This window comes from Pinus tabuliformis, chromosome 4_2, assembly GCF_031772625.1.
Source record: "Pinus tabuliformis cultivar Carrire ecotype Pingquan chromosome 4_2, CPIR1, whole genome shotgun sequence".
In the NCBI taxonomy this organism is placed as follows: Eukaryota; Viridiplantae; Streptophyta; class Pinopsida; order Pinales; family Pinaceae; genus Pinus; species Pinus tabuliformis.
In genome coordinates, this window is record NC_142304.1 from 157,726,180 (window position 1) to 157,798,268 (window position 72,089).

Consider the following 72,089-nt stretch of genomic DNA (forward strand, 5'->3'; position numbering starts at 1 on the left):
TCATAAATAAATGTGCCAAAAATGTCATTTTGCCTTTCCAAAGCCTTTGCCAGTTTCCTTTAGCCATAATAACCGAAATGAACGCCCACTAGGATGTCTTGCCCGCGATTGAAGTTGGAATACTTATCCCATCAACCGTGGTCTTATACATATTTTTACATAGATTTTTAACCAGGGTTGTTATAGAACAATTTCCTTTATATTAATAAACTGGAGAAAAGCCTTACAACCGTGTAGTCTTGATGTTGCAAGTCCCTTCCAAAATCTCCAACCCTTTCCCTTGTATGAATATCCTTCCAACCTTATTCCAACAGCCTAAGCCTACTTCCAACTATCCTCCCCCAATCCTCAGACCTATAGTACCTTTATAGGCCAAAAATGGGAAGTTTTGGATCCATTCTCCAAGGGATGAGATCCACTGATAGTGGTATAGGGGTTCCACAAAGGAAGGTGAGTTTCTCCACGATGGGAGGGATCAAGGTTGAATAGGCACCCATTGGAAGCTGGTTGGTTGGGATAGATGCTACCAACAATGCTTCTACACTTTACTTTTTATTTTTACATTCATTAAGTCATGTTCGCAGGTCACAGTGTAAGACAATGCATACTTATGTGCAACTTCTAATGGTCTTCTCTGCGTATGCCCGGAAATAAACTAAGGAATTGCGCAGGTAGCCAAAAACAGGGTTTTGTACCATGGGATCCAGAAATTCACTTTCTTTGGGATGATTTAGATTCTAACTTTGCAGGGGAAAGATTTTGGAACACATTTGTGGATAGCGAAAGATCCAAATCGGTGGTCATTTGCCTATTGTGACAAAATGCTGTGTAACACCACACCACTCACGTCACCACCCCAAATGTTGGGCGTACGAAACCAAAACTGAATTACCACTATAAACGAGCAAAAGGAAACAACATAATAATAATGAGCACAACCTCGTAAGTAAGCCAAAACACCAGAGATAAACACTACTCAGCTAAACTAAAAACCATCTCAATGCCCTTCACGACCAAGCATAAAGGTTTGAAGGAAGGGATGAAGGACAACGACCACATGACCACTAAAGCCGTTGCTATCGCCCGGGTCCCAAACTACCTTCACACGAACCTAGAAATTGGTCGACACAACCGGGCTCCCATCGACATCGCAACACACACCCTCAATTCCATTGGGTCGAGTATGCATGCACAGGGAGCTTGCCTGTGCACACACAACTTCCCAACCCCCTTTGCACTCACTTCCATAACTAGCAAGCATAAACAAATAAATTCCTTCCATCGATGATTTAAATAGATAATTGCCTCCTTTGCGAGAGTTCCTATTTTTCCCTGCCGCTTGGTGGGCCCTACCGTCTTAACCTCAGCACATGCTTGAGCCATCATTCGAGCCAGTTGGGGCTTGTGCCAAATCTCCCATCTGCACTTCTCCCTCGAGTGTTTTTGAATGCACACGTCCATCAGGGATCTTTTATAACATGTTAATTCTCTTGTAATATTAACTTTTTAAATTTATTATTTAAATTATATTTTCATATAAAAAAATTTAAATTTAAAAAATTATATATTTATTATAATTTTACATAATTTTAAAGGTTTTTTTACCCAATTCAATATCATATTCCATGAAATATTTTCATATCAAAATAAATGTTATTTGTTTTATAAGTATTATTTATATAAGCCTAGATCCATCTTAACTTTAGATCTATCAAGCATTGAGAGGAATCAAATCTCTCAAGGTGCAAACCCTTCCTCAAGTTTTGCACTCAAAAAAGAGGTTTGCACTTTGAGAGATTTGATTGCTCTTGGTGCTCGATAGATCCAGAGTTAGGATGGATCTAGGATGGTAATTTTTTGCACCGAGAGACGCTCTCCATCCCAGTATGGAAGAGATGTTGTATTGTGTTGTTATGTTATGCTACCTAAACAAAAATAATAGAATAATATTAAAAAAAAAACCTCGCATTATAATAAAAATAATTTCAAGCTAAAATAATAAAAATATAAATTCTATGTTATTATTATTTTTTAATTAAATTTTATTAATTTTTATTGGCTAGTTAAAGTAAACTTGAACCGATCTAAGAGGGACCAAATAAGATGGATCTAAGCTGATTTTTTTTCCAAGGAAAGAAATTAGCCTCCCTCTCAACCCAAGGGCTGAGGGCTAGAGTAAGGTTGTTGGTACCAGACACTTTGTGTAACGCCCTGCGTTCTTGGGCACGGGCGCGCGCTCCCTCCGTCGTGAGAAATCGACTAAGTATGAGTGCGAAGTGTCCGTCATCACATGTGCGCGCAAGTGTTGGAAAGATTGCGGTATATATATGATGAGCGGACAACATGTATGAACGCACCCACACATAGGGCGAGCCGACGTTGATGGCAAGCATGAGTGGGCGTTCATGTTAATATTTTGAAGGTCAGCCGAGGATGGACTTGCAGCCTCACATGTGTATAAGTAGAATGGACCTGCGGTTCATTTGGACATTGTTCAACATCGAATGATCTTCGCTCTTCATTGCACAAGGATGGAGGCGCAGAATTACACTACCGCAGCTCGGGTATGAGCCCGCCGAGTCGGGCGAAGATATTAAGCACACGGTAGGGTGGAGTGGTGCGCACGGGCGCCCAACGCACGGAGTTTGCATCAGGTTTGGGTCGTGGTTCGGGTAAGGGTCGTGCACGGGTGCGCCCCCCACCCAACGCCGAACGGTGTAAACTTAACCTTGTATATTATAATTCTTGGTGGAGTCTTGGCAGACCACCGTGCGCTCTAGCACGGGCGGGTGCCCTCCTGGTTATTAAACGCCGGTTGAGCGTGGCTCGCGGTCATGTAAAATTCCGCATATATAATAAAAGATCATTTATTATTATTATTGCCGAGTTGTATTATTATCTTTATATTGTTGATGGTTTCCGCACATTAATAATATGAATTCATGTTTATTATGAATTGTTGAAGGCGTAGTTCGCAAAGTTAACTAACGATGAACAAGTTATTAACTTAGGCGGTGCCGCACCCGGCCAATTAAACGAAAAAAGAATTGGGGGCGTGACAGTTGGTATCAGAGCAGCTGATTCGGGTATTGAAGCTGCTACACAACTTCACCGAAGTGAAGTTGGTATCAGAGCTAGTCTGAAGACTTGGAGGAGTCTTGCAGGAAGCTGGGTGAAGCAGGTGTACATACACTTGACAGTTGATATTTGAGCAAGGTTGCTCGTGACAGTGGAAGCAGGTACTTGCAGGTGAAGGAAGCTAGTTTCACATACAAGTGGAACGAGGGCCTGTTCATGGTTGCAGGGAACTTGGTGAAGCTGGTAAAGGTTGGAACCGGGTATCGTAGAGTTGGGCAGGCGGTACTACGTGCTGGTCATACGATTTGGGCACTTGTCAGGTGGGCAAGTGGGACTGCGTGTGGGCAGGTATACACAGTTTGGGCGTCTGTGGGCCAAACGAAGTACGAACCGGGAAAGACGAAGTACAAGGCATGGCAAGTTTGGGAGAAGGTGAAGGGAAGCTCTTGCTTACCTTATACAGGTTGAAGAGGATGAAAGAAGAGAATCTCCGAATTCGAGATAAGCTTGAAGTCTTGGAAAAGAATGTTGAAGGAGAGCTTCTTCAACTTGGTTGGACAATGGAGCAAGGCGAAGTTGCAGATTGTGCAAACAAGGAAGAGGAAGCCGTGATAGTTGAAGATGTTGCAGACATGATCATGATGGAGGACAAGCTTGAGATTGATCAAGTTGGACCAGGATCGTGCAGTTTGCAGACATGTATGGATAAGGGTACTCTCATGGAGGAACCTCATGATGATGAAGTAAGTATTGATACTTGTGTTTCATTTGGGCATTTGGTAGATGGACCATATGCAGGGAAGGGCAAAGCCAGTTTGCCAATGCTAGGGAGGATCTTACCATGGATGTCTATGATGAGACCTTGTATGGAGAAGCAAGGATTGTCGATTGTTGCAGGACTTGTTGGGGTTGCTTGTGACCTTGTGATGAAAGGTGCAAGGGCCCGTGACAAGGGAGGAACATGATGATCGTTGTGGAGGATTGGGTCATGCTTTAGCCACTTTGGCTAAGTGCCCGACATGACTCATGGACAGGTTGAGGAGGGCACACATTTGATGATGCTTGGGTGGACTTCTCATGGCCGAGACCAAGAGATAGTCTTGGTGGAACCTTCAGTGGGGGAGCTATGATGGAAGGGACTTATGATGACGATATGGTTAGGTGACCGAGTTCATTAGACCGAAGATTGCAGACTTGGATGAGGATGACCGATTGTTATGATGAGTCTACTTGGTTGGACTACATGGACAACATAGTCATGGACATCAGGTTGGAGACATGAAGCATGGCAGTCTTATGCAGGGACATTATGTGGAGCACTCGTAGAGGTGTCACTTATGGGCATCCAATGAGAAGTGCCAAGGCAGGGATGTTGTGCAGCTAGACTTGCTGATGTGACATGGAGACTTATTACTTATGAGCCAATGGAGAGGTTGTGCACTTATGTACAACAAGGCCATGGACTTGGATGGAGTTGTGAGCAGACTATGGAGCATTCCTACTACATGGAGAGCTGAGGCATCTTGCAGAGACCTTTGGGCCGAGACTTGTATGCTTGCTGAGATATTGGTTGGGGATGATTTATGGAGCTCACGATGACATGAGATTGTTGTGACTTTTAGGGACTTCATATATGGTGGACTTGGAGGATCTAATGCATTGAGGAGCTGAGGTCAGGAGACTTTGATGCAGTATGGGATGCATACTTTCAAAGTACGTGTATGGGCATGGCTTGGAAGAGTGACTTGATGTGGAGGATCGATATGAGACACTTTGAAGTGGTAGAGTTGCAACGATGATGATGCCTTGACTTGGGCATGGGTTGAGCCGAGACTCAACTACTTTTGACATGAGAGCTGATTGATCTATGATCATGGGCAGCACATGGATATATGAGGCAGGTGTATACTTGTTTCTATGGAGACTTGAGGGTTGACACATTGCAAATGTGATGGAGGTAGCTTCATGGACTTGGATGTGGCATACCGAGAGTTGGAGTTTGATGAGATGGTCTCTTCATATGGAGGAGGCACACATATGGATGATGTTGGAGTAGATGTGGCTGACTTCGTGTAGCACATTGACACCAAACATCATGGATGACATGTTGCAGTTGAGATGAGGACTACTTCATGGACCTGAGCATGGTTTACTTATATGGATGGATTCTTGATCGAGTTCAGGATGTGACAGGATGCTTTGAGGAACGACTGATGGTGGCATGAGGATGTGCATTCTCATGGTTTGGGCGTGACGATTGGATTAGCTACCCAACTAGTTCAGACATGGGGGTTAACAGTGTGCAGAGATATGTTAGCGTTGTGTTGGAGTATCATGGCAACAGTTCACATGAGGACGACACATGGTGAGGTCGACACGATATGTTGCAGTGAGCAGGCAGCTTGAGATGGAGGGATCAACCTTCCACGATGGAGCAGCGTGTGGAGATTGTGACATGGTGGTGGATGATCATGGATTGAGATGACTTCCGATATATGACATATTGTTGAGATGAGATGTTAGCACATGGTTGAGGTGTGTTAGCACTTGTTGACATATCATGGGCAGTTTTGCACATGGTGGTGATGACATGATGGAGTTTGACACATTGTTGCTGTGGACATGTAGCTTGAATTGGAGGGATCAACCTTCCATGGTGGAGAGCAGCATGAGGAGATTGTGACAGGGTGATCGATGATCATGGACATCTGATATATGACATACCTTGGCATGTGGTCTTGGTGACAGATGGTTGCCAAGGCGAGACATGTTGGAGACGGTGGCTCTACATATGTTGCGATGATGATTGCAGCATGTGGAGGAATCGACATCATGGGCATTGATGATCTTGGTGGATGGCTACCGAGATGGTATGTTGTTGAGGACGACAACGATTTGCAATGGGGGAGAATGTAACGCCCTGCGTTCTTGGGCACGAGCGCGCGCTCCCTCCGTCGTGAGAAATCGACTAAGTATGAGTGTGAAGTGTCCGTCATCACATGTGCGCGCAAGTGTTGGAAAGATTGCGGTATATATACGATGAGCGGACAACATGTATGAACGCACCCACACATAGGGCGAGCCGACGTTGAGGGCAAGCATGAGTGGGTGTTCATGTTAATATTTTGAAGGTCGGCCGAGGATGGACTTGGGCCTGACATGCGTATAAGTAGAATGGACTTGCGGTTCATTTGGACATCGTTCAACATCGAATGATCTTCGCTCTTCATCGCACAAGGTGTGTGCACAAGGATGGAGGCGCAGATTTACACTACCGCAGCTCGGGTATGAGCCCGCCGAGTCGGGCGAAGATATTAAGCGCACGGTAGGGTGGAGTGGTGCGCACGGGCGCCCACCGCACGGAGTTTGCATCAGGTTTGGGTCGTGGTTCGGGTAAGGGTCGTGCACGGGTGCGCCCGCCCACCCAACGCCGAACGGTGTAAACTTAACATTGTATATTATAATTCTTGGTGGAGTCTTGGCAGACCGCCGTGCGCTCTAGCACGGGCGGGCGCCCTCTTGGTTATTGAACGCCGGTTGAGCGCGGCTCCCGGTCATGTAAAATTCCGCATATATAATAAAAGATCATTTATTATTATTATTGCCAAGTTGTATTATTATCTTTATATTGTTGATGGTTTCCGCACATTAATAATATGAATTCATGTTTATTATGAATTATTGAAGGCGTAGTTCGCAAAGTTAACTAACGGTGAACAAGTTATTAACTTAGGCGGTGCTGCACCCGGCCAATTAAACAAAAAAAGAATTGGGGGCGTGACACTTTGGATCTAAGAGGGACCAAATAAAATAGATCTAGGCTCATTTTTTTTTCCAAGGAAAGAAATTAGCCTCCCTCTCAACCCAAAAACAATAGAACAACATTCTTAGGTACAAAATTACAACAATAATTATCAACACATTATAAGTTATATGTAATTAATAAAGATTTGAACGTAGTTGAAAAAAAATAACAACCATTTTATCCTACCACCCAACCTAACCCTAATTAACTACTTTAAATTATAATTATTATAATAACATTTTGTATTTTTTTAAATGAATGAAGTATAACATATAGCTCGGAAGAAGGTTTCAAATCTTACTTTTCATTAAATATATTTGCAATTTGGGAGCATCGAAACAACGAATCCGATGCTTAAAGTTGACGTAGTTTATATTTGAATTTCCCATTTAATCTCACATACTATTTAAAAAAGAGAAGGATATGACAGATACACTAGGGAGGGTTTAAAGGTGGTTTTCATGGAGCAGAAAGATGTTTGGGTGAAAGCGCAGAGACACTGAATCTTGACCGATTGGAGTAGTTGAATTTGCAGACGCTGAGAGATGGCGAGCAGACTAGGAAGAAGGGTCGTACATTTCGCCAATTTGCCTCTGAAACTGGTGATGCCTTCTTCAAGAGAAAATATCAAGGAAGTCGCATTCAAGACGATTCCCTCTGCATCGAAGGTAATTAATACCCCTCTCTCTCTTCGATCCCATTTGCCATTTGGTTCGCAGTGCTTATACGGGTAACGTAATGTCCGCTCCAGATTTTTTCTGGAGGCGTCAGTTCGATTTTTCGTGGTGTCGGAACCTTGCGGGCGGCGGTTCATTTTTCATTAGTATTGTTTTAAAGTTTGTATTATGTTTCTTTTTTTAACTTTTTCTATCACGGTCCTTTCCAGTCATACTACTGCATTTGCTTCTTACACAATACTCCCCGGACTGAGAAAGTTTACTCACTAGATTCGTATCCTTTCAATCCTGTTACAGTGCAATCATTTTCCGCTCTTCGAACTAATGTTCCTTTACTTGTGCGAATCCAACGGTCGATTTGATAATCTATACCCTGTTGGGTTTAATGTTAAAACGGCATATCTTCATCTTTTCTCTGAATCTATTACGCACCAAGAAAGATAAAACCCAACCAGATGTAAACTTCTGGGTGCTTAAAAAATTACGAATTATCAGAAATGCGCGTCTCTCTCTGTCTGTATATAATGTTGAATCTGACATATCCATTTCATACAGTATTTATCCATATCGGGCTATAGAATGCACTTCGTTTCTCTGGTGCAATTTAAAGTTATTGGCAGTTATCTTAGATTTAATTGCTTTGGGGCTGCCTCCAGCAAACCTCTATATCTATAAAATTTATGTAAGTAATCATCAGAGAAATTAAAACAGAGTAATCGTTATCACCAACGAACTTCTTTAAGACATTGAAAATTAAGGAAAAGACATAAATTTCAGTCAAAATTAGTTTGGTTTATTAAGCAGAATTGCATGAACAATCTTGCTGAACGTCGTGGTAGATCTGGGCAAGCAAGAAAGGCTCACCAATTAGAAACATTTAGCTTATTGGGCAACCAAGAAAAAGCTCACTCCTTTCTTGGCAACATCTAAAACTCAAAAAAGAAGAGGGAAATATCTCAATATATTTGCTTTATCTAATAATGTAGTTGATTTTTATTTCATATATTTTGTAATTAAATTAATAAAGAAAATGTTTGCATTGTTTATAAAATGCTCATCTCTCCCTCATAATAAGATTGTGGTATTGTTTTCCAGAACTTCTGTGTTATTCTCTTATTTTTGAATCTTTTCAGATAGGCATGTAGATGAATTGGTATCAGAGCATAAGATCTTGGAAGCCATCCACCTTTTGGAAGATATTTATTTTTTTGGATTTATGGCTTAACTTCTTAGTGCGCCCTCCTTGCTTCAGATCCCCACCACGCATTGTTGCGTGGGGTCATACATTTCAATCCCTTTGGTGGATAAAATTCATGCCACCCCATCCAGAACCCTCAACCGAGGACTCACCAGACCATGATTTAGCCATGGCTCTTCAAGAGCTAATTACGCTGCAGCAACAAAGGTGCCCTCCACTTTCAATTGCCCAAATTCTCGAGCCAAATGAATGGAGAGGTTGTTGATTCATGGCTCCACAGTTTCTACACCTATTTCAAAAAATATCCTGTGATGGAGGAGGACATGAAGCTTCAAATCGCCGGTCTACATTTGGATGGCTTGGCATAAACATGGTGGGATACTCAGCTTGAGAATATATTCTTGGTTGTCGAGCTTGGAGAACCAACGGAGACCAGATCCACACGTATCACATCTTCTGCCAAGCCTTAAGAGAACACTTTTATCCCCCAAGATATATCTAGAATCTCCTTGCCAAATGGTTGCAGCTCTGACAACTACCAAATCAATCAATGCAAGCATACATTGGTGTCTTCTGCAAATTGCGCATTCAACTCAATATCTATGATCCAAAAGAGGTATTAATTATCCAATTTAATTTTCGTCAGCTAATGGTTTTTCGTCGAGAAGTTGAGTTGTTTGATAGTACTTACTTGGACAAGGCCTTCATTCATGCCTGCTGTGGAACGTAAAGTGGCTCCTCAAACCCGATCTCCTAAAACCAGAAATGGTCCATCTCTTGTGAGTCCTTCTAATGTGGTCCTTGCCTCATCCTTATCCGAACAACTCACATGATTATGCAAACTGCCAAACACTTTAAAAAATATGCACCCCAACAAGATTCTTTTGACAGAAGTAGAGCAACCAAATTCCCCTACCTCGCTTGCGCTCTCATCCTCATCACTGCTAATGCAGCTGGCACCTCTGTTGCACCTCTATTTACCGGTGATTGTCAAATCAAACATGAGTTGGTGACTTTTTTCCTTAACAATGGGAGTCAAAACAATCTTGTGGCATAGGACTTGGTTCAACGCCTTAGCCTTCCCATTGCTACACACCCGAACCCATATAAGCTCGGTTGCGTCCAAAAGGAGGGCCATCGTCTTACTGTCTCCCAGTGTTGTGCTATCAGCTTTGCTATTGGTCCTTTTCGAGATACTGTGGTATGTGATGTTTCTCCTCTCAATTGTGCTGATTTGTTACTAGGCATTCCATACCAACAAGCCCCACACGCTATTTATCATGCTAAAGATCACCAATACCACTGGCAGCACGAGGGCTGCACTTATGTGCTCACATACTTAAATCTCCAGTCAACCCAACTGTTAATTTTTGCAACTGTGGTAAAATTCCACTTTGGACAGCTTAGATGACCAAAATGATGCTTACATTAAATTCCACTTTTCGAGAGGATCAAAATGGACCTAAAGATCACTTGATTCGGTCAAGCGGAAGTTAAGTTTTAAATTATTTTATTAATTCATTCATTATGGAATGGGTCGGCCCTAACCACTTGGGTAACTGCATTCCTAACCCCAAGTAAACCCTTAAGACAACCTATAAAAGGAAGTGACCTCAAGCTCATTTGGACACACACTCAAGTTATGTTTTTATTCTTCTTCTTTGTCTTGGCTTGCACAGGTTCATCGACGAAAGTCTTCATTGGGTTTGAGATCACAGGTGAAAGGTTCGCTCTAAGTTAGGGTATTTTGGATCTCGGTCGCTAGCATAGATCTGAAGTTTTTTCGTCCATAGTTGCTGGCACTGAGTGGGTGGGTAAGAGAGTGACTTTGGCTCTCTGGTCGCTGGGAGTCAGTTCAGAGGGAGCGACTTTGCCTTCAAAAGGTTCTAGTCTTTGGTCGTTGGCTTAAGGTAGCCCAGGGAGCGACTTTGCTTTGTCGGTCGCTTGGATAACACTGCATGAGTGCGACTTTGCCTTGATCGGTCGCTCGGACAGCCTGACAAGGGAGCGACTTTGGATATTTGCTATTAAGATCCATAATCGCAGGCACAAAGACCTCTTAGGAATGACTTTGCTGTTACAGTTGCCCGCAAACTATCTTCGTGAGTGTGACCTTGAAGTTTTCCGTCGCACACAGATAGTGTTGATGATAGCGACCTAGTTCAAATCTGGGGTTTTGGCATCTCGGCAACACTGATATGTGGATTTGGATTTCTCTGCTACAGATTGGTAGATCTAAGTTTCTCTACTGTTATGATAGATCTGTAGATCTGGTTTATTGTTACTTGCTGTTCATTATATGTATTGGGCTCATTGTACTCACTGCTGTAACTTTTTATGACGATCTACTAAAGAAGAAGAAGATTTGAAAGGGTTTCCCTCTTGTGGGGTTTTTCCTTGGTCTTGGACCAATCTGCTCTCTTATGGTTGTGTGCTATTGTCTTCTCTACCACTGTTCTTATTGTTCATTCTTCAGTTATGTTTATGATTGATTACACTGCTAATAGTTGGATGCATTGTTAATGAAAAGGATAAATTGGGCTAATGTATTTGATACAACATTGAACAATTACAAAATTTAACATGGTATTAGAGCTACGGTGAAAGTGAAGCCCAAGGGAAGACAAGTCTTGAAGCCCTCTTCTTCAGAAAGCAGATTGCTTGATTCAAAGTCAAGATGTCATCCTCTACCTTCAAGGAGCATGAAAAGCTAGGTGATGCATCAAACTTTGCTGCATGGAAAGTCAGATTGGAGATCATAACCGACAACCATGATGTGCTTGAATATATTCAAGGAAGTATACCCGAGCCTTTAGAAGATGCTTCTGCTACACTCAAGAACAAGTACAAGAAAGGTGAGTCTAAAGTAAAGCAAATTATAGCTGATGGTTTACAGGATCATTTACTTGCTTATGTTGGGAATTTAAGAAAGTCCAAAGATATGTATGACAAGATAATTGGCATGTATGAAGTCAATAACCTAAAAGAGATCATTAACTTGAAATATCAACTCAAGGAAGTCAAGATGAACAAACGAGAAACTGTTCAATCTTACATTATGAGGATCTCTTGTCTTATCAATTGGAGGGAGTTGGAGAAAATATACCTGATAGGGAACTAGTAATAGTGACTCTTAGAGTTCTCCCCTCTATTTGGGAAACCTTCATTACTACCATCAACAACAACAATGTTCTTCCAACATATGATGAGATCGTGGGAAAACTTACTCAAGAAGAATCCATATTGATAGCAAGAGGAAGAATTCAAAAGCATGAAGAAGGAGAACCCGCAACATACATCTCTCGTGGCAAAGGAAGAAGAAAAGTGGAAGTTTTCCAAGGAAGCCCTTCTTTCAAAACTCAAAACGAAAGAATGACAGATCGACATCTCATATTGAATGCTTCAATTGTCACAAGAAAGGTCATTATGCACGAGACTGTCCTAAGAAAGGAAAGAGATCACGCTACAACTACAATAACAAAGGAAGAAAAGACTATCAAAGAAAGAACCGTGACAGAAGAGATGAGAGAAGAAGAGACTCCTCAAGTGACCGTGAAGAACATTATCCTCCTCAAAAGAAACAAAGGGCACCCAGGTATGAAAGTAACGCTGCAAATAAATCTGAATACATTCTCATTTCTTCTCTTACTAGTTCTTCTCCACCAGATTCGTGGGATAGTTGGCTAGTCGATAGTGGGGCCACTCATCATTTCTTTGGTTATAAAGAAGTCCTCTCTAATCTGGTAGAGAGGGAGACTAAGTTAAGGATAATTCCTGGAGACAATTCTACTCATCTCGTGAAAGGTTTTGGCTCTGTCAAGTTTCAGCTAAATTCTGGGCAATCTATTCTGTTGCATGATGTCATGTATTTACCAGGATTAATGAAAAATCTAATATCTGTATCTGCATTGGAAGACAAAGGGATGAAGGTTGCCTTCATCAAAGGGAAAGTTCTATCTTGGCCTGTTGATTCATCTATGCAAGATGCCTTTATGCAACGATCGAGATTTGAAGGTCTCTATAGGGTCACAGGAAGACCTCTCCTTGCATTGGCTCATAATACAAATTACTTGAGTGAATTATGGCACCACAGACTGGCTCATCTTCACTATGATGCTCTTCCGAAATTGAAGAAATTTGTCTCTGGTATTCCTGATGTTCAGACCCAACATGATGGAGTCTGCCCAGGTTGTGGAAGTGGAAAGAAAACAAGGGAACCATTTCCCTCTAGTAAGAACAAAACTTATGACATTCTTCATCTCATTCATTATGATATATGTGGTCTGATGCTTGTACATTATGTTGGTGGTCGTCTCTACTACATTACCTTTATTGATGACTTCTCTCAAGAAAGACATGGATATATTATCTTAAGCACAAGGATGAAGCCTCCGAAACTTTCAAGGAATTCAAAGTATTGATTGAAAATCAATCAGGTAAGAGAGTCAAAGTCTTCAGGTCCGACAATGGAGGAGAATACATGTCAAAAGAATTCATAGCATTCTGCAAGAAAGACAATAAAAAAGGAAATGATTGTGCCATATACTCCTGAATAGAATGGTCTCGCTGAAAGAAAGAACAGATCTATATTAGAAGCTGCTCGTGCTATGCTCCATGATCAAAAGATGCCAAAACTCCTTTGGGTCGAAGCTACATCTACTGCAGTATATGTTCAGAACATGGTGCCTCATCAAGCGTTGGAAAACAAGACTCCCGAAGAAATATTTACAGGGATCAATCCTGATATCAGCCATTTTCGTGTATTTGGATGCCCAATATATTTTCATGTGTCGAAAGACAAAAGGAACAAACTGGAAGCTATTGGCAAAAACGGTACGTTTGTGGGTTATTGTGATAATTCTAAAGCTTATAGAATTTATATTCCTGGTCAAAGAAAGGTCGAAATTAGCAGGGATGTAACATTTGATGAAGATGCAGCTCTTGGAAAAGCAAGAGATCTTCCTCCTCCTCCTACCAAGGAAGAGAATGATGACCTGGATATTCTGGATGGTTCGGTTGCACCTGAACTTGATATGGTTGACGATCCCATAGAGCCTATGGATTTGTTAAATCCTCCTTCAAGTGATCCTCCCTCTAAGAAGAGATCGACACTCTACAGGAATGTCCCCATCCGCAGATCATTCAGAGAAAGGAAACAACCTTGCAAGTATCAGGGATATGTTGCTGCAATGAGTACTATGATTCATGCCAAACCGTCCTCATTCAAAGAAGCAGTAAAAGAACAAGTTTGGAAGGATGATATGGCTGAAGAATATGAATCAATTATGAAAAATGATGTCTGGGATATTGTACCTAGACCGAAAGGGAAGTCTGTTGTGACTTCAAAATGGTTGTTTAAAATCAAGCATGGAAGTGATGGCAACATCAAGAAATATAAAGCAGGGTTCGTGGCTTGTGGTTTCTCTCAGAAAGAGGGAGAAGATTATGATGACATATTTGCTTCAGTAGCTCGATATACAACCATCCGCTCTATAGTTGCCCTTACTGCACGTCAGTGATGGACTCTTCTGGCATGTTACAGGAAGAGGTATATGTTGAACAATCACAAGGATTTGAAGTGGAAGATCGGAAAACACATATGTGCAGGTTGAAGAAGGCATTATACAGTTTGAAGCAAGCTCCCCGAGCTTGGTATGCGCGTATTGACAACTACTTAATAAAGCTGGGATTCACAAGAAGTAATGCTGATCCCAACCTCTACTTCAAGGTAATCCAAGGTATGCCATTGATTTTGGTTTTGTATGTTGACGATCTATTTTTGATAGATAGTGAGCCTATGATGATCGAATGTAAGAGGAAGCTAGCCTCTGAGTTTGAAATGAAAGACCTTGGTCTTATGCACTACTCTTTGGGCCTTGAAGTGTGGCAAAAGTTTGGTGAAAATTTTCTCGCAAGGGAAATACATTGTAAAGTTACTGGAAACATTTGGAATGACTGAATGTAAATCTATGGTCACTCCTATGGAAATAAATTTCAAGAAATTTTGTGGAGATGCTGCAGGATTAGACTTAGAAAATCCATCTCAGTATAAACAACTGATTGGGGCTCTGATGTTCCTTGTGAATACCTGTCTAGATATATGCTATGCAGTAAACACTTTGAGTCAGTTTATGATCGAGCCCCACCACTCACATTGGATAACTGCCAGACACATATTGAGATACTTGCATGGGTCAATTACACTTGGCCTGAGATATTCTGTAGGAAATGTTCAGCTTCATGGATATACTGATCCTGATTGGGCCAGAAATAATTTCGACAGGAAAAGTACATCTAGATGTTGTTTTAGCCTTGGATCTGCCATGATATCCAGGATGAGTAGGAAACAAAAGTTTGTAGCATTGAGCACAACCGAAGTAGAATATATTGCCACTAGCATGGTTAGTTGGGGAGCTGTTTGAGCAGGTCCTAGATACCATAGTAATATACTGTGACAACAAGAGTGGGATCCGCTTGGTAGAAAATCCTGTGTTCCATGACAAGTCCAAGCATATTGAAATTCGATATCACTTCATTCGAGATATGGTGCAGGGAGTAACTGTCAAGCTCCAACACATATCAACAGATGATCAGATTGCAGATATTCTCACCAAGGCATTATCGAAGAGAAAGTTCTCATTCTTCAGAGAACAACTTGGACTGATGGATGTAGCCCCTTCGGATAAGGGGCAGCACTAATCAAGGACACTAAGCATGCTCTTCCCACCCTACTTGAGCTCCTAGGGTGAGGAATTGAGATAAAGGGCTCCTGGGGTTGAGGGAACTTTGGACAATAGGGTCATAACCTATCTGTTACCCAAGGTTGAAGAATGCTGCTCCCCTATCTTTATAGGGTCAGAGAATGCTGTACCCCTCTTGGTCTTCGCAAAGTATACCCCAGTTGGCATCATACCATCAAGCAGGCCAACTTGATGGGAATACTGCTCCTCGTTTTGGCCAACCAGTTGAGAGTGTACCTGGGGTGTACAACCCAAGTTGATTATGATGCAGGTGTTCTACCATTGATGGGAAGATCAGTAGGCAATAGGATGGGTTGAGATAACCTGATATGATTCCGGGTTGAGAGTAAGCTCCCTGATGAGATTTCAGGGTTGAAGGTATATTCCCCTGTGAGGAGAGTTATCCTATTGCTTGGTATGGGTGGAAGCTATTGCTCCCCAACATGGTTCCGGGTTGCAGAACGATAGCAGAGATTCCAGACAACAACCTGATGGATAGAGGGTGGTAGACTAAGCTCCCCTCCGATAACAAATTCTTCTTCTTTTAGATCAGAGAAAGTTTCAGCAATTAGAGTTGAGTAGAGATAGTCAAGCATTACAACAACTTGAGAAGATGAGGGCAAGTGAAATTCTCCTTAGTTGAGAGGGAGTGTTCATTTTTGCAACTGCGGTAAAATTCCACTTTGGATAGCTCAGATGACCAAGATGATGCTTGCATTAAATTCCTCTTTTTGAGAGGATCAAAATGGACCTAAAGATCACTTGATTTGGTCAAGCAGAAGTTAAGTTTTAAATTATTTTATTAATTCATTCATTATGGAATGGGTCGGCCCTAACCACTTGGGTAACTACTTGGGTCATTCTTAACCCCATGTAAACCCTCAAGACAACCTATAAAAGGAAGCAACCTCAAGCTCATTTGGACACACACTCAAGTTATGCTTTTATTCTTCTACTTTGTCTTGGCACGCACAGGTTCATTGGGTCCGAGATCACAGGCGAAAGGTTCACTCCGAGTTAGGGTATTCTGGATCTCAGTCGCTGGCACAGATCTGAAGTTGTTCGTCCATAGTCGCTAGCACAGAGTGGGTAAGAGAGCGACTTTGGCTCCTTGGTCGCTGGGAGGCAGTTCAGAGGGAGCGACTTTGCCTTTAGAAGGTTCTGGTCTTTGGTCGCTGGCTTAAGGTAGCCCAGGGAGCGACTTTGCTTTGTCGGTCGCTCAGATAACATTGCATGAGTGCGAATTTGCGTTGATCGGTCGCTCGGACAGCCCGACAAAGGAGTGACTTTGGATATTTGTTGTTCAGATCCATAGTCACAGGCACATAGACCTCCTGGGAGCGACTTTGCTGTTACAGTTGCCAGCATACTGTCTTCGTGAGTGCGACCCCGAAATTTTCCGTCGCACACAGACAATGTTGATGATAGCAACCCAATTTAGATCTGGGGTTGTGGCATCTCGGCATCAGTGATCTGTGGATCTGGGTTTTTCTACTGCAGATCAGTAGATTTGAGTTTCTCTGCTGTTATGACAGATCTGTAGATCTGGTTCGTTGTTACCTGCTGCTGATTATTTGTATTGGGCTCATTGTACTCACTGCTGTAACTTTTTATGACGATGTACTAAAGAAGAAGAAGATTTGAAAGGGCTTCCCCCTTGTGGGGTTTTTCCCTGGTCTTGGACCAATCTGCTGCCTCTTATGGTTGTGTGATGTTGTCTTCTCTATTAATGTTCCTATTGTTCATTCTTTAGTTACGTTTATGATTGATTATACTGTTAATAGTTGGATGCATTGTTAATGAAAAGGATAAATTGGGCTAAAGTAACTGATACAACATTGAACAATTACAAAATTTAACAACCTCCTACTGGCAAAGCTTCCATTAAGAAAGTCAATTTACACCAATGCATTTCTTTGTGTTTGGTTTGCCTCGTCAATCGAGACAACCTCACCAACCCTATACCTCCTGCCATGCCTCCACTACAATTTGCAGATGGCTTCAACCAACCCACGGGGCTACCCCAACACGCTCTATTGAAAAAAAACCAATATTATTCTAGGTGTTGTTCTTAACAGGGAGGCCACCCTATAACATACTTAAATCTCTCTTCCCCCCCCTTTGGCTCGCCATGATTTCTAGCTTTTCTGGAACTCAGAGGCTTCAACAACCCATATTTAGCAGCTTGGGTTTTGCAGGATTTATCAACTCTAAGGCCCAATCTAAAGACGTTTCGACGAAAGAAATGTTGGCCAAATATATGAACTTCTTGCCATCAGGGACACATTCATTGCAACTTCTTGGCAGGTGTTCTGCAAGCATTGCCATATCCAAGCATGACAAGTATCTTACTGAGCTTCTTACTGAACGAAAAAAAATTGGTCCTTTTATACAAGTTTTGCCACAATGCCGTCGACTGCTAACCCAAGAAGTATTGTGGGTAACCACATTGTTGGGAAATTCATCTTTTTTAGACCATGATGGGTTTGAGCATGGTAGCCCGTTGACTCACGGAGGATTAATTTCAACTAGAGAAGTGGACATGATTGGATGGGCTGCTTACCAATCGGAAAGGTTGAGCATGTTATAGGCGTCCCCTCATGGTTGGCCTGGAGCACCAGGCTGAGGTTCTAGTGGAATTATTGTTTAAAAAAAATCAGAGTTGAAGTTCCGGTTAACAAATATCCTAACTTTAATTTTGTTAGACATCTCCTTCATCCTAGCCACAACTCACTACAACGAGTTGAAGTTGCTACTAAATGTCGAGTTCTACTCAGAGGATAGGGTTCAATTAAAGACCCTTCAAGGGTAATTTCAATATCCCCGGAGGCCATAATGAAGGACAAGCCAGGGTATGAGCATATCCATGAGCCTCTGCACATCTTTGTCGAGGTTGAATTGCCTGCAAGTATCATAGATGCTGTCTTACTACAGGCACGAGAGATATTAGAAGAATTGCTGAAACCTGTAAACGAGTCACAAGGTTTTTTCAAGAAGCAACAATTAAGAGAGATGGACATTTTGAATGGTACAGCATGAGAAGATGGTTGGTCCATAGTTGGTTCAATATCTCCAGTCAACAGCAGTGAGTTGGGAATGAAAAGGACTACACACCAACAGCCATACTTATCATATCTTGTAGGTCAGAAGGGACACACACCAGTGTAGGCCAAATGGATGACAACAGAAACATTGAAGTGCACTTTCCCTCATTTGGTGAGGAAGTAGGGACGCTTCCCACTCTAAACAAGGAGGAATTGGGCAACCAAGAAAGACTCACCAATCAGAAACATCTAACTGATTGGGCAACCAAGAAAAAGAGCACTCCTTTCTTGGCAACATCTGAAACTCAAAAAGAACATCTAAAAACTTGTAAAGAGGAAAACATCTCAATAAATTTGCTTTATCTAATAATGTAGTTGATTTTTGTTTCATGTATTTCCTTATTAAATTAATAACGAGAATCTTTGCATTGTTTATAAAATGCTCATCTCTCCTCATAATAAGATTGTGGTATCGTTCCTGGTGGGTTTTTGATTGCAGCTGTCCTGGTGGCATTTAATGCTCTCAGGCCTCAGCACCATAAATGGCGCTCGCAAGCCTTAACTCCTCCCCTCCGGCACGCACTCCCATCGATCCCTATGCATTTCTACACTACGTCTTGCATCCTTGGTTTGATCTCCAAGTGCAGAGTTCTTGTGCCTCATTCAATTCGCATCCCTCTCCCATGGCGATGGTGAATTTTCTGGATTTTTGACTCCCATCTGCACAACCTTGTATTCATATGCCTCTGCCTCTTTCTGGATAACCATTGCTACTCCCTCTGTATCCCTGCTCCTTCTATCATTCTCTGGCTGGCCATCATTGTTTGAGGACGCGGACGAGTAAGGCAGGGCAGCAGCAGTCGTGGTGTCGGAAAGCCTCCTCGTGCTGCTGGATATGATGAAGATTCCACTCTTTTCGATGCAGATATTTCACTGAGCATCTATCACAGGGTCGCCTCACTCAAGGCTGATGAATGTCGGTGCTTGGGTAATGGCAATTGGGCACTCACAAACCTTCTTGCCAGGCACCTAAGGAATCAGTAAAGAGCCAAAGATGCCTCCTCACAGAAAGTCGCCGAGGCAAATGCTCAGACAAGTCGCCTCTGCCAGTCTCTGCGCCAACTTAATCACTTCTTCGACATCTCTTTCCCTCCAGTTCTGCTCTCCCCCTCGTCTTCTAGCTCTGATGGAGGCAATGCCTCCCCTACCACCTCGCCTGCTTCTCTCTCCCCCTCTGCTTGGATGGAAGAAGCCTTGCATCATAGCCAACCAAGTAGGGATCCTCAGGCAGCCAGGCTCCACCAGGTCAGCAGCATCATGGTCACGCTCCGGCCCACCAGGTTTACAAGCTCCGGTTACAGATGTATCATTGTCGAGGAATCTTTGGAAGACGTTGCAGCGCAGGGCCAGTCCAGCAAGGCTCCGGACGACACAGTGACCCCCAAAGGCAAGCATTCTGTCTAACTTGTCCTTCCTATCAGCTCCAATGCACAAGATTCAGGCAACTCATCTGAGGCATTTTTGTTTCTTGACTTGTAGTCGCACCAGGCACCTACTCTGGCTCAGTCCTACTTTGTCTTTCTGGGCAATTGTAATGTCTGTAATTCAGTCTTTCTGGACACATGCTTCAGCTCAGAGGTCTCCTGGTCCTAGTTTGTTTTTCTGGACAATTGTAACGTTTATAATTCAGCCTTTCTGGACACAGGATTCTGCTCAGAGGTCTCCTGGTTCTCATATGTTTGGTAGTAAGACCTATCTGTGCACCACCAGAACTGCTATGTAAATTCTGTATATAATTTTTTCCATAACTTCTGTGTTATTCTCTTCTTTTTGAATCTTTTCAGATTCAGAAAAAGTTGACCTAATTTATCAAGCAGCTGAAAGTGGCTTTTAGTTTGTCAATTTCTGCTTGGCATCGATTACTAGCCAGCTTAATTTTATTGGATAACAGTTCCACATGATATAAACTTTAAATACCTTGATTTAATGTATCTGTAGCATAGTTTTAAAAACCGGCCACAAAAACCGGTAACCGGTCTAACCGGCCGGTTGGAGGCCTGGCCGGTCCGAACCGGCCTATTAAACCCGGTTTATACCCTTGTGTGCCCCAAAAACGGCCCTAACCGGTAAAAACCGGCCGGTTTAGGGCGGAACCGGCCGGTTTATAGCAAACCGGCCGGTTCCGTCCTAAACCGGCCGGTTTATGGACAGCCCCTTCTCAGCCTCAATTTTCATGCCTCTAGACTATTGTATGGAGTCTGGACTGCCTTTTCTCTGTTATAGGGTCCACAATTAGTTCTCACACTGCCTTTTTTGTTAGATTACAGCAAGATTACTTTGCTGTAATTTTGTTTTTTAGCAGAATAATTGAGAGAAATTTCAGCATTTGTTAGTCTAGAATTTCAGTGGCTTGGATGTGAAACATTTAGATAAAATTGTGCATTGTTTTCCATGCATTTGAAAAAGTTATTAGGTCATTTTCTGCTTGCTGTTTTTTCATTATTATTAGCAAAATTATCCAGGACAGCAAGATTTTATTTCTGTTTTGAGTGTTAATAATCACTTTTTAATTGTTAGTTGACTCCTAAAGACACCTAGGGATTCCCCTCTGTTGTTAGCAAATCACTAACCTTAAATGCACAGAAATAGGATGTGGTGACGATGTACTGTTTTGAGTTACCTTGGAATCTTCCTGTTACAAATGCTAATCGTATCCACACACCTTTCCTTTTGCTCCCTTCAATTAGCCATCTTGTGCTAGTCTTTACAACAATTGAATAGGATCATAATAGCAATATCTGAATTTGATTGTGAATTGGTGTTTTTAAACAAATGTGTCCTGTACAATTACTAACAGAAGAGTCAAGACCTGACTCTTGCTTATCTGCAGCTAGCTTTTTCCCTTAACCAATCCAGAGAATCTTGACTAAGTAACTGATATGAAGTCTCTGCATCGAAGATTGCATGTTATTACTTTGTGTCATGGCTTTGATGCATTTTATTGGTAGATGTTTGACTTCTTTGCAGGGTTTGCAGTGGGAAATCTATGATTCTTATTAGAGCCTCATTTCTTATGTATTTTGCCAGTGTATAGGCCATTTAGAGCCTCATTTCTTATGTATTTTGCTATTTTGTCGATGATATGTATTGCACTCGGTGCCATTTTGATATATTCACCTTTGCATGGTATATAAATGAGCAAACTTTGCATATTTTGTCTCTATTGGCTTGAAATCATGGTTTTACATCTTAAAAATAGTTTTGTTTCATTAAAAATTAATTATTTAATGTATTTTTTAAAAACCGGTTCGTTTAGACCAAACCAGTCCCGGTTAGACCGGTTCCGGTCGGTAAACCGGTTCATTAGGTGGACCGGTCCGGTCACCGGTTCCGGTTTTAAAAACACTGATCTGTAGATATTGTTGTGGGGAAGTTCAAGCTTATTGTGCTTCCTATTTTTTTCCCTACAGATTGAGATTAAGAGGGTGCTGGAGTCTCTATATGGGCTTGAGGTCGAGAAGGTACAGACACTTAACATGCAAGGCAAAAAGAAACGCAGAGGTGGGATTGTTTTTGCTAAACCTGATTACAAGAAAGCATATGTAACCCTCAAACATCCAGTCACCTTGCCACCAAACCTTTTTCCTATTAATCTATTCAACGAGGAAAAAGAGGCCAAGCAGCAGGAGGAGGCAGGCACCATGGACAAGCAAGGGAAAGTGACCCATTGGCTCGAGGATAGCAAAGAAAAAGTTAAACGTGATCAGCGGCAATCAGAAAAGCAGAAGGTTGAGGCTAGCAAGAAGCTTGCTCCTTGGCACAGTAAGCTCTCTTGGAGGTAGAGGTCATGGTTCATGGATAACTTTTCTGGAGTTGAATTTCAATTCATCGTGCTAAGTAAATTGTTTTATCTCCACCAAGCTGTTCATGTTGCTTTATCTGTGTGTGCACAACTGGCGATACAAAAAACTCTCTCAGACATGAGTAACAATTTGATTGTAACTTGTAATAAGTTGGTGTATATCTTAAAATCCATGAACTCTGAATGAGAGATATTCTTAAGTTTTTCTGCATTTGCATGGGACCATGTAACAGTATTAAGTGCCATTCCAATTTCGGCCACCATTTCTTGCTGAAGTTACGATGGTATAGAATTCTACGATGTTAATGATTGTAGGCATCTGTTGCTTGTGGGAAATATTGAATTGCGTATGACATTGGGTATTTTTTTCTTTTTTAATGCGGCTTCAGTTTTTGCTATTCACTGCCAATGTTGCTGGTGTGGTATTCTATTTGAACAGCTTATATTTTGGCATTTGACTTGTGATGTCATAGAAGTATGCTAGCATATCATTGCACCTCACTGTGGTTATTGATGGATAGAAACATGCATGTGTTTCGATTTGCAAACATAGGTCGTAGGTGTCATAATGCTTAAATTCTTGCAGATGGTGGAGCTAAATTTTATTGAACTAATGTATTTTTCAGAATCAAACTTGTGGTAACGGCTTCTTTTTTAGTTATTTCAGTTAGAAGATACGTCTAATTATATATATTAAAGTTGTTCATGCAGCAATTATTGTCCACTATTTAGAAAATGAAAAGACAACTGCCTAAATAATTTACTGGAAGAGTATATTGTAAGGAGTGAAGAATCCTTAGGAGAGGTGATGTTTTTCTAAATTAATGTCTATCAAATGGTTGAACCAAACCATGGAAAGGTTGATTCTAGAGTTCATATTTGAATTTTGAGTAATCCTGGAAACTTTTTGAGTCGCCTTACAATTTTTACCTGGATATTGACATTATCCTTGTTGTGGGAAGACATTGTTGTCACTTTCTGTTTGTATGAAAACAGAAAATAAGTTGTGAAAAGATACAATTCAATAAATGCAATACCCCAAATTTTTCCATATGTAATTTATCTTTAAGTGGTAATGAATATGATTTGTATATATGTCTTACTATGAAGAGCCCTTGCCAAAGTAAGATCTTTACAATCCCCAACCAATATCATGGCTTGCAAAACTTCTTTTTTCCAACATTGTTTAATGAATGTTGGATCCCTCAATTGGGTCCCCTGATGATGGGTGGAGTGCCCACTTGAAATGTTGGGAATGTTTCTAAACATGAACATAGTGCATATCTAGAAATTTCACTACAATTATGACTTACTGTGTAAATCTACATATTCAAAATGTCTAATGAAATTGCATTACTATCCAATGCCATGAATTTTGTTGTCCATATATTTCTTAAAGTGCATCCAATGAAGAAAAGTTATAATAATATAATAATAATAGGTTAACAGAAAGTTGCTCTATCGACCCTTAGTGAGATTTGTATTAAACACTATAAAGAAGCTTGTTAACTTCATTTCCACCATAGTCAATTACATTGATGCTCTGTTCTTCTCGAGAAAAGACTCATTCTCATTACTAATTTTCTTATCGTTGTTTAGGTCTATGATCAGGACATAGGTCCAAACTTATTTATGTTAGATTACGTATATAAGGCCAAGTTAGATGATTGGCACGAGCTTACTAGAGTGGCCTACAGATTATAATCACAGGTTTCCCTTAAACTTGTACAAAACTTTCAAGTCACAATTTCATGTTTTTGACTTGCAATCACATGCTAACTACTGGATAGTGACCCTCCAAGAATGTGATCAAACTATGTTATGACATTATAAGTTCTTTCTAGGTAACAATCACAATTAGGTCATCATTTTATGTAGCCAACATTAAAAGTAGCATTTTGTAAATTCCTCTATCAATTGCATTTATGCAAAAGTGGCAGCCCTTGTGATCTTGCAATTTGTAAGCTGCCTATCATAGTTAACAAGTAGTTGTACTTGTAACAGCATGGGGGGCAATAATGAGAAACTGATAACCTAGAAATTCACTGCGATATATGTTAATGTTATCAAAATCGGACTAGTGATTGCACTGGTAGACCTCCTGAATCAAGAATTGGTCGGAATTGGCCCAAAAAACCGATTGACCAAAAATATATAAAATATTCAAATATATATATATACATGTGAACCCAAATCATTTATACATAAATATGCAAAAGTTCTCATTTAAATAACAAGCTTGCATATAACTGAAGTAAAACTTAGCGCAATACAACGTTGAACCAAAATACATCAAGAAACAGGCTCTAAATGGCCTTTAATGTCCAAAAATAGGCATGATACTAAAATTCTACAGCTACAAGTGCTAATGGCTATCATCAGAATCATCCTCATTCTCTTGATCCTCATCTGTAGAATGGGTAGCCTTTAAGTCTATAGTGGGATTTCGGCTTGATTACCTTGGCCTTGAAAGTGGTGCTTGTGATATCTCTCCTTGTGGAGCTTGTGGAGGTGGGTCCAAGTTGAACCAATAAAGGTCTTCAATGTTAAATGCTGGTGTTCATCTCTCCACAACCCATTTTGATGTTGGATCAAAGTCACCCAAAATTATGTTGCTTGATTCGGAGGTTTTGTTTAGCAATTGGTTACACCTCAACCTAAGGTTGTACTGAATATAAACCATGTCATCCAATCATTTATGCACCAAATGGTTCCCCTTCTTGGTGTGTATATGTTAAAAAACACTCCAATTCCGCTCACATCTTGAAGCATTGCATGTCTGACTCAATATCTAGATTGCAAATTTTTGCAATTCAAGGCATTGGCTACCAAATTGTTGCCACCAATAGGTTGCAAAAAGTGTTGAAAGCAAAGAAGTATTAACAAATGGCTTTGAAACTTGGACTCAACAATTGTAGTGAGTAATATAATTTGGAAATTTTGATATTTCTTACGTGGTGGATACTTTGCTTTACTTCTTATAGCCATAAACATGCCAAACGTATTGATACTCATTGAAATTCAAGAGCTGATATGTATATATTCTTAAATCTTGGGATCTGGGAGATTGAGACCATGTGATCAACATCTATACAATCCCTCTTTTACCTCCCCATCAGTTTCAAAATTTGTAATGTAATGGTATTTTCAAAGTTAAAAAACAAAAAAATATTCATCAGTTAATTTTGAATGTTTGGCAAAGTTTTTTTTAATGAATGCCAAAACTTATAAATTTTGAAAATCATAATTACATACGTTGGATTTAAGTAGTAGTCAGTTGCATGTAAAGGTCTATGGAGTTGTTTGTTCCATCTTCAATCAATGACTCTCCATAGATGATTGTATTTTTGCCTTCAATCTCCATAAGATAACTTTATTTGCTCTCTGGCCTAATCCATGGCCTTGTAAACAAAACTCATGGTAGGTTTATTACCATCCATCATCTGCAAAACTATGATAAGAGACTCACTAAATAGAACAATCTCCTCTACTCCCATCCAAATTTTTTTTGTCAAGCACTTGGTCAACCATTTGTTTCTCTTCAACCTTTCTGCTCCATTGAGATTCATTCCATTCATCACAAGAAAACATCTTTCTCAAGTTGGATTTTTATTAAACAAGGGATTGCAATGAACGAAATTTGTTGTAAATTGTGTAATCACTGATCAAACAAGCTCTTTAGCCCCAATGTGCTTTCTTGTAAGGTTCAAAACTCATGAGTGGTTGTAGATGTACCTAATTATGGATTTTGTTTGTTCACACACATCTTCACCCACTCAATTTTGCTATTATCCTCAAGCATGAGGTCCAAACAATGGGCTGCACATTGAGTCAACCAAATGGTGGTGTGTTTTTCCTTTAACATCCTTTCAATTGCAACATACTTAAGAGGCATTACTTGCGATCACCAGTACAACATTATCTACCCCTATCTCCACAACCACCTTCCATCAATCCATCCTTTAAACATAATTGTTTTCCCTGTTTTGGTCCATAATTGCTTGAACTCTATGATGTACTCATCTATTCTTTGGACTTTATTTTGTAGAAGTGGTCCCTCGATATAATGAAAGTTAGGGCCTTTGAAGCCTGTCCATATGAAACTATAGCATCAATCATAAGCCGAAAACAAGCAAAATTAGTGGCATTAAAAAGCATGTCTACATCATACCACCATTTAGTAATATGCATTCATATGCAAACTCCTTCATTATCTTCTTCAATTTAGCTTCAATGGTGGGTTGAGCACCAAGGGTGGTGTGGGGTACAAAGAAAGAGACAATATTTTTATATGACCTCTTCATACTAGTTGAACTAGGGCCAAAATTATCTTTATCTACAACTTTAGCAGGAAAACTATAGGAATCTTCAAAACTAAGCATACATCCTTCACCTTAGGGTCACTAAGAGCAACATCATCTTTCTAACTTTTTCGTGTCATTTTAAGTCTTTCGTTTTTTCCCTTCTTTGCTTGGTGGGATTTAATCAGACTTAAAACCTCTGCTTTAGGATCATCAAAAACTTGTTTACAACTTTACAAAGTTTTACTTGGCCTCATCAATGTGCTAGGTGTTCTTTATTCCTATCGATCCCCCCACCTTTAACTTTTTTTCACAATAGTTGCATATTTTTACCCCATGTTCATCTAAATGGCAATGAACCCATGCTGGATCATTCTTGTTTGTAGGGGCCATGGTAACTTTTAGAGCAAGAAATACAAATTTGCACAGAAAACCCTAGGATTTTTTAATTTACAAGGGAAAAGTAAATTTTTAGAGAAAAATAGAAAAATAATAGATGCCATTAAATTCTTTGAGAAACTCTCCAAATGTTGAGAAGAAAAGCAACTCCAAACAACAGAAAAATCAGCTATGTAGCAAACCCCACAAATCTGAAAATTCCCCCTTCAATCAACTTTAAAATCTCCCTTAGAAAATCAGCCCAATAACTCTCCAACCAACTCTTGAAATCTGCCCAAGAACTCCCTCAGAACAACCTACAAAACAACAATTGTATAGAAAAGACAGAAAAAGATAGGGGGCAATGACATCTTTTACAACAAAAATAAAACTCAGCATAAAGAATCTTAGGATTTTTAAATTTCTAGGGAGAAAAACTGCAATTTTTTAGAGAAAATAGAAGAATAGATGCCATGAAATACCTTGTAGCAGGCCCAACAACAGAAAAATCAGCTCTGTAGCAGGCCCCACAAAATTTGAAAATTGCTCTTTCAGTCAGCTCCAAAACGACTCCGTGACAATGAAAGATCCTTGGAAAATAAGCCTTTGAAGCAACTCCAATTCTGTTGATTTGTGTAGTTTGGGAGGTACTTCCCATAACCCTAGGACATTGGGTTTGGGAGAAGTTTTACCCACAATGGTCTTTGTGGGCAAGTGTACCCAAGCAGTGGGGTTTTGGACACAAGAAAGGGGTTTGATATGTAGAAAGAAATTATTATTAATTATTAAGGTTAAGAGGGAAAAAACCCTAGATCTAGAGGGTTCTTAAGTGACCAAAGGGAAAAATATTTAAAGAGGCCTAAGGAAGAAGACTAAGACATCAATGAGAGGAACCTCATTGAGCGTAGAGGCTAGAACGATGTAGCCCTGGGAGGAGCTGAGCTATATGGCTAAGTAGGGGTGCAAGGGAGGTCGAGATCATCCATCTAAGAGCAATCATCTAAGCAAAGAGTGAGAGCCTAAGGAGGAGCCTAAGCAGTCAAATACCTTGTTGTTTTTCAAAAGTTGAGAACAAAAGCAACCCCAAAAAACAGATAAATCAGCGCTGTAGGAGGCCCCACAAAATTTGAAAATTTCTCTTTCATTCAGCTCCAAAAATGACTCGGCGACAACGAAAGATATTTGGAAAAATAACCCTTGAAGCAGCTCCAATTCTGTTGATTTGTGTAGTTTGGGAGGTACTCCATAACCCTAGGATACTGGGTTTGGGAGAAGTTTGACTCACAATGGGCTTTGTGGGCAAGTGTACCCAAGCAGTGGGATTTTGTACCCAACAAAGGGGTTTGATATCTAGAAAGAAATTATTATTAGTTATTAAGGTCAAGAGGAAAAAAACCCTCGATCTAGAGGGTTCCTAAGTGACCAAAGGGAAAAATATTTAAAGAGGCCTAAGGAAGAAGCCTAAGACATCAATGAGAGGAACCTCATTGAGCATAGAGGCTAGAACGATGTAGCCCTGGGAGGAGCCGAGCTATATGGCTGAGTAGGGGTGCAAGGGACGTCGAAATCATCCATCTAAGAGCAATCATCTAAGCAAAGAGTGAGAGCCTAAGGAGGATGTCTACCTTAGAGATGGAGTTGGAGAAGGAGGTTTAGGAGGTTTGTTCAGATCTGAAAGAGGCTGAGTTTATTCTTGTAAGGCAACCGAGTTCATCTGTGGAGGAAGGATTGTGTCCTTGCGTGGTTTTGGCCAAGATAATTTGTGTTCTATTTATGATTTGGGGTGAGATTCTATGCTGTAGCAAGGAGGGCTGAGACCCTTAAGTGGCTTGGAAGGACGACCGAAAGACTTATGATGAATTAGGCATAAGGGTCGAGTATCCTCATGGTGTTCCGTTGGAAGTAAAGGGCTAGGAAGGGACAAAACATTGAAGTTTTATTCACTAAGATAACCACAGATAGGTCGAAAATCTCAGTCAAAGTTCAACCCTAAGATCGTGACCTTGTTAAGTGTGTAACAGGTAAGTGGTTGGTTCTTTGAGTGATGGTTGCTAGGTTATGGAAGGGCTGTTCAAGTGTTTGAACAACACTCTATGTGCCCTAGATAGGGCTGCTTCAATGTAGGTACAACCACTAAGTTCTTCCCTAAATGACCTCCCTCAAGACTGTGAAAATTCGTTGTGGATTTCTATGCATGTTTGGAGGTGGCCTAGACCTTAAATTTTTAACATTACCATGAAATGACTCAGGATGTTTGAGAGTGGTTTCGACCTCGTTGGATTTTATATGGAGAAAGTAGAATTTTAGATCTCATTCAAAATCCAGTAGACTTATCAGTTTTTCATGATTTCAGGATTGGGGGGATTGCAATGTTTCCATTGGATTTTGTCATGTACTAGGGTATGGAACTCGTATTTAATCAAGAGCACCAATCCCTATATGTACCTTGATGTTAGTGACATTGGTTGTCAAACTCCTCTATCATAACCCTACTAAAAATGTACCCATCACTCAAACAAAATCTTGACTTGACGTGCTATGTTTTTTCTACCTTATGTTAATGCTTAGAGGGTGTGTTGGTCAGATAAATCGATCTTGCGGACAAGACCGATCTCCTTAGTATCACAAGATAATCTAGCAACAAACAGACAAATAAATCTGTCTTTCTCTAGACATATGCAATTTACAAATAAAGACTATAGAGGTGTTACGATCCTACCTTAAATCCAACACTTGTTTGTTGTAGCCATCCCTCGATCGTCCAAAAGAGTTATCTTTTAAAGACCTGCAAACACAAACAAGCACACATCAAATAGCACCTGCATAACAAATATCATAAATCATGTGTATTATGGTGATCAAGGAATCCATAAAATAACCATTAATGAACTTATTGAGAAAAACAAACTTATTTGTATTAACTTTGAAGTAGAAGAACCTTACAACCTTTTCAGCCTTGATGTTGAACAAGCTCTTCTTGGGGTCCGAAACAGGAATTTCCTTTACTTTGACAAGCCTTGCACTCTTCCAAATGAGATCTTAGAGGTATGTAATCTCTCCTCATAAAAGCTCAACTAAGAAGACTAAGTTCTAGCAGCATTTCACCTCAAAAATATTCAACTTTCAACCTCCCAAGTAACCAGCTCAATGCTTCATTTTATAGTGCAGAAGAGGAGGTTACAGGTCCACCTATGAAGGGATAGAGTCCTCCTTAAAAGGGATAAGCTCCTCACATCAAGGGGTTAACTCCTTAAGGTATGGGATGCATGAACCTTAAGAAAGCAAACTTGCCACCTCAAGATTCCTTCCAGAAGCTTCTAGAAATGACTGAAAGTGATTTTTTTGAATATACTCGCGCCTTTTAACTTTACAGGGGTCCGCACCCATAACACAGAGACAGAGCGGCCAGGTGCGTGGGAGACATGACCATTAGGTGTGGGACCGCAGGTAATGCAAAGAGAAAGTGCGGAACCAGAGTTTTAGAGACTTTTGAGGGCTTTCTCTTATTTTCAAGGCTTGATATGAGGAACTGAGGCTTAAGACTTACAAAGGAGGAAAGTATGAGTGGTAATGGACTCACACAGATTGCAGAATGTCAGGGTTACAATTTTTGGTGCAACAGAATGCCCTCTAAAGTGCGAAGTCTGTAATAGATGAAGATAGAGTTTGTCATCTATGAAGAGTGAAGTACTTTATCATTTCAAGGATCATCCTGTGGACACCCCAGTGGGAACCTGTAAAAACATTCACTGAAAAATATATATATGTAGACATATCATTGTTAAGGTAGGCATTCCCATACTTAGATCAAAACTGACTAGAAAACTAACTAAACTGTTCTGATACAGGAATGATTTTGTAATACATCAAGGGTATAGACATGTGTAGACACAGTATGGACGCAACCATCTGTTTATGAATAGTCCACTGTATAATGAATAACAAAATTCCTCGTAGCTTCGATGGTAGAAACTAAATCTAGGGTCTTGATTTCTGCTTCTCGAACTAGTACGATTCTATCCATGTGAATGAATGTGTTGAAGTCGAACATGGTACAAACCACTTGATTACCAGTCAATGATGTGAACTATTAACAAGTGTGAGAGAAACCACCAGTAATGTCAATGGCTCTCAAAGTACCCAGTGCAATCCATGAAATGTGATAAATGAGCTGAGGTCGAACATGTCATAGAATCATTCGATCGAAAGTCAATGATGCAACCATCGTCGAAGGCAAGAAAACTACCATTAGGGCATGCAATTTTCAAGGTACTGACGATTTCTAGATCAACTTCCTAAATAATGAGCTGATGTCAATAGAAAGCGATCCGTCGTAGGCAAGCCCACAACACGAAATCATAGATCAAGTTTTAAAGAAATATATTGGCAAGGAGTGGCTCAGGGATGGTAAAAAATGGATGATAGATATTTTGCAAATGAATGGTTTATTTGAACTGACCTCTTGAACACATAACAACATTGCAGATGGTTTGGTGACAATTGACCCAAAGCTAATACCCAGAAACCGGCTGAAGACTTTCAATATGGTTCGATTAACTGTTAGGCAAAGGATTTCCCAACTCAGGTGAACAAAAGTGTCGTGTTCAAGAGTGGTTAACGACTTTTCTAAAACACAAAGTGTAACAAACAGGTTCATTTTTCTCTCTTTTCCCCCACCATTTATGGCAAGGACCTCTTTATTTTTGACAAGCTTGAGGAGGATAACATTTTCTTGTTTATAAGCTCATCCTTCGGATGAGTCCAACTTAGTTTAAATTCAAACCCTAAGAAGAAGTGGTTTGTTCTTGTTTAAAATTGAACAGGTCTTTTACTGTTAAATTTTAACGAGTCTAGTATAGGAAAAACTCGGTGTTTTTCAATTTTATGGAGTCAGAAGAAAAACTTAAGAAAACTCCATGGGTGTCATTTTTTGTAAATTTGTGTCCCTCAAGCCCGAAAAAATATAAAATAATACTTGAGAGAACCGCTTGACCATTACGATCAAGGAGTACTTTTCATAATTATTGACTCTGATCCGAAAAAGTAAAAAAGTGATCGAAGACACGTCGTTTCATAACCAGTATCGAACTTGAAACGACAAAAGTTTGGCGATCTTTTTGTGTTTATACGGTCAGAAAAGAGCTGTAAGTGGACCGCCCTTTTAATTCTGTTTAACGAGTTAAAAGGGGAAAAACTCGGCAATGTTTTCATATTTTACGAGTCAGAAAAGAGCTTAAAGAGAACTCCAATGTTTCGATTTTTCGTAAATTTTTGAAAGAGTCCGAAAAAGTGATAAAAGTATACTCTTTGTTGAAAAATTATCAATTTTCCTCGAAAAATCGAATATTCTGCACAAAAAATCAAAACATTACTTATACTTGTTTAAGATAAATAAAAATGTATTTAAAAATTACATTTTTTAAAAGTGAAAAATAAATAAATTAAAAATTTATTTATTCAAAAATATTATAAAAAGGGCTTTTCAAAGTTCTTTTTTACCATTTGATTTCAGAGTGAGAAGTGAGAGCTTTTGGGTAAAAAACTTCCTGTGAAGATTCTGGAAAATCCGTCCGTTGGAATCGAAAACCGTCAGTTCCAGGTAATTCACATCCTCCTTAACTTGCATTTCATCCGTTTACATTTTGATTTTAGGCTTACATTTTGATTTTTGAAGGAGAATTTAGTTTAGAAAATCGCTCGCGGGGGTCCGCAGGTGCAACACGCAGACCCTGCGGAACCTGACTTTTTTCTACAAAGAAAAAGGTTGTGGGTCCACACTTGTTGCTTACCACGCGTGTGGACCTACGCACTGTCTGTAAGCAGCGGGTGCGGACCCCGCGAAATGGATTTGAAAAACCTAAATTTCTCCAATCTCGCCCAAATTTTTTTGAACTAAATTGTTATAATATGTTTTTTTGCATTATAGGACACTCAAAATGCTTATTTGGCGGGGACGTGAGCATGAGGATGTGGATCTTGTCGCAATAAATCATCCGCCCACATTGAATGCATTGAGAGCATGCAGACTGTTTAAGTTCTGGGCCATACCAGGCATGAGGGCCCAAGTAGACTTCTTGCAATGGCTGGTAGACAGGTGGAACATACAGGACTAGTGTTTCGTGATTGGTGGCCACCGGCTCGAAATCGAGCTAGAGGACATATATTTTTTGACTAGTTTGCCCAAGAGAGGCGAACGATTATCTCTTTTCGGGACTAGGCCAGGTGGCCAATTTGTCGCTAGTCTCCGATTGGAGTTTTGCAATGATCAAACAAAGGACAAACGGATTGATATTAAAACGATCGACCGTCTTGAACTTAAGGTTATTGCATTCACTGTTACCAGGCTATGTGGGAGTGCAGCATTGCATGTGGCTACTAGATCCCAGATGCAGATGGCTGTAGACTGTTATCAAGGCACCATATTCAACTGGTGCGAGGCTGTGTTGGCAAATGTGAAAGGCCAACTTACCAGAGCAAAGAACAGACAATTGAAAAACTTTGGATACGGTTTTCTCGTTGTCAGCTTTGCTTTAGAGAGGATCCCTATGCTAGCCCTGCAACATCTTCTTGTTGATGCTGGTGTTCCTCGAGAGCCTAGGATAATGCGTTGGGTTGCTTTGATGGCCCGTCACCCTGAGGAGGGTTCAGAGGTTGTTTCGCCTGAGTATTTTCGTTGGTTGAACAACCAACTTTTTGTGATTTAGGATTTTCCATATGCGGGGATGGAATATCGCAGTGACCTAGACACGATTCTTCCACCAGGAGAGCAGTGGGATGATTCAGGTAAAGTCATTTTCAACACTTTCTAAATTTTAATTAATTTTTTTTGTTTTTTTTTTTTTTTAAATCGTCCAAAACTGACAATTAAAAGTTTTAAATGCAGATGTGGGTCCACGACAACCAACCACTCTCCAGCCTTATGAGAGGAGACACCCAGCTGCAGCAGCACCAGCCCCACAGGACCAATCAGCAGAGATCCTGTTTGACTTGGAGAATCATCTAGAGCGCTTGACAGTAGATATTCTAGAGACTGGCATAGATGATATTCCACTTAGGTTACAATGATATGTGATTGGGGTCCTAGGACCTTTTAGGAGGTTCCTTTGTAGGGTGGCTTGAGCAGTGGTTTCTTATCGTGATTATCACCGGGGATAGGATGATCGCTTTTGTAGATTCACACGACATTTTTGTTTTTTTGTATTATCATTTTTGCCGATCATAAGGTGTTTTTCAACCTATGATCGAAGACGATGTATATTTTGACACACTTCTTCTATGCTATGATATATCATTATTATCGGCTTATCTTGTGTAACATGTTATTGAATGTTTTTAAATTTACTGTTTTGATTATTGCAAATGTCTATTTATCATACGAGAAGCAATTGCATCTGCTAATGTATTTAGATGTCTTGGAATATGCTGATATTCAATGTAATCAAATTCACGTTCCAAGAGACGAACTCTCAAAAATAATCTTAATAACATTGGATTTCTAATGGGATAAACCCTATTAAGCTGTAATACAACGAATTCAGAATCTAACCTAACAATTAAACTTCGAATCCCAAATGAGATGGATTCAGATAATAACTCAATCACTGCACTATACTCTGCAATGTTATTCGTTGTTTGACCGAGGCTTACCCCATGCATAGATACTAACTCATCAGAGGGTGAATAGATAATCCAAGTTGCGGAAGAAATGTTCCGTGTATTACGACAAGCACCATCAGCAAAACCAATGTATGTTTGAAGAGACGTCGACATCTGCAATATCAAGAGTAAAATCAAGACAGGCAAGAATAATGATAAGAGCACTTTCTAAACTAGGCACACTTTTTTAATCTAAAACACACCAGCTATAAAGAAACTAATCTAACAAAAATCTCCACACCTAATTTAAGCATAATATCTCTTTAGATAAAGCCCATTTCTGGGTTTACCCAAAGAGACACCGTCGAAATCTACCAATTCATAGGCCCCTTTTGCTAGCTTTCGCTTAACAATATAAGGACCATGCCACATAGTTGCAAATTTTCCAGCCCCTAGCTTATTGTTTGCTTGATCATATAGTAAAACTAAGTCTCATTCTGAAAAATTACGAGGTGTAATATTTCAGTCGTATTGAGCTTTTATCCGTTTTGCATGAGTCTCGTTTGCTATTGCAACAGTGCGGCGATTCTCATCTAGCTGAGCTAAGTACAAGAAACGTTTCTCCTCTTCAGAAGTGGCTGGGAGTAATTCTATGGCTAATTGTAATGACGGGATTTCGCATTCAATAGGTAACACTGCTTCCAAACCGTAGACCAGTTGAAAAGGAGTGAAACCAGTTGATGTTTTCACTGAGGTTTGATATGCCCAAAGTGCTGAAAATAACATGTTATGCCAATTCGACTTATGAATACCAATGATTCGTTGGATCATAGTGACTAAAACTTTATTGATAGCTTCAACCAGACCATTAGCCTGTGGGTAATATGGAGTAGAACTATCGTGATGCAGGCCAAGTTGATCTGTTAGTTCAGTCATCATGATGTTTCGAAAGTGACTTCCATGATCAGTAATAATAGCTTGAGGAACACCGAATCTAGCAATTATATGATTGAATACGAAAGTTGCAGCAACCTTGCTGTTTGTCGAAAATGTAGGCATCACCGCGGCCCACTTAGTAAAATAATCTACCGCTAAGATAATATACGCATGCCCCCGACCGAGTGAGGGTTACATGTAATAAAGTCAATAACCCACTTTGCGAAAGGACCGACAACAATTATAGGGTGAAGAGGAGCAGGTGGAGCGCGCATCTTACGATAAAAAAATTGACAATTGTGGCATTTCCGGACTGCATAGATACAATCTTTGAATAAGGATGGCTAGAAATAACCAGTGCGCAATATCTTTTGGGCTGTGGCATACCCAGACATATGACTGCCACATGCTCCAGAGTGACAGTCATTCAGAACCTTTTCAGCTTCTTCATGAGTTAAACAACGTCAGAAAACAGAATCCGCTCCACGACGATAAAGTGTATCACCAATAATATTGTATTGTTGGGATTGGAAACGTATTTTCCGTCGCTGAGATCGTGAGATTTTAGGCTGAAAAGATTGGGTTTGGAGATAAACAATTATATCTCCATACCATGGATCAAGAGTACTGATAAGAAACAAGGATTCATTCGCAATGGGCTCTTCCGCCATAGTTTTAGTATCAGTATGCGGGAAATCACACATCAGTTCGGCAAAAACCAAAGATTTCTTTGCCTTGGATTTTTCAAATTCCAAGTCAAATTCCTGCAGGATAACTATCCATTTGGAATACTTGCCCCCTAGCAATTGTTTGGTCAAGATATAGATCATAGGGTTACAGTCAGAAATTATCGTGGTTTTGCGTAATAAGATGTAGTGACGAAATCTTTGGACAACTTGAACAGCTGCCAAGGCCAATTTCTCCACATGCGAATATTTAATCTCAGTCGGATGCAGAGTTCGACTAAGATAGTAAATCACATGTTCACTGTTGAATTCATCTTCCTGAACTAAAACCATCCCAATGGTGGAATGAGAAGCAGCGAGGTACAAAAAGTAATCCTGGTTGTAATTGGGAGGATGCAGTAACGGTGCATGGGTCAACGCGTGTTTGAGTGCATCAAAAGATCGATCAACGATCTCATCCCAAAAGAATGGAATGTTTTGTTTTAACAACCTGGTGAAACCTTTCGTTATTTCGACGTAGTTAGGAATGAAACGACGTAAAAAGTTTGCTTTCCCTTGCAAACTTTGGAGTTGGCGAGTTTTGGTCGAGCAGGAATCAGAAAACGACTGTACTGCCTGATATGCAATTTCAACAGGACTCAAAGGCATCGCGTCACCAAATGAATCCACCTCAGAATCGGAAGGTACGATCCAAGGATCATCAAAAGCAATAGTGCTCGATGAAATCATATGAATAGTTGCAATGGAAGGCGATACGTTAGGAGGAGGGAAGGAAAAAGTTCCTAGTAAACCAGAATTTTTAATCAAGCCTACTCCGACATCCTTATAAGGGATAGTTGTTTTACCGACGTGCTGAATACTATCCGTAGAGGCTGGGTCGAATGAGAAATAAGTCAGCTGGTCTATTGTAACGATCTTTCTGTTATGAGGAAACTTAATAAGTCGAAAGACTGATGAAACAATAGCAGTCATAGCATAAGACCAACTGCGACCCAGGACAAGGTTGTAATCTAGAGGGGCATCAACCACTTCCACATCTAGATTTACGGTTTTGCCTTCAACCCCTATAGATAAATCCTGCAAAATACCAAAAGGATAGAACCCTCGGCCATCAAAAGCCTTTAGAATCGTCGGAGACTGATTGAGTGTGGGAGAACCAAGCGATCTCCAACACTAGATCGACATAATACACGTAGAAGCTCCTTCATCAATTACAGTCCGAAAGCAAGGTCTGTTTTTGACTAACACTGGAATCTGGAAAGCCATTTGATGAGGTAGGCGAGGTGTACTATTATCTAAATCAAAGATTATTAGGTTCGAATCGTGAATATCGACAACTCCTATAGCAGACAATAGTAATTTACGTTGTGCTGGGCACGATTGTAGCACTTCCAAAGCCGACATTGCTGAAGGGGAAATAGCTAAGTCTTCAACAATGTTATAATTTTGAGCAGCTCTCGCATGTGGATTGAAAGCTGATTTCCGAAGTATACCTTTAGCAGGTGGTTTGATTACTAAGTCAGGGTTGGGTTTCTCGATCTGTAGTGGACCAGAACCAGGAGGATCTGTAGTTGATGTGTTTGAATTAGAAGATTCTGCTTCTTTACCACCAACAGGATTTTTACTACCATAATCTTGCAATTGCGTCCCAATTCTGACATGGGACATCATCATAATGGGTGAGGAAGAACCAATCATCTTACTATCTTGATTAGGAAAGGGATCCTTCAAGACAACATGCGTTTGAGAACCTTTAATGATTTTCGAAACCTCTGCTCGATGTGGGCAGCCTATGGTAAAATGATCCTCGTTGCAAATGAAACAAGGATAGCGAGGTTTACGTTTTTCGTCAGTAGATTCATTTTTATCCGTTTTCTCTTTTGAGTTTTGTTTATTTTTCTTCTTTCCCTTCTTTTTATTGCCTTTTTTTGATTTGGCCGTAGATGATTCTACGACATGAATATCGGCAGGAATTTCAGCAGAAGAATCTCTTGTCGGGGAATCAGGTAAAGTTATAATAGGAGAAGAATTCTTTGAAGATTTCTTTTTACTATTAGTACTAACTGAACCAATCATACCGTCAGCGGCATGAGACCCTGAAGGAGTTGCAGTTATTTGACCGTGTTTTGGAAGATCAGGGATTTTTTCATGTAAAGTACCTGACTGCGTATAGACGAGGTCAAGGTACTGAGCTTGAGCAATGACTTGCTCTTCAGTAACAACTCCTGCCTTAGTTACATCTTCAGTGATTTTAGGTAACAATGATTTAATGAACCTTTCTGCTAAAATTTGATCCGGAATGAAAACTTTCACTAAACGCTTTCTACGTCGTCATTCATGAATATGATCAAAAATATATGTGGACATGGATTGTTTCAGTGAAGTTAACAGTTCTGTGCCATTGTCATATCTGATAGGCAACTGAAAATGAGTTAAGAAAGAAGTGGCTAACTGACTGAAATTATAAAGAGAGTCTCGTGGTAACTCAATGTACCATTTGGCAGCAAGACCAATTAGAGTTTGTTGAAAAAGACGTAATTGAATTGAATCATCAATGATGGAATTAGATGCACACCAGAGGTGATAAGTCATAACATGATTTGACGGATCCTCTCCTGAGTTACCCTCGAATTTCGGGATATCACTGGGCAACTTACTAGGCATTGGCGGCCAATACGGAAGATAGTAAATCAGATCGTTCGTAAGGCGCGACAAATCAGGTAAATCCAAAGTTGCAATAAATGGTAACTGACGGTTAGGGTCGCAAAAACCTTGGGTAACAAGACCAGCCCCAAGAGGAGGATATCCAGGATAACCTGGAATTAGATTTGCATTAGGAATGTTATAACCTCCCGGGAAACCAGGATTAACTGGACCAAACTAGGGTTGTTGAGGCTGTTGATAAGTATAGCCAGGATACGGTTGATACTGATAAACTGGGTTTTGTACAGTAGGACCAAATTTATATTGTTCCTGGTACAGTTGATAAGTGAATTGCGGTTGACTTGTGACAACTGTACTTGGACCAGCTTGTCCTGCATGCATCTGGATCGAAGTCTAAACTGTAGGTCCTGACTGTGGTAAAGAGGCTTGAGGAGTTTGCACTGATACAGGAACAGTAGAAACCAGAGCTACAGATACTCCAGAAACAGGTGTTGTAGGTTGAACAAAAGCTGCAGTAGTTTGAGGCGGAGTTCGAGGTGAACTAGGCCCAGGTTGCTGAACTGTACCAGATGCAGTGGTTTGAATAGTAGGTTGGACAGGTTGCTGGGTTGAACCAGAAACCAAAGGCTGTCCAGGTTGATTAATTAACTACACATTAGGTTGCAAAATCTGTTGAGTTTGAGACGGATCCCACACCATGTTCGGTCCGAGGTATGGACCCACAAAAGGTTGTGCATATGGAGGACCATAACCTGGTTGAACGTAGGGCTGATAATTAAGCGGCACATTTCCAGCTCCTTGAAAAAATGATTGACCAAAATGTGGTTGGAAACCTTGAGTTGGGCACTGACTTTGAGGTTGATAACCTTGAGGCACGTACTGAAAGTGGGGTTGACCTTGAGGTATAAATTGAAACTGGGGTTGACCTTGTGGTATGTACTGAGTCTGGGGTTGACCTTGAGGTACGTACTATCCTAACGGTTGACCTTGAGGTAGACCTCCAAGAGGTAACTGACTACCTTGAGGTTGCCCCCAGGGGGTAACTGACTACCTTGTGGTTGCCCCCCAGGCGGTTGAGGATTTGGAATAGTACTAGACATCATAAGGATCTGCTCTGCATTCAACGATTGAGTTCCATTATTTCTAGATGATAACACTTGTTCAATCGGTCGAGGAGATGCTCCTGAAAAAGTACCAGAGAGTGGCTGGTACCCCAAAGGAACAGAAGGACCGCCGGATAAAAATGTTTTCGGTGTTTGGGAAAACATAGATGACTGTCTTGACATATTCAAAGGATAATAACCTCTTGGTGTAGGATGAAAAGGAATTCGAGGTGGTGAAAAACTAAGACCCGGGTTTTCTAAAAAATTTGTCAATTATACGTACCGAGCGTCACTCCTAAAAGGATTGTAGAATATTGATTCATGCTCCCTAAGCTCTAAACTTGGTTGATTTTCGGGAAGAATTACGTCTTTGTCCGCACTGACAAGTTCTTCAATAGAAATGAGGCTAGAAGGAAGATTTTGGGTGATGATATTTCCTACCTTGGGTGAACCAGGACCACTAGAAGTTGGAGGAGCAAATCCTAAAGTTGGAGTCGCAGGTTCAGTTTCAGGCTCAGAAATTTCAGGTTCTTTAGCTAATTCATTGGTAGGAGAAATACTACCAGTAACTTCGGAAAATGAAATTGGCTCTTGAATGTACTCTGTTGTTTGTATTTGATAATCAGGATGAACAATTAAAGATGACTCTCCGGCTTCTGGTGATCCAACTCTACTGTCACTAGGTGATACAAGAGCTTGTAGCCCTTCAAGCTGACTTGGTGTGTACTCAGGAGGTTTCCCCTGAAGTCTACGAGATTGTCTCGGTAATTCAGCCACGATTAAATATTTAATTAATCACACGCAAACAAAGAAAATTTCAATAAAACCACCTAAAGTCTCTAAAGAAACAAACAATTGAATCACACACCTAAAAAATCTAAGAGTTCAAACCACACACAAACAGTAACTTCCCGTACTAAAAACACTAGTTGGTGATGAAATCCAACATCGTAGAAATTTAATACAGAAAGGGCGGTTGGAACAGTTACCCCGACAACCTGCTTAATGAAACAAACTGGCACAAGTTTCTTCACAAAACCATCTCGAGTGAAGAGAAACCCCCAGAGAGTCCAAGTGAGTCTAGTCGACGTCTGCTCTAGGTACAGTGAGACCCGTCCTTCACCATCACCTTAGGAAATAATCTTAAGTTTATGGACACTAAGGTTACCAACAGCAACAAATACAACTGGGGGAACAATCTACGATCCGATCTACGCGCAAGGGCAGAGTAACAAAGTTCAATCCCCTTGAAGGCTCCTCGACATGATCAATCCGAGGTTTACCAACAAGTGACCCTAGGCTCCTCGACAATGGTTAATCCGAGGTTTACCGTTTTTAATACGCGCAAATCTTCTATCTTTCTCAATGAAAGAGACTTGATTGTCTCAAAGGTTCGGGCATGATCTCGTGATTGACTCCTTTAAGAGAAGCTTCCTAGAATGTATCAATTACAATTGGATTTATTTCCTACCGCAAGATATAGCTACTTGTTTGTTTTAACTATCTTGGAGAGTTAATTACTCCCTACTCCAAGATACTAGCCTAAGCTATATTGGTGATAAGAGCCCTAGAAATAAAAAAGATTACTAGATCAATTTTAATTAAGCGTTGCTTTTATGGGTTGTTCTTTAAGTCAATAGGTATGGAAATGAAACTTTGATGGTGTGAAGACTCGACTCCAAAAACACTAAAAAATGCACCTAAAATGATAAGCAATTCGTTTTTCTTTCAATGAAAATCTAGCTAAAAGAAAGAGTTTGAGAATGCAATTCTTTGAAAAACAATTCTTTCTTTCAACATGTAAATGAAAAGAAAATCTTTTTGTCTTTTTCAATAAGAACTCAAAACGAGACTACTAATTAATGCTCACAATAAATCCCTTTCCTTTTTCAAAACTCGAAACTACAAAAAACAATTTTCTTCAAAAGAGATCTACAAGTTCTAAAAACACTCAAAACTACAAAAACTAATTTTGAGATCTAAAAACTTTAAAACCTAATTGAATAAAAGCTTCAAATCTTTTTGAGGACGTTTTACTTAGTTGTTCAGTAAACTAAGGATTCATTCGTTCAGAATAACAAATCAATCAAAAAACATCCAAATATGTTTTCTTTTATAAAAATGAAATTCAAAACTTATAACAAAGCTTGTTCAAAGATTTGCAAGGAGAAAACTAAATCTATTTCTCACAAAGGATAGATTTCACAACCAAGTCAGACTCATCAAGAAGACGAAAAGACACCAGGGAAATCTAAGGTTTCTCAAGCTTCTGATCTTTGAGTCACTACAGAGACCAAGTGAAAACCACTCTAGGCATGCAAAACTTCTAGAAAATCATTTAAAACAAAAATACCATCGGAACTCACTCACAAGAGATTTTTGACAGGACAAAACGCAGATCTGGGTAGACACTAAAGATCTTAAATGAAACCTAAACTTAACTGGAAGAAAACATTTTAGGTTTTTCAAAAAATTTTACGGGGTCCACAGGCTTCCAGTAGAACCAAGTGCGATACCGCTCTGTTTACTAAAGGAAAAGTGCGGAGATGCCCACACTGTCTATAAAAAGAAAGTGCGGTCCCCTGAAAACTTCGAAAAAAATAATAATCCAGATTCTAAAAATTACCCAAGCCAACATACATCAATCAAAAACCAGAAACGAAAACAAGTTTCTCAAGTCAAAGACAAAGGAAAACCAAAAACCAAATTCAGTTCCCCAGCGGAGTCGCCAATTTGTTGGTCGGATAAATCGATCTTGCGGACAAGACCGATCTCCCTAGTATCACAAGATAATCTAGCAACAAACAGACAAATAAATCTATCTTTCTCTAGACATATGCAATTTACAAATAAAGACTATAGAGGTGTTACGATCCTACCTTAGATCCAACGCTTGTTCGTTGTAGTCATCCCTCGATCGTCCGAAAGAGTTATCCTTTAAAGACCTGCAAACACAAACAAGCAAACATCAAATAGCACCTGCATAGCAAATATCATAAATCATGTCTATTATGGTGATCAAGGAATCCATAAAATAACCATTAATGAATAGCTTATTGAGAAAAACAAACTTATTTGTATTAACTTTGAAGTAGAAGAACCTTACAACCTTTTCAGCCTTGATGTTGAACAAGCTCTTCCTAGGGTCCGAAACAGGAATTTCCTTTACTTTGACAAGCCTTGCACTCTTCCAAATGAGATCTTAGAGGTATGTAATCTCTCCTCATAAAAGCTCAACTAAGAAGACTAAGTTCTAGCGGCATTTCACCTAAAAAATATTCAACTTTCAACCTCCCAAGTAACTAGCCCAATGCTTCATTTTATAGTGCAGAGGAGGAGGTTACAGGTCCACCTATGAAGGGATAGAGTCTTCCTTCAAAGAGGCTCCTTAAGGTATAGGATGCATGAACCTTAAGAGAGCGAACTTGCCACCTCAAGATTCCTTCCAGAAGCTTCTAGAAATGACTGAAAGTGAGTTTTTTTAGAATATACTCGCGCCTTTTAACTTTTACAGGGGTCCGCACCCATAACACAGAGACAGAGCGGTCAGGTGCACAGGGGACATGACCATTAGGTGCGGGACCACAGGTAATGCAAAGAGAAAGTGCGGAACCAGAGTTTTAGAGACTTTTGAGGGCTTTCTCTTATTTTCAAGGCTTGATATAAGGAATTGAGGCTTAAGACTTGCAAAGGAGGAAAGTATGAGTGGTAATGGACTCACACAGATTGCAGAATGTCAGGGTGACAATTTTTAGTGCGACAGGGTGATATTAATGACAAAGATCCCTATACAGATCCAGAGGTAATGATATTAATGACAAAGATCCTGATTTTCCAACAAGTCTAAAAAATTAGACATTTCTCGTGGCAGAAAGAGGCCCAAGCATTAGCAATAAATAATAGATTTACTTGTCTTTTCTAGTTTCTAGTAGTTTTTATAATTGTTGACTTTTCGTATTTATTATGACATTTTTTGTAAACAATATATGACAATTTAAGTTTGAAGTTTGTTGGTAATTATAACTCATTGTTAATGAATTATGAATATGATGCTTCGTGAAGGTTGTAAGTCGTTTCATTTCATTTCATTTTATAACATTTCATTTCATGTTAGAATTTTTATACAATTTTGGTGATCAATGATGATAAATGTTATGTATTGAATTTTGAAAGCTCGAAACTTTAAGATTGATGAATCATGAGACTCGATATGTTGTATGTTACTATATGTTACTAACTTGTGGACATGGTTGATGAAGAATATAACTTCTAGATGATTGATGTTATATGTTTCAATCTATGTTTTTATGCTTTTTATTTCTAACTCATCATTCTGCATGCTTTTGTTGACATATATGCATCAAAATATATAAAAATATATATTATATAAAAATTCGCTCTCGAACCGGGGGCTTTTGAAAATGTCGCTCCCCGCTCCTGCTCCCAAGTAACCTTGGTTCAAAGGGACTGTGTGAAGGATGTTATGTCAAGCCGCTAAGTTTAGCAGATGCAAGGAGGCATATTGTTGATGTGTAGGTAGATTTGATGAAGCCCTAAGGAATAAATATTTGAAGGAGCAAAAGTCAGTTAAGAGGGTTGGTTGTTGTGCCCTAGTTCAGTGAATGCAAGAAGGCATCTCAATGATAAGAGGGCATATCTAGAAGTCCCTAAGAGTTGTGATGTTGAAGGAGCCAGATCAATGCTAGAGGGAAACTTTGGTGAAGTCCCAATGAGCAGACATCTTGGTGGAGGAAGAGCGCTGATAGAGGGTAGTTTGATGAGCCTATGTTTAGTCATCTTGGAGGCTGAGCAACCAAGAGAGATTGATAGTCGCAGATTGATGGTCGAAGATGCAACATTCTGAAGTTGTAGAAGTTGCAATGATCAACAGAAGAGGAGACAAAGTACTTGCTAGATGTGTTCAAGGTACGTGGGCTGAAAGGATTGTAGTGTGCACCTTCAACAAGTAGGTCAACTGTACTTTGTTCAAGGACAGATTGGTGGTCATAGTTGTTGACACCAAGCCCTAGTTATCCTTGTAGTAAGGCTGTATGTAATGGCCATGATCCTTGATATGAGAGCCGTATATTTGTTGTATTAAGATTTATAATATAACAAGTTGTGGGTTTAAAATGGTCTTTGTGCACTGAGTTGATTAACTGCTATATGTTTTATGCTTTGCAAAGTGCTAGTGTTGTGGTATTTCAGTGTGTTTATGATCGTGATCTTAGGTATAGACCTATAGTTGAAGCACCGTGGAAAAATCAACATGGAATCAGAGGTACCTTGAAAGGCTAGTGGATCAGAGTGTGGGCTAGTGAAGGTTGTGTAGACTTAGAGGGAGTCCAACTTCAAAGGGAGATGCCCCATGGAAGTATGAATCTTTAGGTTTTGACGAGATTGAGGCAGAGACACTACTGAGATGTGTGTGGTTCATTCTACAGGGCATGTTGTAGTGGCGAATGGCAGAGATTGGGCTAGTGTCACCGACAATGTTGGTTACATCCGTGTAGTGGAAGTACCTCCCTCGCTAAGAGGGAGTGTTGTTTTGTGTAGCTTGGGAGGTACTCCCATATCCCTAGGATACTGGGTTTGGGAGAAGTTTTACCCACAATGGGCTTTGTGGGAAAGTGTACCCAAGCAGTGGGGTTTTGGACCCAAGAAAGGGGTTTGAGACCTATAAAGAAATTATTATTAATTATTAAGGTTAAGAGGACAAAAATCCTAGATCTAGAGGTTTCCTAAGTGACCAAAGGGAAAAAGTATTTAAAGAGGCCTAAGGAAGAAGCCTAAGACATCAATGAGAGGAACCTCATTGAGCGTAGAGGCTAGAAAGATGTAGCCCTAGGAGGAGCCGAGCTATATGGCTGAGTAGGGCTACAAGTGAGGCGGAGATCATCCATCCAAGAGAAATCATCTAAGTAAAGAATGAGAACCTAAGGAGGATGTCTACCTCAGAGATGGCTGAGCTGGAGGAGTGTTGGGAGGTCTGGTCAGGTCTGAAAGAGGCCGAGTTTATCCTTTAGATGCAGGCAAGTTCATCTGTGGAGGAAGGATTGTGTCCTTGTGTGGTTCTAGGCAAGATGATCTGCATTTTCTCTCTATGATTTGGGCCAAGATCTTTGTGCTGTAGCAAGAAGGGCCAAGACCCTTAAGTGGCTTGGAAGGAGGGCCTAAAGGCATGTGATGAACCATGCATAAGGGCCGAGTATCCTCATGGTGCTGTGCTGAAAGTAAAGGGCCAGGAAGGGAGGCAACACTGAAGTTTTGTTGACTGAGGTAACCCACGACAAAGGCCAAAAATCTCAGTCAAAGTTCAGCCCTAAAACCATGACCTTGTTGAGTGTGTAATAGGGAAGTGATTGTTTCTTTGAGTGATGGTTGCCAGGTTATGGAAGGGCTGTTCAAGGGTTTGAACAGTAGTCTATGTGCCCTAGTTAGGGCTGCTTCAGTGCAGGTACAACCACCTAAATTTTGCCCTAAATGCCCTTGCTCAAGACTGTGACAAATTGCTGTGGATTTATGTGCATGTTTGGAGGTGGCCAAGACCTTGAAGGGAGTGACAAAAGGTCTGTTTTGTCACAGTAATGAAGGCTGCATACCTCAGAGATTTAGCAATCAAGTTCAGGAATCATGTAAGGCCAAATTGTGTCTCTGAGTAAATGAAAGGTGTGCATAGAAGTGTAGATGTGCAGCAGGTGTACCAGAGTGAAGTGTAAAGGAGCTGAGGTCTGCCCTAAACGGCTTAGGACAGCAGATCTGTGATGCCCTATTATTGTCAACAAGGATCAGATTTGTGACAGTTAAGAGGGCAGTTTTGTGGTGCCCTAGATCTGTCTTCTTTGGGGTAGAAAAAAGATAGAATGAGGGCAGTTTTATGTGTGCCCTAGATCAGTCAATTTGAAGAGTTCAAAGGTATTTTGTGAGGCATGGTATGTCAAGCCCTAAGTTTAGCAGATGCAAGGAGGCATATTGTTGATGTGTGGGCAGATTTGATGAAGCCCTAAGGACTGATATTTTGAGGAGCAAAAATCAGTTAAGAGGGCTGGTTGTTGTGCCCTAGTTCATTGAATGCAAGAAGGCATCTCAATGATAAGAGGACAGATCTGGAAGTCCCTAAGAGCAGTGATGTTGGAGGAACTAAATCAGTGCCAGATGGCAGCTTTGGTGAAGTCCTGATGAGCAGACATCTTGGTGGAGCAAGAGGGCTACTAGAGGGCAGTATGATGAGCCTATGCTCAGTCATCTTGGAACAGCCAAGAGAGATTGATAGTGGTAGATTGACAGCTACGGATGCAACATTTTGAAGTTGCAGCAGTTGCAGTGATCAGTAGAAGAGGAGGCAAAATACCTGCCAGATGTGTTCAAGGTATACATGGGTTGAAAGGACTGTAGTGTGTATTGAAAAGTGTAACTAGGTTCGGTCTTCATAATGACATGTAATTATGATTTTATGTAAGAGAGACGTAAAGAAGAAAAATAAAATATTGTAATGCTTGCATCATGGGTTTCATGAGCAAGAGATTTTATTTTTGAGTCAAGACTCCCATTGAGAGGCTTTAGGAATTATTGTCATCTAGTCATAAGATAAGAGAGTCATTATCATGTAATGAAGTCATGTTACACATTGTAAAGAGTCAAACTTGTCTATGAAAAGTATTCCTCCAAGACCTTGTCACTTGACCTCTTCAAGTCGGTCTACAACCAATGAAGAACTTGCTAGATGATGTCAGCCTCCTTGCTTATGATCATGTCGGCCTAAAGGACATGAGATAGTGTGTATAAATAGCCACACTTGGCCTCACTTAGGAGCAAGCAATTCTGTGAAGAGAAGTGCGAAGAAGAGCCTACAAGAGAAGTGCGAAGAAGAGACTACAAGCAAAAGTGTGAAGAAGAGACTACAAAGGAAGAATTCTTCTGGGGTTTTTGCCTTGGGTTATATACTCTCCCACGTGCGAAAGAAGGACCGAAGGCATCTCAAGAAGATCAAAGTAGAACTTATCAATGTGATCTTGTTTGGGAATAGATCTCGCAATAAGGAAGCCGAGGAGAAACTCTATTCTAGGGTTTCTGATCTAGGGATAACCTAGGAGACTGAGTTTCTCTGGGTAAGCCAAGAAGAGCAGTAGAGACTGAGATTCTCTAGAGGGAGCCAAGAAGAGTAGTGTGGAAGGATAGAGACTAAGATTCTCTAGAGGAAGCCGAGAAGAGCAATTCAAGAGAAGAAGGAAGTCGAGTAAGGGAAGAGGCAGAACATCAAGGTTAGTGACAAGGGTCTTGGAGGATTCTAGAGTCAAGGGTCTTTGTCATGGTCTTGGTATTCGTCAATTGAAGATCTATAAGAAGAATTTTCTGATTGGGTTTTCCTCTCAAAGAGTGAGAGGTTTTGGCCTTGGCTAACAAGCCTACACTCTGTGTCTCGTCTTCTATTGTTTATTTGGTAATTGTCTTGATGAAAAGAACACATTGATAATATAACAAAGAGAAGATCATAATACAAGAAGTACAAACATATCACAAACAATTATCAAGAAGAGAAATCTCCTAATCATCATTGCTCTAGATTTCTCAACAGTGTGCACCTTCAGCAAGTAGGTCAAGTGTACCTTGTTCAGGCACAAATTGGTGGTCATATTTGTTGACACCAAGCCCTAGTTATCCTTTTATCAGGGCTGTACGTAAGGGCCATGATTCCTGGTACGAGAGCCGTACGTTTTTTGTATTAAAATTTGTAATATAACAAGTTTTGGGTTTAAAATTGTCTTGTGCACTGAGTTGATTCACTGCTATTTGTTTTCCGCTATGCAAAGTGCTAGCGTCGTGGTATTTTAGTGTATTTGTGATTGTGATCTTAGACATAGACTTGTAGCTGAAGTGCCGCAGAAAACTCAACAAAATCTCCCTTATAAAATCAGCCCAGCAGCTCTCCAACCAACTCTTCAAATCTGCCCCAGAACTCTCTCAGAACAGCCCTGTGAAATCTCTCCATATCCTCTCAAGAAATTCAGCTTAAGAATTTCAAGAAGCTCAAATGAAGAGAGTGAGTGAAAGATGTTGAGAAACCAAGTGTAAAGTAGATTAGGTTTGATTTCTCTTTCTGATAATTACTTGTGAATGTTATTAGCTTTCTTATTACTTATTATGTTTTCTTCATCAAGCAATTAAACAAATATTCAAAACAAAAGGATCACAAAGAGACAAGAGACACCAAAAATTAGGCTCCAAGCTAGGGCAAAACCCCACAAAGGGGAAAATCCAACTATCCTTCTCTTATAGAATCAGATCAAAATGAGATATCCAAGACTCAAGACCAAAATTGCCACCAAAACATCAAGTCCAACCCTCCTCCAAGTCACCTCCAAGCATCAAAGTCAACACAGGTCAAAACTGGTCCAAGTTTGATTTTCTTCCTGAAATTTCAGATCTGTACTAGAAGGCCAAAAATATGCCTATATCTGCCTCAGAAATTCGTCCTTATTTACATATATCATCCTCCACATATGCTAGACCTTTTCTCCTTTAATTCGGCTCCCTTTCTCCATTGCTAGTTCAGAAAATTTCTCTTTGAATTGTGCTTGATTGATATGCCAATAGGTCGAACTGTCCTCTGTATATATATCTATCCAAGAGGTCGAGTAGGTCCCAGGCCGACTTTTTCCCAAGGAGGGCCGACTTTGACTATTTTGGTGGATTTTGACTCTATAAAATTCTTTTTCTTTTCTTACAAAAGGCCCAAATGGGACTTGAATCAAATACATTTTCCTTTTTTGACTTGTAATAAATTCTTTTTGACTCTTTGACTCTATAAGCATGAAGAACTTGCTTTGACCAAAAATAAAATAATAATAATGAATATAATATTAGATTATGAAGACCAACACTAGTTAAATCTTCAACAAAAGAGAGGGGTCAGTGTCTTTAAATAGCTTTAGGAGGGGCCCAGGGTTCCTTTAGATGAGGGCCAACTCACAAAATAAAAAAAGTTAAAAAATTTGATTTTTGGCATCTTTTGCTGTGTCGTATGGAACTGGCTGGTTCGGTGAAAAAGGCTGGCCTTTTGCAGTTTCAAACCCCTGATTGGACCGGTTTGGATCCCAAACTGGTCGGACAGGATAATTCCACCAGTTTCAATAGCACTGATATATGTGCAAAATGATGAATCAGCACAGAATAGAAATAACAAGAGTTAAATTGCGTACCCAATAATGCACTTCCTTTTCTCCCCTTGGAGAAAAGATTAATTTTACTACTGGAAACGAATCACATTGTTTCAATACCTTTAAGCACTGTGAGTGTACCAAGTACCTCATCTTCTCACAGTAACACATTTAAGATAAACTCCATATCATCAAAGGGAGTTTCCTACAGTTCTCCAAATAATATGTCCAGCACAAGGCCCCATAAACATGATAGCAGAAAAAGGGACTACAAAAATACCTTTGCAGTCCTATACATAATTGATATTCTTCCAGAATCCATACTATCCAATATTTTATGAAACTGAAATGACTCCACCAAAACCATAATGAGTGAGTCATTTAAAAAGCATCAAGTCCTAGCAGCATAGAGTAGAGACATGATAAACCAGAAAAAATGTCCTAGATCATTTTCGGCCAAGACTCGCTCAATTTGAGCTCATATGTGCCAGGTCCCAGGATCCATCTGCAAACCATTCTTTGACAAATAATCAACTAATGTGTTCCTTTCTTTGTATATAGGAGTAAAAGCTACATCATTTATAGCAGATTTAATATTTAAAATATCCTCAAAGACAGGTCTCAAAAGAAAAGTTTGCAAAGCACACACCCCTCATCCAATCAACAAACTACCATCAGACTCCCATAATTTGCAGTTTTTGGACACCCTTCTCAACAGTCATGATCCAAATTGGATCATTATATTGTTTGTCATCCATCTCGATGCATTTAGAGTGGAAAAAGTGGAGGAATTAGCTCACGGGACCGTTTTTACTGGCGGGACCCAGTTTGGCAAAACGGGGTTTGAAACCTTCCGGGAGCGTTTTGAGGCATCAAATGACATTTTTTGGGGGTAAAACTTTGCCGCATAAGTGCAACACCTTTTCATGCTATTCTACACACACAAAGCTTTCCAATGGCGCAAGAATCGCGTCAATCGGAGTCTGTATGCAAAAGTTACGCCACTCAGAAGTTGACCTTCTTGTTTTCACACCTTTAGTTTGGGAGGATGCCGTGTCACCCCCCATTATTCATGGAAAAAAAGCTAGCCACATGTTTGTGATGTAAAAGACTCTAGAAGAGTCTATTTTGTAACTCTAGTTAAGAGTTGATGTAGTCAAACTTAACCACTAGTAGGCTATCGCGCTGTGTTATAACCAGGCCACTAGGTGGAAGAGACATTCCATTCTTTCGAGAGCATTTGTTCCATAGTTGAGCAAAGATAGCCAGGCGAGATAGGATGTAGAGCACACAGAGAGGATCTGTGCACTGTAGCAACCCACAGGCCACAAACATTACTTCTTTGTATCTACAGCCATATTTCTAGACAAAGAAAGAGAGTGAAGCGACCTCACCTTCCATTTGGGTTTTCTTTAAAAGGGTTTCCCAAAGAGCATATCTTGTGTCTTATGTGTGTGTGAGCTTATTTTTTCGTTCTCTTCTTTTCTGCATAATTTACTTTTACATGCATGCACTAATTACAGTAAGATCTACAGATCTAGAAATTAAATAAAACTGTAATAGTGTAGAATCTCAGATTTTTAATATAATATTATCAGATCTGTTGTGACGAACTGTCCAGTGGAATATCCACGACAGTTTACAGATCATTTGGTATCAGAGCAGGTTTCTTTGGGTATTTTGTGGAGATTGCAGGGATCTAGATCGACGAGGCCAAAAATCGTAAAACCCTAATCATGGGCGACGAATCTGTAAACGAACCTCGTGATCCTGTAGAGGTGAGGTTTTCGCGGCTCAAAGAACAAGTCACGGATATAAACCGCAATGTAAACCTCCTCATAGCGGTCCTAAGCAATAAGCTAGGGATATTTGGAGAAGAACGGGGTTCAAATGCAGAGGACAAATCAGAAAGGGGATCGGGAAGGCGCAAAGAACCAGCTAAAGAAAGAACCCGAAAAAGATCACAACTGTGAACCAATCCTTGTTTAAAGTGGAAGCAAAAGTCGATATCAAGCCATACCACGGCGAGATTGATGCTCTGAAGTTGAACCACTGGTTGCAGCAATTGGAAGTTTATTTTAGTGTCCATCAGATCGAGGAAGGGCAAAAGATCTCATTCGCGCGGCTGAAATTGGAGGGCCATGCACTGACTTGGTGGGAGAGCCACAGAAACCCTAAGGTTGGAGGGAGAACCTCTAGTGACTAAGTGGGAGGATTTCAAAACCCTCATTAAGTCACAATTTTATCCCATTGGGTATGTGGAAGACCAGTGGATCCGGTGGCATTACTTCAGGCAAAAGCTGGGCCAAAGTGTGTCAGAGTACACCCAAAAATTCATAAAGATGGCTATAATGTTGGGTATCTCTCCAAAGAACCCAAATGTACTCAAGTATTTGGGGGGTCTGCACTACCATCTGCGTGAGCAAGTGACGCTGTTCAAGCCCAAAACATTGGACAAGGCTTGTGTACAGGTACAGTACCTGGAGAAAATAGGCTTGAAAAGAGCGCAATTAAGTGGATCGAAGAAGAGGAAGCAACAAGACCCTTCTAAGGAGGGGAAGAAGAAGCAAAAAGGAGAAAAGATAAAAAGACGACAGCCACAACACACCAGTGCAAAGATCCTAGCAACAAATGCAACCACTGCCACATTGATGGCCATGCAGAGAAGTGCTGGAAATTGCATCCAGAGCTAAACCCAAAGAACAAGAAGAAAGATAATAAGAAGAAGAATGTCATGGCCACTGATTCGGGCAACCAAGTTGAAAGCAACTCGGACGTGGATGAGAAGATCATCTGTATGTCTGTGCAAAAGATGTGAACCTGAGTAGCCTTCAACAACAGGGAGAGAAAGAAATGATCAAACCCTTCCATGTAAAGATACAGGTCAAGAAGACAAAGATTGATGCTCTGTTTGACTCAGGATCGTAGACAAATCTCATTGCAACAAATTTGGTCAGGAAGTTGGGGTTGGAAGTTCGTGATCATCAAAAGCCATATCCATTGGGATGGGTACATAAGGATGCAAAGCTGTAGGTAAAAAAACTGTGTAAAATTAGATTTTCTATCAGTGCTGAATTTATTGATGAAGTAGATCTGGATGTGGTTCCCCTTGATGTATGTGGAGTCGTGTTTGGGAGTCCATACATGTACATGCGTGATGCAATATTCATGAGGAGAGCTAACCAGTACCGGCTCATCAAGGATGGAAAATCATTCATCATCAACGTGCACAAAGGCAAGTCGAAAATTTCACTGGTAAGTGCCAACCAAGCCAAGAAATTGATCAGTTCCAACAAGAAGTATGTTTTATTGTTTTTAAGAGAAAATCAATGTGTAGAGGAGTAAATAAGAGGCAAGGCATCCCTAAAGGGGTGTACTAAGAAATAAAAACAACAATGGGAGGAGCTTTTACAGGCATACAAAGATGTGTTCCGAGAGCCTAAAGGGCTAGCCCTTAAGAGAGAACTGGAGCACGAGATCTAGCTATTGCCAGACTCCCCATTACCAAATATTGGGCTATACAGGTAGTTTGTTATAGAAGCAAGTGAGGTGAAGAAATAGCTGCAACAGTTGTTGGAACATGGTGTCATTCGATTGAGTACATCACCATGTGGGTCATTCATCATCATTATGCCAAAGAAGGATGGGACTTGGCGGATGTGTATAGATTACAGGGCGTTGAATAAAATCACGCTCAAGAACAGATACCCCCTTGCCTGAAACAGAAAACTTAAGATACGCAGAAATTTATATATAAATATTTATTAAAAGATGAATAGAGAGATGATGATCTTTACAACGGGGTTTCCTGGCTTATATATCGCCATGGGCACCCTTTGGGAAAGGGCATGATCTTATGATCATGCCCTTTCGTCTGGCTAAACCTAAATTTAAATAATAAGCCTAAAATTAACTAATTTTTTACATAACATTGCCTTCCTCTCGAAAGAATGCTTTGTCCTCAAAGCATAAGTAACGACGGATGTTGCTGAAGAATGATTCATTCTCCCAGAAAGCGTCTTCTTCGAGTAAGTCCTTCCACTTGATCAGATATTCCAAGATGATCAAGGTCGCACACTTTAAAAGGTCTTGGATTAATCTCTCAAGTTTCGTTTTTTGGTGATGTGGATATCGGTATGGTTTGATGTTGACAGGGTCTAACCCTGCCTTGACTTCTATTGTATGCTCAATTTCCCTATTAGGTGGCATCTTCATAGGTAGGTCTTGAAATACTTTTTCATGCTTCCGAATTAGATCTTGTATCTTTGGTGACTCTTCTCTGGTCATATTTGCAGATAACATTTCTAATTGGTGACATTGTATTGCATAAGCAGGTGCTCTTCTTCGACTCAGCTTCATCATCTGAGATGATGATACAACTTGATTTTCTGGTGCTTGGAATCCGTGTAGTTTGTACTTCTGACCTCCCCATTTGAATTTTATAAATTGTACTTGATGGTTGGCAACATAAGTGCCTAAAGTTCGTAGCCATTGGATACCTAAGACTACATCTACTCCTCCTAATGGTACCGTGAAGAATGGAGACTCTAGATTAAAGTCTTGAATCTGCAAATTGACCTTATGGCATTTCCCTACCTTTTCAATCTTCTTACCATTAGCTACCATCACTTTCATGTTTGGTAAGGGAAATGAAAAAATATTGAGTCTCCTTGCCACGGTTGCATCTAAAAAATTGTGTGTGCTACCTGAGTCGATGAGAACCACTACGTTGTTCTTCTTTATGTGTCCTTTTAACTTTAAAGTCTGAGGTTGTGATATACCTGTCATAGCTGATAATGACACTTGCGGAATACTTCCGTCATCTAATTCTCGGGTGTCTTCTGTGTCTTCTATGTCATAATCTTCACTGTTTGAATCATTGGTTGCTTCACAATTATATAGGTTCTTTGGTTCTTTTCCTTTAGCACATCTATGTTTGGGGTCCCACTTCTCACCACAGCGCTTACATTTACCCTCTTTTATCCTTTGCATTTCCAAATTAGATTTTTCATTTTCACGACGATGTGGTGGAACATATCTTGTATTATTTGAGTCCACATACTGGGGTATCCTTCGTCTTGCATAAGTTTTTTCCGCTTTTGACCAAAATATTGGTTCGGATTTCTTTTTGGCTGTTTTTGCTTTTCGTCTTGCTACTTCTATAGATGTAATGTCATGCATCTCAAGTTTTGCTTATAAATGGGTTTTGAGTCCCGAGATGTATGACTGAATTAGATGAGATTCTGATAACCCAGGTACTCGTGTTACTAAGGTCTCCCATTCTTGAGTGTATTCGTCCACACTTCCTTTTTGTCGTAGTTTGATGAGTTTTGAAAAGAACTCTTCTTCCTTTACACCTTGGAATCTTTTGAAGAATGCATCTTTAAATTTCCTCCAACTAATGACATGTGTTGTCTTTTTCCACCACATATACCAGTTATATGCTTCTCCCTCCATTTTCATGGATGCATGCCTGAGATTTTCGTCATCGTCATTGATGTCATATATCTCAAAGTATTCTTCTGCTTTATTTATCCATGCAACATTGTTTTTTTCGTTTCCATCGAATTTAGGCATCTCGACTTTTGCCCTTCGCTGGTATGTTGCTAATGGTTGAGCGAAAAAAGGGTGTTGATTGGTAAAGTTATCCCAGAGTTGCTTGTTTGTAAAGGCTGTGTTACTCGCTTCTTGGTGGGGTGTCGCTGATTTTTTTGGGGATTCAACTTTTTCATGAGTCTGTTGACTTTGTTGAATCTGACGAGATGTGTTCTTGATTCTCTTTACCTTCTTTTAGTAGTTGTTCGGGTGTACAATTCGACCTTTTACACAGAATTTTCAGCATTGTTAAAACCTCTCTGATGTTTACTTCTGTTTGGACATGTTGGCTTTCCATCTTTATCTCTATTCGATTTGTCGTATCTTGAAGATTTTTTATTTTGTCTGCTTGCTCCCCAAGCTTGCTCTCAACTTCATTTAATCTTTTATTGACCTCGTCGTGGTTGTTATTTATCTTATGCTCTGCGTCAACCAATTTTTTCTGGAAATCCGCCATTGTCATTGTCGACATTGAGCGGGTTTGCGGGGGCGTGTATTTATCTGCCAACTTAAGTTGTTGTTGTTGTTGTTTTTTTTTAAAATAATTAAATTAAAATAATTTAATAATTTAATTAATTAATTAATATATATATATATATATATATATATATATTTTAAATAATGTTATATAACAGAGTTTTTGAACTATATTATATATATATATATATTATATAATATATAACTATTTAATATAATATAGTTATTTATATATTATAACAGATAACTATATATAACGAAAAGGTAATATTTGAATTTACGTTTTACGCTATTTAATGGAATGAAACGCTATTTAATGGAATGAAACGACAGACACGCTGGAGATCAACGGCCACGTTGATTGGCGGCATCCGTGGGCAGATTACACGATGGCTAGCGGACGGTGGGGACGGTGCTGGGACCACAGAACAACAGTGATGGGAAGACTAGTGCAGATGCATAGTCGGACGGCATACAACAGGGACTAAGAAGGGACGCGGAAGGTGCAGGGCCGTGGACAGGAGCTGAAGCACGGTTAATAGTGGCAGCAGGCACGAGAGGTGGAAGAATAGATACGCGGGGGTCTGGTTGCAAGCGGAGTGGAGAACAGGGGTGCTGTAGCGATGGAGACGGAGGGTTTGGAATGGGAGAATGGGTGCTGTAGCGGAACAACGGTTTTTGATGGCTGCATATGACCTGTGCAATAGCAGAGCAACCGAGGATCGTCTGCTCTGATACCAGATGAAACAGAAAACTTAAGATACGCAGAAATTTATATATAAATATTTATTAAAAGATGAATAGAGAGATGATGATCTTTACAACGGGGTTTCCTGGCTTATATATCGCCATGGGCACCCTTTGGGAAAGGGCATGATCTTATGATCGTGCCCTTTCGTCTGGCTAAACCTAAATTTAAATAATAAACCTAAAATTAACTAATTTTTTACATAACATTGCCCAGGTTAGATGATCAACTAGATCAGTTGCAGCAAGCAAAATATTTCACCAAACTGGACTTGAAGTTTGGATATCACTAGGTTCAAAGTCAAAGAAGAAGATACATTGAAGACCGCCTTCGAAACCAGGCAAGGTTTGTATGAGTGGTTAGTTATGCCATTTGGCCTATGTAATGCACCAGTTACATTTATGAGATTAATGAATGATGTACTGCACCCTTTTATAGATTCATTTGTTATTGTCTATTTGGATGATATATTGGTATATAGTGCTACCTGGGAGGAGCATATTTCACATTTGACGTAGGTGCTGGAAACATTGAAGAAGCACCAACTGCTAGCAAATCTCAAGAAGTGCGAGTTTGCGCAGTAGTCCTTGGTGTATTTGGGATATGTGATTAGTGGAGGATAATTGAAGATAGATCCTTCCAAGATGGAGGCCATCATGAAATGGCCGGTGCCTACTAATGTTACTGAGGTTAGGAGTTTCATTGGAGAAGCACAGTACCTAAGGAAATTCATAGCCTCGTTTTCAGCAGTAGTAGCACCGCTCCATGCCGTAACAGAAAATGGCAAGTGTTTCCAGTGAGGAAAAAGGTAGCAGAAGGCTTTCGATGAGTTAATGAAGAAGATCAGTGAAGCACCAGTTTTGGCATTACCAAACTTGCAGCGACCCTTTGAAGTGGAGACAGATGCGAGTGGGTATGCTATTGGAGCTATCTTGATGCAAGGAGGAAGGCTCGTTTGCTACCATTCTGAAGTATTTCATGGGGCAGTTCTTAACTACCCTACCTACGATAAGGAGCTCTATGCCATGGTGCAAGCTATGAAGGAGTGGAAGCACTGTCTGATGGGAAAAGAGACAATAATCCACACAGATCACTAGCCGTTACAGTACTTGCAAGCCCAGAGTAACCTACAATATACCAGGCATTACAAGTGTATGGGGTTTTTACAACAATTTCATTTGGTGATAAAGTATAAGAAGGGCAACACAAACAAGTTGGCTGATATGCTTTCAAGGCCAGCCACATCAATGATTACAGCTTTGGGGACTCTTATGCACATGGAGCTATTCACCCATGATGCATACAAAGAGGCATATTCAGAAGATGAGGACTTCAAGGAGGTGTATCAACAGTTGCAGAGTCAGAGTCATGTGCACAATGGTGACAACACTGTTGACTACCATCTTTAGGATGGGTTACTCTACAGGCTAGATAAGCTATGTGTTCCTAAAGGTGAGCGTTTGCAGCTGAGAGAGGCTCACACCTCCAAGGTTGCAGGGCACTTTGGTGTAGGGAAGACTGTGGCTAACTTGCAGAGGTATGTGTATTGGCCCAAGATGCAAGAATAGGTAGCTAGGTTCATAAGAGGATGCATGCTTTGTTGTACCAGAAAGCCTAGCAACAGGAAACAGGGTCTATATCATCCCTTACTTGTACCTACTCGTCCTTGGGAAAGCATTTCCATGGACTTTGTGGGAGGTTTACTGACAATTAGGAAGGGACATGACTACCTGTTCATGGTAGTTGACAGGTTCAGCAAGATGTGTGTTCTGATTCCCTGTAAAAAGACCATCAACGGACAAGAAGCAACAAACTTGTTCTTTGGATAGGTCTGGGTGCACTTTGGGATACCAAGGAGCATCATTTCAGACAGGGATACAATATTTCTTAGTGCATTCTGGACTACATTGTGGGAGAAGATGGATATGAAGTTGAAGAGATCTACAACATTCCATCCATAGATAGATGGGCAGACAAAAGTAGTCAATAGGACTTTGGTGTAGCTTCTGAGGGGTTACAACCAGAAGCATCCGAAGACCTGGGATGAAAATATGGTATATATACAACATTCTTATAACAGAGCGGTCCACACTTCTACAAGAAAGTCCCCATTTGAAACTTGTTTTGGATATTTTCCACCTTCACCTTTGGATATTGCATATGGGCAACAAGGAGTGAAGGAAGACCTTACAGGAGATGCTTTGAGGGCTGAAAATTCATAGGGAAGATAAGGCAGATCCATCTACAGGTATAGGTAACACTGTAGAAGTCGCAGGTGAAGTATAAGGCCAAACATGATCAACACAAAACAAAGAAAACATTCAAAGTGGGAGACAGAGTATGGCTACAATGGAACAAGGGGAGGCTGCCGGGGCTTGGTAAGAAAATCAAGGCTAGGTATGGTCCCTTTGAAATACTGGAAAAGGTGGGTGATAATGCCTATCGACTCAATTTACCACCATATATGCGCATTTACTTAGTTGTAAATGTAGAGAAATTGAAACTTTAGAGAAATTGAAACTCTATGAGCCTTCCATGCTAGATCAGGAAGAGGCACAGGTCCTACATTCTGTGGAGGATTTGGCACCAAACACTCAGGCAAAGCTGATAGAAGATACAGTTTTGCAGAAGAGGTCTAGAACTACAAGACAAAGGCAATAAGACCTTTGGCAGATTGGGTTGATTGGACAACTTCCAGGCAAAGCTAAATGGTACACCAGAGAGAAGGTGGAGGAAAAATTTCCTCACCTCATTTAGTAAAAGCTTTTGAGGACCAAAAGCCTCCCAAAATGGGGAAGTGTGATTTGAATTGGTTCATTATATTGTTTGTCATCGGATCATCCATCTCGATGCATTTGGAGTGGAAAAAGTGGAGGAATCAACTCACAGGACTGTTTTTACCGGCGGGACCTAGTTTGGCGAAACGCGGTCTGAACCTTTCGGGAGCGTTTTGAGGCATCAAACAACATTTTTTGGGGGTAAAACTTTGACGCTTAAGCGCAACACCTTTTCATGCTATTCTACACGTCAATCGTAGTCTGTATGCAAAAGTTATGCCACTCAGAAGTTGACCTTCCTATTTTTACACCTATAGTTCGGAAAGATGCTGTGTAAGGCCCCATTATTCACGGAAAAGGGGCTACCCACGTGTTTGTGATGTAAAAGACTCTAGAAGAGTCTATTTTGTAACTCTAGTTAAGAGTTGATGTAGTCTATTTCCAGCAGTTAGCCAGCAGGTCTGGAGAGAGGCCATGCAGGAGGAGTATTCTTCTATCATGAAGAATGATGTTTGGGAGGTGGTGCCGAGGCCTGAGGGCAAATCCGTGGTTACTTCCAGATGGCTTTACAAGGTAAAGCATGCTGCTGATGGCAGCATTGAGAAATTCAAAGCGAGGTTTGTGGCTAGAGGATTCTCCCAGGTAGAGGGAGTTGGTTATGAGGAGACCTTCGCTCCCGTGGCTCGGTATACTTCGATCCGTTCCATTATATCGATAGCAGCAGAGATGGGTTGGAAGATCCACTAGATGGATGTGAAGACTGCATTTCTCAATGGCTTCATACAGGAGGAGGTGTACATTGAGCAGCCATAGGGCTTTGAGGTGCATGGGAAGGAGTCCCATGTGTGCAGATTGAAGAAGGCCCTTTATGGCCTGAAGAAAGCTCCCAGAGCTTGGTACTCCAGGATAGGTACATACTTGCAGGGGTTGGGTTTCACAAAGAGTGAGGTAGATCTGAACCTTTACTTTATTGTGATAGGTGAGGAGCCTCTCATTCTGTTGCTGTATGTGGATGACTTGGTCATTATAGGTGCAGAGAGACTCATAGAGCACTGCAAGAGAGATCTTGCGACGGAGTTTGAGATGAAGGACATCGGCTTGATGCATTACTTTTTGGGTTTGGAGGTGTGGCAGGAGGAGGGGCATTTCTTCCTGGGGCAGGGGAAGTATATTGTGGACATCCTTGGCAGATTCCACATGGAGGATTGTAGATCCATGTCGACACCGATGATCACCAACTGAAAGAAGCTTCATGCTTCGAATTCTGAGTTGGTGGATCCCACATTGTACAGGGAGCTGATTGGTTCCTTGATGTATTTGGTCAACACTAGAGCAGATATTTGTTTTGCAGTCAACACGATGAGTCAGTTTATGTGTGAGCCTAGGAAGGTTCATTGGGTGGCTGCAAAACACATTTTGCGGTACTTGCAGGGGACAGTGGATTATGGTCTGGACTACAGGCAGGGGATGGAGTGAGATTGGCAGGTTACACTGATTCTGATTGGGCAGGTTGTGCTTCTGATAGGAAGAGCACTTCAGGGTGCTGTTTTGGGTTGGGTTCAGCAATAGTGTCATGGTTCAGCCGGAAGCAGCAGTCAGTAGCATTGAGTTCAGCGGAAGCAGAGTATATGGCAGCCAGTCTAGCTAGTTGTGAGGCCATCTGGCTTCGTAAGATGTTGTTTGGCTTATTTGGTCAGCCGTTGAGACCTTCAGTGATTTACTGTGATAATCAGAGTTGCATTAAATTCACGGAGAATCCAATATTTCATGACAGGTCAAAGCATATCGGGATCAAATATCATTTCATCAGAGACTGTATTCAGAAGGGCGCTGTGAAGCTTGAGTATATTCCCACTGATGAGCAGGTTGCAGATATTCTTACCAAAGCCTTACCACGGGGCAAGCATGACTACTTTAGAGACAAGATGGGTGTGGTGAGGAACACCTTCCTTGGTATGAGGGAGTGTTGAAATTTGGTACCGGAGGACAGGTGGTTCCCTAAGGTTTTGATCTTTGGCCTAGGGAAAAGTGTCCAAAAGAATTTAATTTTTCTCCTAAAGTGACTTTATAATTTTTATAAAGTTAAATCTAATTTAAAAGTGACTTTAAGTGATAAAGTTACTAAAGTCTAATTTTAAAGTGACTTTATTAAAGTCAATGTAAAATTAGAAAGGAAAAGTGACTTTGGAAATAAATGACTAAGTGGGTCTTTATTAAAGTGGGGTGAATTAAAAAATAGAAAGTGAGATTTAAATGAGCATTTAATCTCAGCCATAGATCTCAATCTATTTCAGCCACTGGATTTAGGGATCACCCAAAAGTCACTTAGGGTTGGATTAAGGTAGGAAAAGGAGGAAAAGATCATTCATTCTTTCATGAGCAGATTGAGAGAGAGAGAGAGCAAGAGAGCAAGAGAGATTTCTGAGCAGGGAGGAGAAGGAGACAGCAGCTTGGCACATATTCCAAGGCAGCAGTTGAGCAGATTTGTACAGCTGATTCAGCACATAGTGAAAGGCAGATTTTGGCACGATTTTCTAGAAATCCTTACAGTTGGTTTGCATAGAAATCGAGGAGTGGTTTGCACAGAAATCGAGGAGCAGTTTGATGGTTTTTTTTGCACGCAAATCGGGGTCCGTACAATGCATTTATTGCAGTTAGTATAGCAACATTTAATGTTGAAAGTGGGCACAAAAATCGAGGAGGCCGTACAACATTTATTGTTGTCCTGTTTGTTGTAATTTCCAGTTTGCTGTGAGGCACGGGAAAAGAGATAAGTTGTAAATTTGCCTGCTGATTTTTTGCTGAATATTTCTCACTGTAAAAAAGGCATTTTTAGAAATAAAGAAGAGCTCTCAAACCGGTTTTCCCCAAGAGTTGTAGGGGGTTTTTCCAGGGTCACATTGACCAAAAATCAATGTGTTCAAATGTGTTAAATCACTGTTTGTACCTGCTGATTTTTTATTTATGCATTTTCCAGCATTCTGTAAAATTTCCAGAATTTGTGTTTTCAGCAAAAACTTATTTTTTCAGTTGTTAAATGTATGGATATGGGAAAGGGCATTTAACTATATGGGATAAATAAGGTGAAACTGAAAACCGGGGTGGGAAAAATAGAAATTTTTACACTCCTCACTTATCTCCATGAAAGAAATAATAGATCTCCCTACATTGGATTGTGTACCAATTGCAGTATAGTAAAGATTGAGAACCTCCATGAGTTTGAGGCATAGTTTTAAAACTCAGAACTGGTCTTCAAACTGACCACCTTTCAAAGTGGGTTTTGACTTGGACTTCAATGGAATCGGATATAATGAACCAGTTTCTTAAAAAATACATAAAACAATTAATTTTTAATGAAAAAATATTTTTAAGTTTCCAAAACATTAGAGACAAAATATGCAAAGTTTGCTCATATATATGCCATGTAAGGGGGAATATATCAAAATAGCACCAAGTGCGATACATATCAGCGACAAAATACCTGCCTATCGACCCATTTCAAATCTGCACATGTTGGGTCCATGTGGACTGACCTGCTTGGCTGGTTCAAGAGAGGACTGACTGGTTTAGTACCTTGGGCCAGGTTTGTGGTTGATTTGATACATGGCCTTGTCCAACCAGCCAGTTTCGGTTTCGGTCCAATCAAGTAGGTCCTACCTATTTTGATACCTTTTAAAGGCCCCAAATTTTTTGCCTCAAGGAGAGCTTTGCTAAGATCTTTAGGCACAAGTAGGAATAATAGAGGTGAGAAAGGACAACCCTGCCTTAAACCTTGCCCGGGTTTGTAGAACTTCGAAGCAAAATCTTTGATTACAAATGCGAAAATGACTGGTGACACAATTCATGATCCAATGAATAAACATAAGATTAAACCCCGAGTGAATAAGCATTAATGGCAAGTGGATCCAACTAACAATGTCACAGGCCTTTGAAAGGTCAACCTTGATTGCCATAGCAGGCATCCTTTTGGTTTTGATAGAGTGGAAGGCCTTGTGGGCAACACCAATAGCTTCATGAATTTGCATGCTAGCCAAAAACCCAAACTATCGCCTGCGAGGTTGTCTTAAATGGAACAACGTTTATCCTTTTTGCAATAATCATTGATATAATTTTGTAAATGCAATTGCTCAAAGAAATAGGTTTGTACTCCTCAAAACTGGGGGTTATCTAGTTTAGGGATGAGAGCAATGAAAGTAGCATTAAAAGAAACCAAGTCCTACTGGAAGTTCTAGATTCTTCAATTACTCCAAAAAATCCTTCTCTAACATCTCATTGAACCCGAGAAAAAAATTCAACAGGCTAGCTGCTTGGTTTTGGGATTTGATCCTTTTGGAAGGAGTGCAATACCACCTGAAGCTCTTCTTTAGAAAATTCTACCATCAAATTGACAGTCTTCTTTAGAGGCAAAGCTAGGAAAGAAAATTGCCATCTTAACAACCTCAACTATTGTAGCTCTATTGTCTTAAAGATACCATTGAAATGATCCACCCCTGCTCTAGCTAGATCCTTGAAACTTGAAACCATAAATCCACCTGGCCTTTGCATTTTCCATATGGTGTTCACATTTTTCCTATAGTTTGCAGACCAATGAAAAAAATTTGGTATTCTCATCACTCAAGGGCAATGCTTTTAAGTTTCCAAACTGCCTCCTTTTCCTCCAATAGTACTCTTTTCCTTTTTTGCAGGCCACTTGCCAAGCCCTATGATCCTCATCTGTATAATTAACAAGATCGTGAAAGTATGAACCCTCCAATTGACTCTCAAACTCTTTTAATTCCTCATTGTTGAGTTTTTTTCTCATGGGACCACTTCACAACAACTTATTTGATCTTCTTCAGATAGTTTTCAAATTGGATGGCTGTAGATTCTATAAGCCCTCTGTTGTAAGGAAACCACTGGCTCTTTATTAAATTACCAAATCCTCATCTTCTAGTTAAAGTGGATTGAATTTAAAATGATCAGGTGGCTTTCCCCCCATGGCAGCGAGCTCCAAGAATATGGGAAAATGATTTGAATCGCCACTTGTACAGTTGTACCATTCCCTTACCATTATGTTATCATTCATAAACCATTCAACTCATAAAAATCTACCCAACCTCTTCCTTTCTGTGCTTACCCTTTTTGTAATATCCCTTAGGGTTGGAAAAAGCACATGACAAATTTTGTATTGTAGCTAGTATCATAGTATTCCTTCAATTTTTTGCAAATAGAGATGATGTTAAATGCACAAACAATGGAATCAAGTAGTAGATTTCACCAGAAATACCAAAAATACATAACAGGCTACAACTTTTCAATCTGCTACACCAGCTCTACAGCATTCATAAGTTTATAAACAGTTGCAACCTTGCATTGAATGCACCAGCCATTTACACAAGGGTTATGACACCAGTTAATCCTATCCACAAACAGTGCAGTGTGCATTTGGCTGATTCGACTCACAAGGATCATCAGTTTCCTTGCTGCCTCAGGAAATACCCTAACAATGCCTTTCAATGCTCAGATTACACCTTGCTGCTTATCCAGAGGTGCCCTAAAAAGCCTCGCTGCCCTAGACCAGTCTTCAGAAGGGATTTCGCTGCCACAATTGACCCTTAGATGGATTCGCTGTCTCAATTGACCTTCCAACAAGGATTCATTGTCCCAGTTGATCCTCAGAAAGGTTCTGCTGCCACGATTGATACCTTAGCAAGGGTCCGCTGCCACGATTGATACCTTAGCAAGGGTCCGCTGCCTAATTTAATCTTCAAAGGGATCCACTGCTACAAGTAACACTGCAGAGGTAGTCTGTGGCTGATGACAGAGCTTCAGTGGGACCTTGCTGTCTCAAAGAAGGCTTCTTAGATTGATGGTTGCGTTAGTTATATCTCAGGCTCCTGCACTGCCACAGTTAGCCGCAAATAATGGCACAGGGGGATGATTCGCTGCCTCTGGACCCTTGGTGTCACAGACTTCACTTAGCTGCCCAGGTAGGACCTTAAATAGGTGTCACTTCCATAAAAATGCTACAGAAATGGCTTGCAGCCACAGTAGGATTTCTCAGATTAGAGGCTTTTAAACCTTTGCTGCCCAGCATAATATGTCAGGAGCCTATGCTGCCACCAAACGCTGCCACAGAAAACTTCCTGAGATCGGCTACTGCCTTCAGGAACTGTCCCAAGTGTGGGTTGCTGTCAGATAGAGCCCTAGAACCCTCGCTGCCACAGACAGACCTACAAAAGAGTCATTTGCTGCCCAGATAATGCCACAGATAGATGAATGACGCCTCAGAAATAATGCTTAGTGGTGTAAAGAGAGAGAGGGATTGGCTAGGGTGGAATCTTTTGCCACCGAAACCAATCAGAGAAAGGGGTCTTAAAACCCTCAAGAGTCTCAGCTCACTAAGTCAGAAATACCAACAATCCATGATGAAAAAAATGAATCTCCTCTCTCCTTTCCATAGTTTCCCTTTGGGGTCTTCCCTTCTAATTTTAATTTGAGGGGCTAACAAGTTTCCCTCCTTTTTTCCCCAAATTTTGTTTTTATCAGAAGTTCTTCCCAATGTTGCAAACATCGGCGTCGGGATAAAATCGGCAATGGTTCGGAAAACCAAAAAATCATAAAAATCGGGAGAATATCAGTAAAAATCGGCAAACATCGGCAAAAGTAAGATACCATCAAAATATTGGTAAAACTCGGCAAACATTGGCTAGGCCAAAAAATCGTGATTTCAAGATAAAATCGGGATGTTATCGAGATGTTCGCAACAGTGGTTTTCCCCAATTACCTCAAATTATCCAATTTTGTCCCAAGAACATCAATAATAGGTTCCCCCCTTTACAAATGACTATAGCCTATGGGGTTGGATAGGCTACTTCGTTATCCCTTGGGAAAATTAATTAGAAGAGGACATTACAGTCCCCCCTTCCTGACATTGCTTGTCCTCAAGCAATTGCAAATTCGGGTATTGCAAGGTATGTTCTTCTTCCCATGTAGTGTCCCCTTTAGGCAGTTCCTTCCATCTGGTAAGATATTCTGAAATCATCTTTGTTACAGTACCATCCATGAAAACAACAAAGCCACTTCTTTCAGTCTTGGCAGTAGCAATGGTATTTGTAGAAACATGGGGCCTGGACCCAACATGATCACTGTAATAACCAGAAGAATTGATGCCTATGTGGACCCAAATGATGAGTTCCACCATCGGCCATGGGATCAGCCCTTCCCATATTATGTATTCCATGAGAAGGTCCATTCCTTCCAACAATTCTGCCCCTGGTTGGTTTCCTTGCAGAAAGAAAAAGTTAAAACTCAGACTTGTGGAAATGCTTCCATCCCTTTCCTGAATAAAGAATCCCTACTGCATTGTAGCATCACGACCCTCTGGAATATTACTAACGTATTCAGGAGAAACTGTCACTATTCCAGTTCCAGTTGCACTTGGTTTATTCTGGAGACACCCGCAGAACAATAATTTTTATGAAAAGACATCCAAAACCTGTTGGGTCTGAACCAAATACCTTGTAAAAGGACGTGATAATATAAATCTGGCTCAAAGAGAGACAATCCAAGAGAATTCATATTCTTTGGACCCAAAGTGTCTGGTCAAGCAATACATGCCACCTGTTCTGCTTTGGTAGAGACGTCCACTGGTAAGAATACTTAGCTCCAGTCACCCTAGACTGGACAGGAAACACAAAGGGTCCTTTTGCAAAATTCTTTATCCTTCTTTTCTCGTGTTCGAGCTGTTTTCTAAGCCCTGCACTACACAGCCGAAGTGTTGGCCACTTGAACCAAGCACTTTGTATTTTGGCACCCTTCTTTCTGGTAATCTGAGCTATCCAGTTAAGAGACTCCCTTTCATCAACAAACATGGTTAACAGCGTTCGATTCTGGTGAATGGGATATGCCTCTGCAAGAAATTTGAAGGCAGAGCCTCTACTCATAGTGAATACCATGCTATATTCATTCTGAGGAATGTTGAGATAATCCGTGATCCTACTCTGAACATCATTTTCAGTAGTACCTTCCTCTGGTATTTCTTCTAATGCATGTGAGCTTATGCTCGCAGATATCTCAGATAACCCAAGTGAAGAAGATTCCCAAAGTTGCAATTGTTGCAGGCAAGGAAAAAATCCAAATCCACAATAATCCAAGCAGACCATCAAATTTTCTTTGGAATGCTCTTACTCATAATTCCTTAGCTCATCCATGCTTGCGATATCATTTTGTGGAGCTATGCCCAAGTTCCGCTTATCACTTTTATCCACTTTTGGGGGCAAGGAGGCATCTTCCGGGCATTGAATACCAGAACCAGGGTTGACTGTTTCACTAGCATCATTCGGGACGAACTTTGGGGATGTAAAGTTCTCAAGCTGTGGTACCTTTATGGCTGCATCATATGCTCCATGCATATAATGATCTGGTGCTTCAACTACTTGAATGCCTAATTTTATTTTTAGCAAGAACCACTTCCAAGCGCTGCCTGCTCTTTTTGGCATTCCCATCCGTAGGCATGGTCTGGAGCAGTCCTACAGGAGCATTCCTGGGCTTGTTCTGCTGACAAGTCATGCACTCCTTTATGCGCCTCAACACATCATCCTTGAGGCCTTTCCTAAAAAACCGTCCTTTGATCTGTCTGTATGTTTCAAAGAGCCCCTGGTGTCCCGTTAGTTGTGGGTCAGGTGCGGCTTCCAAGATATCCTTTTTGAGTGTAGATTCAGAGATCAAACATATCCTGTCTTTATAGAAAATGACTTCATCCTCTACTTTGAACCTGTAACCTGAGATGAGCCCGTTTATCAATTTGCAAGGAAACTTATTTTTGGAATATTCTACTAGGAGGTGGGCTTTCCAATCTCCGGTGATTTCTATGAGTGTGCATGTGGCTGGTTTCCTGGAAGGTGCATTAACCATCATGTTCTTCGTCTACTCAGTATCAAAATCATAGGCTTAATACAGTAGGCTGCTATCTAACAACAATTGACTTGTAATCAATCATTCTGCTAGGCAAGCTTCATCTCTGTGCCTGCATATTGCCTCCATTTTCTTGGCTGATATAGTTGGAGGACCACCATTGGATTTACCTCTAAACACTACTTTGCTGCCATTCGCGGCCAGAAATTCCATTTCCGTCACCTAGTGGTCCATTGAGAACTTTCCTATCGAGTACAACCATTTTACCCCTAACACAACATTGGTATCTACAAGGTCTACTATGTAGAAATAATTGGTGAATGTGTAATTACCCAGTGTCCTGCTCGAAGGTGGGATCATCTACGTGCATCTCATGCTATACCCATCAGCTGCCATCATGTTGAAGCCCTCAAATTCTTCTATGGGCATACTTCTCCTTGCCACCAAAGTTGTGTTGATGAAATTGTGCAATAGCTCCACCATCCACCAGGGCCATGATTCGTTGCCCTTGTATGACCCCTTTGATATTGAAGGTGTAGTATTTAGGGACACTAGAAAGAGTGGTGATAGTACCACCCTTGATTCTTGAACGATGTCTCTCATTTCCTTTAGCCTCCTTAGGGGACCACCCTTTTTAAAAAATGATAAGCTCATTGTTTGGTGCTGGCGTTGTATCATATTCATCATCACTATCTGACACTACTTCAATATAGTGGACCTTCCCCTTTCCCAAGAATTTGTGACCAGATTCCCATGGTTCTTTCTAAGTGAAGCAGAGTTTCTTCCTCCTCAGCTCGCTCCAGGTCTCGTCATCCAACTTGGCCTTCCTAGTCCAATCTCTCTGAAATGACTTCTTTTCTGTCCTTTTGAGGGATGAATGGTTTGGATGGGAACTTAGCTTTGAGCACCACATCTCCCATATCTTGTGTCTTAGTGATAGCATCTTGTAAGTGGGGGGCTTGATGTCCTTGACCCACCCATGCAATGGCTCGACTAGACCCTTTGTGAAGAGCATGACCAACCTTTGTTCAAATATATTTATTACTGCAACAACCACTCGTTCTTCAGTGTAGGCATCTGGTGTGCTAACTCCTTGAAGTGTATCTCTCGATCTTTTTGATCAAACCGGTTTATCACTCTTTGCTTGAATACCTAATAAGAAGTGAAGTTGGATTGTACCACCATTCATGCACTTCCCCTTCCAAATGCAAATTGGCAAATTTGATAACATCTGCTTCCAACATTGCATTAAATTGGAAGTAGGTGTCTAGCTTTTGTACCCAAGCCCTTACCGAGTACTTGGATGACTCACTGAAAGAGGGAATCGACAATTACCCAACCTTGCGCATTAGATCATGATTTTGTTGTGCCTTGGGCCAATTTTTGTACTTAATGCTACTGAAATCATGAAAAGTTGTGGTTGCCGAAACAGCTTCTCCTAGTGATGCATACTCTCGAAAATATTCTGTAAAATCTCCATTTTGTTTTGCTGCTACCTGACCATCTAGAAATTGGGGTGTTAGAGGCCTATGGTTCCTTCCCCTGGTTGACCTTGTGTTAGCTTGTGCAAGGATGTTGAAGGAGATAGGATTATGGTAGTTGCTCCCCTCTGGAAAACTCTTGTTACCACCATTAGACCCACTAGCAGCATTGTTACCTGTAATGTTTAGATTTTCCATGACTTGGGCAAAAAGTTGGGCCATTTGTTGTTGTCCTTGGGCCATTTGCTGTTTCCCTTGGGCTAACATTTGAGCTATTTGTTGTTGCCTTTGGACTATCTGCTGCTATTTGATAGTTTATTCAAGATGCCAAAAGGGTTCTCTTGTTCTTCCCCGTCTTCCATGACTAAGTTGTGGGCACCCCTCTTCTTCTTCACTGTAACGTTCTCCTTGCCTTCTGGAAACATCTAGGGTTCATATGCTCACAAGCTAGCAGGATGCACAACTCTGATACCACTAAAATATCCCTTGGGGTTGGAAAGAGCACATGAATTTTTTTGTATTATAGCTAGCATCATAATATTCCTTCAACTTTTTGCAGATAAAGATATGTTAAATGCATAAATAGTGTTATCAAGTAGTAGATTTCACCAGCATAGGCTACCAATTTACAAATTTCTACACTCTCTATACAATATGTTGCAGCTTGTGGTAGCTTTGGAAGGTCTTCTGCATGTGCTTGGTGTCTTAGCTTGTGGGAGATGATTTTTTGCTTGTTTAGGTGCTTGCTTGGTGGAGTAAGTGATTTATGTCTTCTTTCCTCAGTCTAACTTAGGAAAAATACAATAATTAAAGTCAATTAATTAATGTGGACTATTAAATCATTTTCTAAGCGTAAATAATTTAATTATTTAAGTTACTTAGAATTAATCTCAACCATTGATTTGCAATATCTTCTTAAAGGGAGATTGGGGTTAGGGATTTGGACTTAATGAAGATTATAAAGGAAGCCTAGTAAAGATGTGAAGACACACAAGAACTCAAGTGAGACGACTCAAAAAGGGAAAGTGATTTTCTCTAGTGCGAGTGGCTTAGTAGACTGGAGCACAAAGGAGAAGAAGTACGAGAGAATTGAGGGCAAATCCAAGAGGCCGAGTTGTGGAGATTGCAGGGTCGAGTTGTTGGAGAGAGGTCGATTTTATTGGAGTAGCCAATTTGTTGGAGGCTGAGTATCCTAAGTCACAATAGCAAGTGGTAAAAGGGTGTAGGGTTGATTTTCTAATAGATTAATTGGGCTGAATTTCTCTAGGACAATTTCCTTCGGAGGTCGATTTCCAGGTGGTTGAATTCCTTGGGCCAAATTCATCCCATGGGGGGCCGAGTTACAGGTGTGGGTTGAAAACCTAGATTTTCTAGATTAATCGACGACAAAGAATTATTGTGGGTGTATTATTTTTGCAATGTGTGGTTGATCTCTCTGATTTAAATTTTGTTGCATAAACATATATCAAGAGGTTAAAAATACCATTGATTTTATTTTCGGTAAATCAGAACTTATTTTGCTAAATAAATTGTTGGGAATAAATAATTGCCATGAGAAAACAAATCTGGCAGGTATTTGGAAATTTAACATGGTATCCGAGTTTTCTAGATAACTGTGAGAGAGAGATTTGAGATATCAAGGGTTTGAAACGACGAGTTTCTCCTTTTTTACAACAACATAATTATTTTTAAATTTTGCAGTTGGGTTTTGTGGTCGTGGTCGACGTTTGAAACTTGACATCACTGAGCAATTTGCAATATGAAGACAGGTTGGATGGGGCTGCTAATTTCAGTACCTGGAAAGAGTGAATTGCCATGCTTTTGAAGATGAATGGTATGTGGGATCTTGTGAATAGGGACATTCAGGTTCCTTCAGATCCAAACCTTGTAG

The 72,089-nt window shown here is 40.4% G+C and overlaps 2 protein-coding genes, 1 long non-coding RNA gene and 1 pseudogene across 3 annotated transcripts; 2 read left to right on the forward strand and 2 right to left on the reverse strand.

Annotated features, from left to right (window-relative positions):
- The first annotated feature begins 7,274 nt into the window (after positions 1 to 7,274).
- On the forward strand, positions 7,275 to 22,782 carry LOC149168669 (uncharacterized). The gene is made up of 2 exons (XM_089428369.1): positions 7,275 to 7,551; positions 22,013 to 22,782. The coding sequence occupies exons 1-2, from the start codon at positions 7,429 to 7,431 to the stop codon at positions 22,382 to 22,384; spliced, it is 495 nt and encodes a 164-aa protein (XP_089284495.1). The 5' UTR covers positions 7,275 to 7,428; the 3' UTR covers positions 22,385 to 22,782.
- On the forward strand, positions 14,606 to 18,753 carry LOC149168670 (KH domain-containing protein At4g26480 pseudogene; annotated as a pseudogene).
- Positions 22,783 to 65,040: 42,258 nt separating the features above from the next.
- Positions 65,041 to 66,243, reverse strand: LOC149168671 (uncharacterized). The gene is made up of 2 exons (XR_016259337.1): positions 65,538 to 66,243; positions 65,041 to 65,506 (listed from the first exon to the last, which is right to left on the reverse strand). It is a non-coding gene; the product is annotated as an uncharacterized LOC149168671 (long non-coding RNA).
- Positions 66,244 to 67,158: 915 nt separating this feature from the next.
- On the reverse strand, positions 67,159 to 67,966 carry LOC149168672 (uncharacterized). Its single transcript, XM_089424948.1, has 2 exons — positions 67,418 to 67,966; positions 67,159 to 67,251 (listed from the first exon to the last, which is right to left on the reverse strand). The coding sequence occupies exons 1-2, from the start codon at positions 67,964 to 67,966 to the stop codon at positions 67,159 to 67,161; spliced, it is 642 nt and encodes a 213-aa protein (XP_089281074.1).
- Positions 67,967 to 72,089: the final 4,123 nt, after the last annotated feature.

Bases quoted from the DNA above. Each gene is read 5' to 3' on its own strand.
- LOC149168669 (XM_089428369.1), top strand. From the start codon at position 7,429: ATGGCGAGCAGACTAGGAAGAAGGGTCGTACATTTCGCCAATTTGCCT. The intron at 7,552-22,012 runs GTAATTAATACC...TTTTCCCTACAG, and splicing joins CGATTCCCTCTGCATCGAAG to ATTGAGATTAAGAGGGTGCT.
- LOC149168672 (XM_089424948.1), bottom strand. From the start codon at position 67,966: ATGGTCTGCTTGGATTATTGTGGATTTGGATTTTTTCCTTGCCTGCAA. The intron at 67,252-67,417 runs GTATTGCTTGAC...GGGTGTCTCCAG, and splicing joins CAAAGCAGAACAGGTGGCAT to AATAAACCAAGTGCAACTGG.